We start from the raw sequence: 72089 nt of genomic DNA, 5'->3' as shown, positions 1-72089 counted from the left end.
CTCTGAGGTCCAGTCTGCCTGCTTGTTCCCATCTTCTTCACATTGCCATGTACTCCCTTCCTACCACCAGTTCTGCCAGCAAAATTATTTGTAGTGTTATGTTGTAAACAGTATCAGTGAAATGACAGCGAGGGAAATAAAGACAGCAGGACATGGCATTAGTCATTGGCTTGCATTAATTTATTTATTTCAAAATGAAGACATCATGCATTAAATCTTAAGGTGACTTCCTGATCATTATTTTATCCTAACAGTAGGGAACGCTAAATAATCTAGTGTATGACCAAACTGAGGCAAGTGTGTAAAGGGATATTGCATCTATGTTGTCACCAAGGAAACAAGAAGCAATGACAGTTTTCACCAGCTGAGCGCTCACCTCTACCCCTTTAGTTCACCTGGAGGTAGCAACCCGGCACTTCCATTAGGGATAGGTAAAGTAGATGGTATAAAAATAGCAGTAGAGACAAAACTATAAAAAAAAATAGGGAGACAAAAATAAGTAATCATTTATTCTTTCCCATCTACTCACATATTTGCAATAGGGTAGATGATGATGAAACAGGGATGATTGTGCCTTGCAAAAGTCAAATTCATTAGTTCCAAAAAAAACAGATCCACGAAGGCAGCGGGTTACTACCCAGTTAGATACGACCTGGGGTAGAGCTCGTGGGAATTGCTGAGAAAGAAGCTAAAAACACCTTTGGAGATTTGGGTTAAAAATCCTATCCGCTGTGTAAGAAAAGTAAACAAAGAGGAGTAACTTTTAAAATAGGTGACTAACATGAAGTTCCTAAGTCTATAATCAGCTTAAAGGTGTAAATTCAAATAAAACTCAGTTCACACTCTCTTTTCTTTAATTAGATTTACAAATAAATAGAGATAAATATGATTGTTTCTTTGTCTCTAAAATTTCCATTTGTTTCCTTTAATTGCTGTTTCAGTAGTTATGAAATAAAGATTTGCTTCTTACCCAAAAATCTCATCAGAATGAGCTTAAAATGTAACCCTCCTCCCTCCCTGGGAGGAAATTCTTCCTAGGTGTTTTCTGCATCTACAAGCTCTGGGACTTATCTGTGCTTATGAGGAAAGCAATTTTCTCCTTCTAACAAGATTTTACTCTGGAGTAAAATATATTTTATTTGGGATAGTTTTAGTTTATATAGCTACAATAAGCTTCCACCTAATTCTCTCATTTTATTTGTATTTTTAGTGGATCTAGAAGTACTTACCCTAGTCATTTAAAAATCAAGCAAATAAACACATTAACGCTTTTCACAAAGCTTTCTATTTAAAAAAAAAAAAATCGCGTCAGAGAAAGCAAGTATCCAACAACAACAACTTGGAGTAGATTTACAGTTCTTCTGCCATTGCTCTAGCCCTGGAGCCTGATGGGACGCTGGTGTCCTTGGAGGAATGGTAGAAGGAATTGCTAGGGGCCAATTGCTGATTTTATCATTCAAACACAAAATTTGTTACACCACTTTATCGGTCACAGGGAAAGCAATTATAGTGTGGTTCAATTTTCCACTCAATGGCTGTACTGGGGATCAAAGTCAGCTTTTTTTATGATGGAGAAAAAATGTTTTGCTATTTTGTTTGTTATTTAAAAATAATAATAATAAAAAGCTTGCACTTCCAGTACAATACTGTGTTTGCCTGTGTGCCTTTTTTTCTTTCTTGAGATAGAGCTGATTATTTGGGTTTTTTTCTTATTAAATAATTAGGGTACTTTCTCGGTGGTTTGTTTTGTTTCTTTTTTTCTTTCTCTCCTCATCATTGACTAAAGTCATTGCCATGTAGAAATGAAATTGTCACGCTTAAAAGCAGTACAGCCTTAGAACTCTAATCACAAACACAGGAGGTAAAACAGTCTATATGCCACATTTCTTAATGTGAATTGTTTTCTTTTTGTACTCTTTCAAAAAAGAAAGGTATTCAGTGTGCACTTGTGATTTTATGTCTATAGCCATCTAGAATATAATTGTCACTGTGATACAAAATACTTCAGTATCATTTTAAAACACAATCCATTTACGAAAGCAAACAAACATATTTGGTGATCATACAAAAAAAAAAATGGATTGGAGTCCACTGTAAAAGATAAATCATCCACAGACCTCTCTTTTAACATTAAAAAAAAAAAAATTCTTTGAAAAGAGAAAAAATATAAGGAATCAGAATGAACAACAATGGAGGGAGGAAAGTGTATTTCCTCAACTGTAAGTGTAGTAATCAAACTTACACAGAGCTTTTATCTGCAAAGCTCTTTACAAATGTTAACTAATATATCCTTCAGACACTCCTGCGCAGTAAGAATTTGAGCAGTAAGAGCAATATGTGCTACTACATCAAAGAAAGTTACACCAATTATTTAGACAAATATTTTAATCACTCATTCTCAGAAAGCAAAACAGAATTTTCTAAAGATTTTTTTCTTCTTCATTCGTTTTGGGTTTGTTTTTTTTTTTCCTTTTTGAACTGGTTTAACATAGTCTTGCTTCTTAGAGTGGCTACATAAAATAACATCTCAGACCAATTTGCAGTTTCAAGTTCCACAGCTCATTTTTTTTGTTGTTGCTATAAAATTATCTCTTTCTTTCTATCAAAATCAGTTCTCTCCTTGCTAGAAGTAGTCTCTGTTCAGGACAAAACTTTACACCTTCTTCTATCGAGTGTTCACTTTGAACGGGACACGCTGCAGTCAGTGAAACTTCCTATATTACTAAAGTTAAGCATGAGCTTAAATGCCTTATTATACTAAGCTTTTACACAAAGAGCAATACCCAAGGAAAAGAAAAATGATTAAAATTTGACCATTTTATTTTCTGAATGCAAAAAAAAAAGGATTAAAAAAAGTTTTTCTTTTTAGTTGTTTTTTCTTTTTATTGAAATCTTGTGATGCTTCCATTAGTGCTCTGGTTTATGGACGGTGATACATTTGGTGAAGATGTTCCAGGAGCCACGTTGCTGAGTACTATCTGTGAGATAATGCACACTACAACTTCTGCTGGCAGGATGTGATTCCTTCAGCAACCCAGAGGAAGGTCTCATATGTCACTACTCAGCCCCAAGGTTGGACAACAAAGATCCTGCAGTGTGTGTTGAGTACAGTAGGGATGCGGGGTGGTTTCTCTTCTTGTGAATCAAGGGAGCTTTGATGGCTTGTAAAGGCATTATTTACTCAGGATTCACCAAACTGGATTTTTCTATGTAAATGCTGAAAAAAGTTCACAAACAAGCATGTGCCAGGTTGTATCTGGGCTACTCTGCTACGGCTTTTGGATCTTCTGATCAGTCAGTGACAGTTCAGACAATAGATGCTCAACAAAACTGGAGAAAAATAATCTATAATAATACTCCCACCCCAAAAAATTCTTGGGAATTGTTGAAAACTTCAACTTGCTTTTTGGAATACTTTTTCATATTTTTTGTCAAACCATCATATATATTTATTCATCACATCCCTATAGTTTTAATCAACACTAATGATAGAACCACAGACATTTTTAAGGATTTTTCACAGTCATGCTAAAGAAAATGTGTTCCTTTAAAAAAAAATTATATTTTTCTGAAAGGTTTTGATTAGCTCTACCACTCTGATCCTATGGAGAGGATCCTCTTCAAAAATTCCCAATCTGCTCTGACACAAAAGCAACATGGAGCTTGACATGTAGTTACTACTCACAGTGTCTGTGCATAGACACACACATGCACATGCACGCTTAACAACAGGTTCTCACTTTTTCTGTCTTGTGTTGCATATAAGAAAGCAAAAGAAAATTTTGAAAAGGGGAGGGGAAGGAAAAAGAAAAGAAAAGAAAAGAAAAGAAAAGAAAAGAAAAGAAAAGAAAAGAAAAGAAAAGAAAAGAAAAGAAAAGAAAAGAAAAGAAAAGAAAAGAAAAGAAAAGAAAAGAAAAGAAAAGAAAAGAAAAGAAAAGAAAAGAAAAGAAAAGAAAAGAAAAGAAAAGAAAAGAAAAGAAAAGAAAAGAAAAGAAAAGAAAAGAAAAGAAAAGAAAAGAAAAGAAAAGTCTCGTCTCAGGGGGTTAAGTCTGACCTGCAAGCAATATGGCTCAGTTTGAAAAAGCTCCTGCTTCAAAATATTAGCTCTGAATTGATGCTCAACAACTGCAGCTCTTGTAACAGCAAAGAAAACCTCATTCCCAGGCACTGTTTGAGGAACACAATTTTGTTTAATATATTTGCCTGCTTAGAGTAAAATAAAAATAAAATATCATTACTTTGTCCTCCCCAGCTATAAAAGCAACCAGACAGCTCCACTCTGACAAATTCAAATTAGTGGAAGGTTTCTCCCACTTGGGAGGCTGCAGCCCTGGCCTGTAGTCAGAGATAAATTTTTCAGTAAACCTGCACCTATAATGATTAAGGGAAGCCTCCCAATTTACTCTGTCACAGCTGAGCTGATAACATAGCACAGTTGCCTTTTTGTTGATGCCCAGAGATGTCATGCAGGGGAGGAGGAGAAATAGGGTGGGAAAGGGAAGAGGTCAGTGAAATGAGGATCTTTCCAGCTGGGGAGAGTGAAAACAGGTTCACCCACCTAACTGCATGTAAAGGGACCGATGCTGGCCTGACAGAGGCTATTGACTCTGTTTGTCCATGTCTCATAAATAATAATTTTGGAAGATTCCCAAAAAACATGATGAAATTAAATGTACTGCAAAGGCTAGAAGCAAGAGGCAAACATATCCTTAACTCAACAATAACCTTCAAGTGCCAGGAATTCACCACTCTGTCTTTTCAATCCCCTGCCTTCCTCCTGCTGCTTTCTCATTTTTTGGCTAACATTTCTCCATTTGAGATTTTATTTTGAACAAAATTATAGTCTCACAAGCATCTGACTATTTCAGGGACGTTTTTATTTTTAAAAGATTAATTACTATGGAAACAACTTGCTATGGAACATGATGATGCAGGCTGACTTTCTAAGGAAAGGATCACTTTCTTTAACTCTAGATTGGAATTGTTGGGGAAAAAATGTACATGTAAATGTGCTAGTTTAAGCAGGAGCTCTGGGATGTAGGGCATTGCTGGGAGGTGAGACTTTCTCATCTGAAGTGTGAGGTTTTCTCAATTATCTTTTTTAGGGATCCAAGAGATTTGTGCAGCAAGCAAATGCATCTGGCATATAAAGAGACAAAAGATCATAGAACAACTGCGTTTCACAGAATCACAGAATGGCAGGGGTTGAAAAGGACCTTTGGAGATCATGTAGTCCAACCTCCCTGCCAGAATAGGTTCACCCAGAGCAGATTGGACAGGAACGCATCCAGGTGGGTTTTGAATATCTCCAGAGAAGGAGACTCACCACCCCTTTGGGCAGCCTGGTCCAGTGTTCTGTCACCCTCAAAGTAAAGAAGTTTTTCCTTATGTTGAGATGGAATTTCTTGTGTTCCCATTTGTGCCTATTGCTTCTTGTCCTGTTGCTGGGCATATGCGATCATGGAAGAGACAAGTGGACAAGGTCTCGTGGTGGAACTGCTGAGATTTTGGTTGAAGGTTGAATCCCTACTCCATAAAGGAGAGTGGATGCCATGCCCAGTGTTGTCACAGAGACAGTTTGGATGACCGTAACACTTTTCCATAACGTAACCTTTCTTTTTTTTTTTTTTTTTTTTTTTTTTAATTTGTGAATGACTGTCCCAGCCTCTGAGGATCAAATTGGTGAACTCCAGAGATAAAAGTGATGTTTTCCAGAGTGTGAGCTAAAAAAAGCAGCTTTCTGAGCCGGCAGGAATAACAAGCTCTCTGAAGCATCACAGAGAGTGTTCTATCTGAGATGGGTATTTCTTGTCTCATTGTCAGCTGCAGAAATCAGCTTGTAATGGCCATGATTTAAATTAGACTGTGTACTTGAATGAAGAAGGAGCTTGATTTTAACAGGTCATTGCAGAGAGGTAGTTCAGCAAAATGGTTCTCACCACCTCAGCAGAGAGGGATTCCTGAGTAGCTATTCATTTGGGGCTATCAGTGAGTTTGCATTCAACTCCGATTCTCTGGGAAGTAGGCAAATTTAACCAATGTGGATTTTTTTTCTCTGAATGTCATAAATGGAGAACAACTGTTGTTTTCAAATCTTTACACAACCAAGAGTGAGAATTGTCTTATGATGGGTGATTTCGTGGCCCATTGATTAGACAATAATTTGGAAAGTTTGAGTTCAAATATCTGTATCTGAAAGCAAATAAATGCCTTGACAATTCCTTCTTATGTTCTCCTCAAAAATACAATAGAACAATAAAATGCTCATTCTTGTACTTTATTGCTAGTAAGTCAGTCTTACTCTGTGTACTAGTAGGAACACTTTTGCATTCTCTTTTCAACAAAGGTCGAAAGTGAAGTTTTGGGGGGTTGTTTCTTGTTTTATACAAGCCTTATGATAGAAATACACAATATCGCATTTTGAAGAAAAGAAACACTAATGTTTGATGGCATTTCTTTGACAACTTGTCATGTCTCAATCTAAATTAAAACCACATCTGACACACCAAAAACCTTGTCTTGATCCGTCTTGTTTGGATAGTGCCAGTCCATGATATGACCTGAAATCCATTCCTTGAGGTCATTTAGACAGACTCATTGAAGCAATATTTACTGGCTTCATATATTGGCTGCTGGTCAATGAAAACACTGTCTAATGCGACACTAGAGACTCTATCCTTGCCTGAAAGTAGTAAATGGATTTGATTTCGGGAAGGGAGGGAAGGAAGCAGAAAGTATCTCAAAGGGAGAGTTCAGTAATATGGAGCTACCTCACATGAATAGTCCCTGTGGATCACCTCCTTTTCTCACATGGATGAGCACAGATGAGGATCGCTCAAAGTTAGAGAGCACCTGGCTTGGAAGAAATGAATCTTGGGTTTCTTTCCTGGGTTTTTTACTGTGTCACCGTGGGAAAAGACCTTACAACAGTTGTGCACAATTTTTTCCAGGTGGAAAAAGTGGGAGATTCCTACTTCAGTGGATGCACTCCAATAGCTCCACACAGCAAGACTGTGAACGCTTGCAAAATTGTTCAGATTACTTTCAGATAAAAACTACAGTATTGTACATAACTTCAGAGTGCTAGGGAAAACAGCAAATAGCAAAAGCAAATCCCTAGACCTTTATTTTCAATCCTCTGTCTTGTCCTGAGAACTGTGAAAATCTACTGTAAGTTAACTCAAACTAGTTTATAGCTCCTTGAACAACTATTGTGGTTTAAAGAAACAAGAATTATGTCTATACCAGTAAATTAAACATGCCTAGACTAATTCTCCATCACTGAGGCCAGCTGGCACAGAATGCTCCACATCCATACTCTTGAAGTCCCTTAACTTCTCGAGCAAGGAGGCTGCATCTGAAGTGCCTACTGGTGTGGGTCCTTTGCTTTTCCTAATTTTCAAATGCTTTGGGTGTGGGTTAGGGTCAAATAATCTCCCATTTGCACAGCTATAGATTATCAAGTTTAAGTGCTTGGGAATATTTCCTGGAGCTGTTTAGTTTACTAAGATAGATCACAAGCATCCCCTTCTCCAAGATTTTTGCCAAGAAGAATACAAGTAAGCAGTCATGAGAAAGAAAGGGAGACTGATCCTTCAAATAATGCCTGCATCTCTGTGATCCCAAATTGTCACCCTTTCCCCTGAGTTCATCCTGCCTTGGCTTTACCAAGCATGATCTCATCAAGGATGCTGAAGGGCCACTTTCATGTTTGACCCCGCTGGGATAAGAGTAAAGAATTCACAGATAATGTATCTTCATGCCATGAAGATACATCAGATTGTCTAATCCACTTTCAGTGCATTAACACCCTTGGAAGGCATTAACATTTCAATCTGTTTTCAGTTTATTGACAGGTGTCTTTAATTAAAGCTTCATCAGAAAGTTAACTACACTGAGTCTGAAGACACTGAATGTTGGAAACTCCATCCTTTGCCCTGGAAATGCGTTCCAGTTCCACATTGCCCTCACAGTTTAAAACGTGTGTCTAATGCTTCATTCGAATTTCTCTGCTTCCAGCTTTCAGCCACTGGATTTTTTTATGCCTTTACCTGCCTGATTAAATAGCCTGTTAGTTCAGGGTAGTTTCTCCTTGAAAAAGAAGTGCTACTGTGTCTTCATTTTCTTTTTGATAAGCCTGGGCTCTTCGAGTCTCTGATGATAAGATGTTTTCTCCCACCTACCAGGGAGCAATTTTCCAATATATTTTTCTACTATTAAGGACATGAGAACACATGTATTGTAGACTGGTTTTCCTCTTCCTTACTATTCCCCTGTGGTGGTAGGCAGTAACCAGTAAGCATATTAGTCTTTCCAGACCTGGAACTCCCTCAAAAATATCACTGACCTGGTATTGCCTCATGGTATTCCCTCATATTGGGTTTCCAGTCCACTGTAGTCTATACTAGCAAACTAAGCGGTGGCAGGGCATGGGCATGGGTCTTGAATTCTGTCATCCATGCTGTTAAATTGTTAAAGGGTTCCTTGCAATGCTTTTGGCTTCCAGCACAACTCCTTCGTAGTCTTCAGAAGCTAGCACAGCCTTTCACAATAAGCAGTTTGGATGCAACCAACCATTTAGTCATAGCCCAATGCTCCAATCTATTTACAGGCCTTGCAGAGGGATCTAGATAGATTGGAGCACTCGGCTATGAGTAATGGGATGAAATTTAACAAGTTGAAATGCCAGTTGCCTGGCAGCCAAGAGGGCAAACTGCATCCTGGGGTGCATCAGCACAGCACAAGCACCCAGTCAAAAGAGGGGATAGTCCCACTGTACTCAGTGTTGGTGTGATCTCACTTTGAGTACTTGTGCAGTTCTGGGACCCACAATCTAAGCAGGGTGTGAAGGTCCTTGAATGCATCCAGAGGAGGGTAACAAAGCTGGTGAAAGGGCTGGAAGGCATGTCCTATGAGGAGCAGCTAAGGACTTTGGGCTTGTCTAGTCTGGAGAAAAGAAGGCTGAGGGGTGACCTCATTACTCTCTGCAGCTTCCTGAGGAGGGGAAGTGGAGAGGGAGGTACTGATCTCTTCTCCTTGGGATGCAGCAATAAGAGGCATGGGAATGGTTCACAGCTGCACCACGGGAGGTTTAGACTGGACATTGGGAAGTACTTCTTTACCAAGAGGGTGGTAAAACACTGGAAAAGGCTTCCTGGAGAGGTGGTCGATGCCCCAAACTTGTCAGTGTTTAAAAAGCATTTGGACAATGTCCTTAACAACACTCTTCAAGTTTTGGTCAGCCCTGAATTGGTCAGACAGTTAGACTAGATGGTTGTTGTAGGTCCCTTCCAACTGAAATGGTCTGGTCTGGTCTGGTCTGGTCTGGTCTGGTCTGGTCTGGTCTATTCTATTCTATTCTATTCTATTCTATTCTATTCTATTCTGTTTTGGAGACTGAAAAAGTTTCACAGTATGGAGGTGGCTAGGCTATGCCAGGTGGCCTTCAGGTTGTAGAACAGGACCTGACACTTATACAATTACAGATATAGGCTAAAAGCTCAGCGTCCTTTTCAGAAATTCTGTCGATAGTTATTTCAGATAGAAGTTCAGCAGCTATGCATATTGCAGGCAAAAAATATGTTTATTTAAAACTAACCAAACCTACTAGAGAGACTTGATTAAAAACAGAGCTCTAGAGATCTAGGAACCCCTAAAATTACCAGGTTAATTACCAGGGACTTGTCGCAACTAACTTTTGTAGTTGAAAATCACTGTCTTAAAATTAATTGCAAGAACTGAACCAAGCTGCACATTACATGGCCTTTTTACGGGACACTTCAGACACCAGTTCCACCTGTTCATGGAGTGGAGTGGGGATTACCACGGCCAACTGCACTTTCACATGGAAGACAAGCTGCTTTGGGGGATTTGCACATGTGAGAGCCAAAGCAGGTTGTTGTGTGGGAAAGGGATTCAGTTCTCACACTTCCACCTTTTATGCTCCACACCTCTCCAGCACCTGTTTTCATAGCACTCTCAATGAAGGCAATTGAGTAGGGTAAATGTTGTCATGGTTAAGTCAAACTTTCTGATATCGTGCTTTTGCCAGAGATTATTTCAAGTGTTAATACACTTCATTGTGACTGAGTCCCCTAACTTCCTGCATTGCTTTCTGTTATGATTTGGATCACAACAGAATTAGCAAGACTTCTTTGCACTCCTTTCCTGCCATGCATTTTCTGCAGGCACAGAAACTCTTGGCACTGATTTGTCTTGTCAACTTCAATGGCTGAGCCTTTCCTCCCAGAAGCAATCCAGATTTCCATCTATGAATTTCTTCCATAAGGTCAGGACATGTTATTTTATACAACGGCTTTCCTGGAATCCCCCTGGAGTCCTAGCAGTCATGCTCCATAACCCCCTTGTCTGGGGGTAGCAAAAGCAGTTTGGCAGAATCGAAGGGGCTGCTTGAAACGTGATGTTTTCCAAAGGAGTTGGGCTGAGTTTCCAGGTGCAGCATCTCCTCCTTGGAACAGGGACAGGATATTTAGAAGGAATTCAGAATAGAACTTTGCACCCAGGGGATCATTTAAGAGAAAAACCTCTCTGTTAGCCATTCCCTGACTCGCAGCATATCCCAAGATGGCAGCCACCTCCTAAACATATGGAGTAAGTATGAGATGTGGTATTTCGTGTGCTGAGATAGATTGAATCCCCTTTCATACTTAAAGTAGTCATTAAGTCTAATTTTACTTTTGAAACCCCATTCAGTCTCATGGAAGCATGGTTTGAAGTTGTTTTTTCCATGGAAACATGGAAGCTGTTGGTTTGAAAAGGTGTTACATGCCCTGAGAGAGCAGGGTTAAATTTTTAAGAACCTTCATGTTCAGTGAATCAATAAAGACCATATCTTCTTTTTGGATACTCATTGCGCTGTATTAACCTGAACAATAAAGCAACTCAGGCTCAAATTACTATAAATGTTATTACATCTATAAATCTTTGGAACTTGAGACATACTTAAATTGTTTGTCTAGTAGCTTTGAATAAATGGACAACATTTTTTTTCATTTATTTACATGAAGAAGGAGAGTTAGAAGATTCAACATAACAGTAGCAGGCTGAGCAAAGACAGAGACTACTGTATATTGCTTGGCTTAGAAATAAATAACTATTTTTAATATTTCATGTAGTCAATTGGTATGCAAGTGTATATATGAAATACAAATGGATAAAACTGCTGCAAACTCTATACTTACTTGAAGAGAGTTTACTGAACCAAACTACTTCATTATCACCTTCACTTAGCCAATCACAAACCTAGACTTCTGTCTTGTGTGCAAAAGCCGCAAGTTCTGTAAACAATACGACTACAAACAGCACTAAAAGTAAGCATGGTTGATTAACTGCAGAGTGGCAAATTTAATTCGAGCAGTTTTGACAGGTTGTGTTGCCTGGGTTGAACTTGAAATAACGTCTTGACATATCAGTGGGTCTTGTGCTTTTCCAGGTTGAGTCTTTCCTTAAGGTGTTGAGTCATATAACTTGATGATGGAGTGTCAAACGTAATGTGTTAAACATAGAAAATAACAGATACCATGATGATCAGCACATGCTAAAATATGTTTGACTGTTTCTAATTAAAAAGAATAGATTTTCAGATATTTCGGTTCAATATATAGCAGCAGCTTTGAACTGTCCCCGCTGTGCAAAACAAAAGGTACATACTGTTTTAAATAGATGGGAAAAAAAACAGACTAAGGCATTTCCATTTAAATTAAACAATAGTTTATGGGTTTAGGATAAATAGTTTAATGTGTTTCTGTGAGGCTAAGAACACTCTTAAATGAATTTCAAGCCAAAATATCAACACCAAGAACATCTAGCAGAATAAAGCCCAGTAAAAGGCATCCAGTTGGAAGTATGTGATGTGAAGTGGCTTAGTGGTATTTGCATGCAAGGAGATGGCAGCCGTATAAGCGAGAGATAACAGAATAGTTGAGACGGAGAGTAAAATTTATCATAACATGTCTAGTGATGATTAAAAGCCTGTGCTTATTAGATGCATAAAATGTATTACTAAATCATTTTTGGAACATATAATTTTCCAATTATTTATGCATCACAGTAATTAATGATAGGAGGGACAGAGTCAGTGATTCACTGTGTAATACATATGGTAGTTACCTGGGGAGGAAAAAATTACAGTGCTACCAATTATTTGCTTTAATGTTTTTGTAATTATGCCCTACTCCCAAGTTGAAAATTTCTTTAATTCTTTTTTAAACCCTTCATTCCTAACAATGAAACTGCTTTCTTTTTAGCCCTTCAATTAAGTCTAATTTTTAAGCTGCCATCCAAGAAATATACAATTCCATAAATGCCTCGTTTGCTTTTATATTTTGCTGGCAACGGTCTGCAAGTATGAAATCTTGCCCTTCAAGCATCTTATTGACGAACTAATTTAGCCAGTCTGAAGGATGATCTTCTGTTTATTACACGTGGCTGGGATTTGCGTGATCTCAGTTTCTTTTCTACTTTGGCCTTAACTTCTTAACTGCAGGAAAATGAACCAAAGCCCCGGAGCTGTTTGTCACCGGGTAGGTCTTTATTCTTGTGGGTGGGAAAGGAGAAATAATTCTGCATTCAGCAGAGTCACTTTTTGCACTGCACGTTTCTCATGTTCCCTGTTTTGGGATGGTGAGAAAGAAGTGCCAAGCAGAAAAAGAATACCTGCAATGTACTGCCAGTTGAGTTGAACTCATTCTTATTAAATGGTACATGCCTACTGTGTAAATGTTTATATTTGAGCTAGCCACTTTGGACTCCTTTTGTAGACAATGGAAAGAAATTAACACCCTGGGGTCAATTTGTCTGATGTATCTGGGAGATTTTGTTTAAAATGCCATAAATTATGTCCTAAAAATGTCTCTTTCTCTCAGTGGACTACAAAGAACACTGTGAGCAACTAGCTTAGATAAACTTTCTAGCTATCTAAAACTAGACGAGTTAAATCCCTCCATCTACGTCTATACTGTCCTATAAAAATTGTGACACTGAAATGCAATTGCAGATGCTCTTAAATTTTTGAGTGGCATGGCATAGTTTTTTTTCCCATACAATAAAAACTATTTGTGAAACATCTCTCAGACACTGTTCATGAGCTAGCATGGTCTAGGGAATATTCCCAGTGAACAGTTTGGATGCATCCACCCATTTTTGGAAAAGAAAAAAAAAAATGATATAGATGCAAACTCTTTTCTGCCAGTTTGCGCCAAGAATGAAGAAAAGTCACAGTTCATTCCAAGATTTGGGTGGACACTTTGGACACTTTGAACTTAGCTAACACCTGACAATCATAAGTAATTTGTGTAGAAAGCACACAAGTCATGCAGCTTCACATACTTAATCCTGCTTTTACTGTTCTTCACCTGACAGTGAGCCCCCCACAAGGCTACATGCTGTTACACACAGCACATCTGCAGGGATGTTTCCTCTTTCTATTCCCACTCAAAACAGAAGTCACAGCAATTCTTCCGAAAGATCAGGCTGTGTTTCCCACATAACTGTCAGCATTTGGGGATTTTAGTGTCGTGATTTCCAGGGAGTACACTGAAATTTAGTGACCTGATATGAACTTTTCCCTTTCTAAGAACCCTATCTAACAACCTCTGTTTTGCTGTCAGCTACAACAGACAAAAGTCATCTCTTCTGTGTGGGCTGGGCATGGTGCTCCCAAACAATTCATGCAGTTCCCGCAGGACAAGAGAATGCATTTCCTTTGAGTCACAACCAAAAGCCTTTTCCAGAGCAGACTTAGTAGTGTTTAAAAGATTTATTTAATTCTTTTCCCTCGAATAAATGAGCTTGGAGGGTTAGACTTCCCTGTGAAGAAGATTTATAAAAAAAAAAAAAAATTGTAGTGCATTTTGGCAGATTATGTGGGTGGTATATAAATCAATAAAGCTTCCAGCTATACAAAGCCTTTGGGTGCATTGAGATGTTTGTTTGTTTTTATTTATTCCAAACAGAACTAAATCTGAATAGGATGTGTTTTTTTTTATTTCTGCCAAGAAATGAGGACATAACCCTCCCCCTACCCTTCCCTGTTCCCTGCTGTGTTACAACTGTACCCGTATCAAGCATTTATTTATTGCAAATATTCATAAGGAAAAACTGTTGATGCTAATGATGGAAAAAATATTCTTGAGATGCTTCCTCCATGTCTGCTCAGGCATATGTGTATGTGATATGTACTGGGGATCAGATACCTATGTACTTAGCCGAGTCTGCTGTTGGGATACGCACAGTCTGGTGGAGGCAATGGCAAAGCTGAAGCCTTTGGACCTCCATGGGTCCTGAGACCCATGGAGCCTTCTAGGTTGCTGGTTAATGCTGCTTTTGGATATTATGACCTGTTCCATGCTGTAAATTGTCTGTGGTAGGAATAAATTAAGTGTGTTTTTTTCTCCATTTTTTTATGGCAGCTTTTTAGTGTGCTTATTGTGGCCAGAGCTGGCTGTTTGTTCTGGCCTGCATGACATTGTCCCAGTGCTTCTGTGTTGAGGTTCTAAGTTCATGAAAGGTATCAAAAAGTGTCTTTGCTGGCCAAAATCTGTCATGGAGGAAAAATGCTGAGATACTAATTCTTAAAATTTTTCCCAGCTTTACTGAAATCTATATTTGAATACAAAACCTCCAAATTTTAGTAATGAGTGCTTAGCTCCCATCCAAGCTCCCACCTTTCATAAGAATGTCACAGATTAGGAGAAAGAAGATAAAATAGCCTCTGCTTTCCAAGACCTTTACAAGAGTCATTTCATTCTGAAAAGACACATCCATGGAAAGGAATGCAGATAGGATCTACACAGTAGGCCAAAATGATGAAAATCTCACGTAGAAATAAGTTCAAGACTCATGGCCATGTCAATGATGAATATTTACACCACAAAAGCCTTCTAAAAAAGCCTGGAAATGCCATGGCAGCAACACCAAGATACTTTAAATATCCCATTTTTCAGCCAGAAATTACCAATATTAGAAATTTGCAATATTTTGCTTCCTGTTAGCTCTGGGAATGCAAAATGGTTGGAGAGTGGATAATGGAACATTTAGATAGAGTCATCAGAAAGCAATGTGGATATTCACAGTCCCTGATGTTCAGCTTGGGCGGCAGCCATTACTAAATCAATGTTTCCCAAACTGAAAGAGTTGTTTATGGGACTCAAAACAGACCAAGTGGACCACAGTTACTTTCTGTGTTATGACGGAAATTAGACTAATCATCATAATGGTCCTCTTTCATTTAAAATATCTAAGACATGCCTATAATTTAAATATAATTGGAACTGGCTGATGGAAATTAATCAATTTTATATGTAGAAATCAATGACAGCAACAAATATTTGGAAATAAGACAATTCTTATGTTTAATGAAACAGCAAGGTCCTAGACGGTTGTATGTCAAAGAGAGAATCTTCTGAGTGAGTATGGAAGTCTACTATGCGACTCTCTGTATCTGCCTGGACTCTTATCAAGTCAAAGAAGAGAAACAGGTTGAGGGTGCAATTTATCTCTTAAAAAAGTCTAAATTAGATCACAACAGTTGTACCTAAGTTGTACTTGGATTTTTGAAGAATGCTACAGCAGCCTTACAGCTTTTGGCTGTATGGTTATGGCACATTGACAGAAGACTGAATGGCTTAGTGGAAAAGAAATATGGGGCACTGCAAGAAATGATGGAATTTTGTCGGCTGAATTTTTCCTAAATTATTAGCATTGAGGCTTTTTGAAGAAAGTGTACAAATGGAGATAACATTAGCAAGAGCAACGGGTAAGAGAATCAGCCTACAATTTAAGAGGTCAAATTTAGGAGGCTAGATGTATCTGTCCAGGTTTGAGTTCGGTGTTTAAGAGGGTTTAAGAGGGTGGATGCAGTTAGACTGTGCCAGCCAACCTAGAGTCCAGGGAATGGTAGTAGCATTGAGTACACCAGCAAAGACATAGCATTTGTGCTTTTTATGGTGTGTATTTTTAGTTCCCCTTAAAAGTGGGACAGTCTTCTTGTTTGCTTAGGAACCTCTTTTAGCTCAATTTTTTTATTTCTTTGTCTTTGAGGCACACAGATTTTTTTTTTTTGCAAATCTGCCTCTAAATGATTCATTTGACTAACATCAAGAAATGGCAAGGAACAGGACATGCAATTATGTCTGCTATTTAACTACTACTCGTTTTCTAACCAAGGCTATTGCAAAGCTGGTCCTATATTGTATTAGTCAATTGTATTAGTCAATTTTTGTGTCTTTTGTTTCCTTCTCTCCTTCTGTTGCTCTAGCAGCCCTCTCAATACCTTTTGCTTTTGTCAGCACAGAGCAGTACACTGTTATTAATGTCTCCTCTCATTCCCAGTCCTTTCTGCATCTCTTTCCTGTTGTTGCCTCCAGTGACATGCAGTGATGATAATGGGATGCAGTGCCACTGGCATGATACCTCAAAGCCCTGCAAGGACTAGTTCAGAGGTACAGAATTGCTTAAAAAGCCAGGAGCTTCTCTACCCAAGGCGGGGGGGGGAAAGCGATTGCTTTGCTGCATTAGGATCTGAATGCTCCTTGCCACTTCCTAGCAAAGCAGTTTAGAATCAAGCTCCACTGGATGATAATTGTTTTAACTACCATTGTGGTTCTGTCTTTTATCCAGGGGCATGGCTGGGGAGGATGGGTGAAGTTGTGCAACTGATGTCTGCCTAATTCACAGGGTATTCCTAATTGGCTGGGATAGATCTCCCTGCCCTCCCTTCTCTCCCTTCCCCCCACTGAGATGCAGTTTGATCCTTTACTTACAGCTTTTCCAAAGAAGTTTATGCATTCTTTACTCAGTCTGCATAAAAATAAAGGTGACCAACATGAGCGCCTTCTGAGGACAGTCAGAATTTCTTACCAGAAAGAAGGAATGTTAAAAAAAATCAATAAACCATAATGATGTACATTTTTTTTATAATACAGATCATTGCAATAAATGCAGCTCAACTGACAAAGTCTTTGCAGGGGAAAGTTAGTGATAGGGGTGACCATGTCAGCTTCATTCTGAAGAAACCTGTCATAGTCAGATTTCCTACCTTAGATATTTACAAAGACAGTTCAGGTAGCCTATAAATTTAGGCTCAGTTAAAGGAAAGTTGTGCTATCTCTGAAGAACAAACAAGAGCCGCTAAATAAGTTATATATGATTTTGTACTGGGGTGGTAAATACCTCAGTGCTCCCCGTGGCTGAGCTGGGAGCCATCTAGACCTGGTTGGTAGGCAGCATGAGGGACCACAGCATATCTAAATGGGAGCTTGATTGGCTGTTGAACTGGGAGCCTCAGCTATACGCAGTTGGGAAACTGTTCTGATGGCATCCCGGAGCCATGCATCTATACCTTTTCCCTTTTAGTCTCCATCTTAAGGTAAAATCAGATTTCCGTAGCACAGGGGATGGAAGGGTTGGACTCCTTCACTATTCCGGTGGCGATATTCTTTGCCTTTGGAAGCCATCAATAAACTGTTTCAACTCAATTATTAGGCATTAATGAGCACAATAAATTTCCACACATTAAGATTAATAATTATATCAACAAATGTACTCTACTGATGAGACCGAAAATTTTCACCCCATAGCCAATTTTCCTTTCTTTACAGTTTGTTTAGAATTATGCAGGATTCATACTTTTTCAGTGAGATATACTCAGACATGAGCTCTGAATTTTACCTGCTTGAAAATCCTAAAAGTATTTAAAAGCTGCAGTATTTCCACAATCACTTTGGCTCTGTACCAGTTTTGTACCAGTGAGAAGTCTTTTTGGACAGATAATCTATTCATCATGTCCTGCAGCGTTATTCCCTGCTTCTCTGAAGACTTCATCTAATCTACTGGTGCTGTTGTGAAATAATTATGTTGAACATTGTCTGCTGATGTTCACAGATTCATTCAGATTATGGCATTTGTTGCATTTCCTCTGTATTCTTCAAAATGTAAGTCATTGTCTTGAATTCTTCTCACTGAAAATATGTACAACTCTTTATGCTGCTCTTGCAAAATTGTGGCTTAGATCTGAAATAGGATGGGCAGCAGAGTTCACTTTTCCTGTAGACTTCATATTTTTCATCAAGTCAATGATACAAAGAGACAGGTTGCTGAGGAATTCAAGAGTTTCCTCATTAAATCATTATATGCAGAGAAATTTTATTTTGTCAAAATTAATTTTGTCAGGTAATGTATGCACCTGTTCTTACAGAAGCAGCAGAAGCAGTTTCTTGCATCAGGAAAAGAATTGCTGATCACCCACTTTGAAAGATCTTTTGGCTTGGTGCTTGGGGCACTCATCTGTGATGCGAAAAAGTGCAGTAAAAATCCCTAGTCTGCATGAAAGACAGCACTAACTCGAATCTTAATCTCTTCCACCATAGCTATCCAGGGCTCACACTGTTCATACACTTTATTAGTTAGCAAAAAATATGATTTTTTTTCTTGAGGTCTAATGCTAACTATTCCAATAGCCGGAGGGATTTTCTTTATTTTCTTCCAGGATGCTATCACAGTGTGATTTCTTCTCCAGTTTTTGGCAGGTAGGCAGGCAGCCAGAATAACCATGACTGATTCAAATGAAAAAATATATACATCCTCTTTTTGACTTTAAAGTCTTGCACATATTTTTTTTTTTTTGTGCTGCCTGATTCCAGATCTTATTTGCTATCTTCTAGTTTTTGGTAGAGTCTAGTAATCCCACTGCCGTTTCTCAGCTGACTTCTTCTCCCAAGAGCTTGGCTACATGAACAAGCTACTGGTCAGCAATTCAGGCTACAGATTTGAGACAGCTCGAGCTACTCTGTGCTTTCTGTCCTATCTTTCTAAGGCAGTTCAGCCCTCTGTGAACATCACTGAGCTTACCTTGCTTGGGAATTTACTCTTCTGTTAAAGCACAGAATGATTTAAGGACACCAAAACCTGCACCAACCAAAGAAGATACTTTACAACTAAAAATTAATAATGAAGAAACTTTTGGAAAATGACTTGAATGTAAAACCTAAAAGCTAGTCATGAGTAACGGGTCAAGACAATGTGACAATGAGGTCAGCATGATCTAAGGCTGCCAACACAATGTCCTTACATATTTAAGCAGAGGAGCAATTCTTCAATAATAAGCTCTGCTGCAACTTAGTGGGACTACCTCATCCATCTGGATACTTCTTTATGACTGAAAAAAAAAAGGACAAATGCATTTGGAGAAGAGTGGGGACTTGTGAGGGATCAGTTTAAAAAAAGGGATTAAAAGCACTGCATACAGCCCTGAGGGGAAGAAATCGTCTACAGACGTTGGAAGATTGCAAGCATTAAAGACTGAAAACTGAAAACAAACATGTGAGGTGCGAGGAGAGGGTTTAGTTAGATCCCCTTTTCCCATGTGAAATTGTGGCTGAATTTCTAGATAAACTTGTCTAGAGGGTTAGCTATTTGCTTATAATAGTATTGTGAACAACAGTGTGTGGGAATTTGAAAAATGCAAGCACGGTGCCTAGAAAAATAAGTGTGAATTGACTGTAGGAAGTAACTCTATACAGGCTTGGAGGTAGTTTAGCATAATCAGCTTTTTCCATCCATAACTCAGAGGATATTGTGCATTATTAAAAGCAGATACTTCTGGCCACTTGACTATTAGTCTCTTACAGCTATAAGAATATGAATGGTAGGTGTTAAAATCAGCCACAGGAGGGCTCTTGCATTATTTCCCTGCAAGCCTTTAAACATATTGAGGATAATAAAGGAAGAAGCCTATTCAAGCAAGTATAGACAGAGGCTAAAAAGATCAAGTCAATCTGTGCTCTAGTTCCTGTCAGTATGTACAGGAAAGGAACGCTCTGAATCATGAATAGTTCACTGTGCACTTTATTTCATCTGCTTGTAGAAGCAAGAGTGATTGCCCCTTCTGTGATTTTAGCTCGATGCCGTGTTTCTCCAATAATAGGGCATGGTTCAGTGTATACATTAGAGGTCTAGATATGAGGACTGAGATAAAGACGGAATTTCCATGGCAGTGCTAAGCATCTACTCCAGGTTTTCTAGACATCTAAATTTGGTGCTATACTAGTCATTACTAAAGTACTTTTTCTCATTTTTGTTTCTACTGTCTTCTCTGTGACTTGGGTCCCAGCAGTCAGTGCTACAGCAATTTAGCTGAGCTCCCAAAGTGGCATGCTGAATTCCCACATGGAATGCATGCACACGGTCTAGGACTCTTTGGATGCTCATGTGTGTGTCTGATCAGAAGTGATCACAAGACAGAAGCTCAATATTGTTAGATCAGTTGTGAAACAGGGCCTGCTCCAAAGGAACAAACATCCACGTTGGAGTTGACTCAATCCATATCTTGCTTTCATCTTTCCCTCAGGAAAAAAAACTCTTATCCTATGCTAGATTTACAGGTGCTAAACAAGGACATCCCCACCAGTCAGTTGATCTACAGGCTTTCTTTTTTGCCTCAGGGATACCCAGCCAATCTTTCCACTTACCAAGTGTACAGACATCATGCAACTTTATCTTCTTTTCCCTAAGGACATCCCTATCACAATTTGTTGCTCTTCCAGAAAGACTCTATTTCTTGCAGGGCCCTCAAAATCATTCCTATCCAAGGAAAGGGATCAAAACAACTCCTTGGTACTCAAGGAGGGTTTCTGAAACTTACTGCTTGTTCTCCAATTTGTTCATGTTTTCCAGATGAAGCGTTTGGGGATAGAATGTGTGTACAGACAATTAGCTGCTTCTCGCCTTGATCTAGAGGAAAGATTTGACACCCTTCCTGTTTTTTTATGCGATTCATAACACATCTGTACTGGACCCAGCTTAAGAAAAAAATTAAAATTTTGCAAAAATTGATTTATTTTTCCCTGTGGCATTGCACACATATACACACAACAACAAAAAAAGAAAAAAAAAAGAAAAAAAAGAAAAAAGAAGAAAGCAGAACAAGAACAGTATGCAGTTCAAGGTCTTCATAGTACTGTTCGAAAATTATTTCGAAATACTGCTCTGAATGAAACAATATTGAGACTTTACCTCTGATTTATTCTTCCTCAACTGAAGCATCAAGTTTTTTTCCACTCAGTGGAAAGAGGCAGCTCAACTCACTTGAGAGTTGTTACTCTGGAAGTCACCATTGTAAAATGTCCTTTCCTCTCTACTGATATGTAAGGAAGTTTAAATGACTAAATTTATAAATGGACACTTCAATAGATTCAGAAATCCATATCTTTTACCTGGGTCCCTCAATCTGTGCCCTGAGTGACCAAACCACCAAGCTATTGGCTATTTTGATACAGTTTGAGACACAGAAGGGCAATTTTTTATTTACACCTGAGAATGTTCTTTTCTTTTTGCCAGAAGTTGCGTCCTTCTCTATCTGTCTTGGCTAATATCTTCTTTTGCAAAACTCACTTTTGACAACATTTTTCCGAGGAAAAAGCATTTCATCTGATAATGCATGACCAGCTCTTTGGGGCACAAACAGTTCATGTTTTCTGACTGAGTCCTTCCTGAACAACTAAATGCCATTTTTTCTGGAGTAGCCACATTTTTAGAAGCGCTCACCCCTTTGGGTGTTGAGCTTCAAAGGGGAAATCCATCCACAGGAGCCAATGTGAGGGATGTGAGTAGTGTGAGGTGCTGTGTTTGTATATCTGCACCTGGCTGTTTTGAAAACCATCTCCACCACTGCTGCCTCTGGCATTTATCCCCTTTCCTGGCCCACGATGTTTTTTTACAACCCCCTGAGGCCCAGCATATCTGGCCATCAGGACAGCAAGCCACCAAGCAGAGATGAACAGCAACCATGTGCAGAGAATTCCTTCAGAGCCCCCGTTCTCCCCCCCCGCCCCCAATATCTCCCCTCCTGAATGTTTGCTCTTTCATACTTCATTGGAGAATTGTGTTATCTCCATGAGATGTGGTCGGGCTTAACGCAGGAATGCCTGCGACGGCACGCTGCCCTCCTCCCAGAGACACTGCAATGGGACAAGCTGCCTCATTAGTAAGAATGGGGGCTCTTGTTGACTGCAAGAAATAGAAATAAATAAAATAAATAAATAAATAGAAGAAGGAGAGATGGGGAAAGGAGAGTGGGGGAGAGAGGGAAAAAAGAGAGAGCAACTTTTTTTTTCCCCCTTCTTCTCCTCTGAAGGAAGCAGCAGTGTCTCCTTGCAGAACGACAACCCTCAGGATACAGCAGTTGTCTTCAAATCTGTGACCATAAAAAATCATTATCTCTGTGAAATACAGCAATTTGGGAGATAATCAAACAGTGACCAGGGGGCAGAGCTGCCAATCTGAAGGATTATGCTCTGTGCACGCTTGATTCTGTCTGACCTTCCTCCGAGCCAGCTGTCAGCTTGGCGAAAACGCACACGGATCGACTCAGGGCACATTCATTAGACTGTCTTCGGTGAAGAAGTCATTTGCATAAAACCCCAGCTTTCTTAATTAGTACTTCATTTTTCCCTTGACTTATTTTGTGGCTAAGTTCACTCGCCTTCTTTTTTTTTTTTACTTGCCGAAAAATAAAATGGGGGAGGAGATTTCTTTTTTTTTTTTTTTTTTTAATGTGGGGGCAGGAGGGAATATGACTTGCAAATTAACTCAGTGATAATTAGCCTATTAACATTTTCAGAGATGTAGGAGGTTTCCAAATGTTAAAAAAAAAAAAAAAAAAAAAAGAATCAGAAGGGGGAAAAAGTGTGTGGGGGAATACTGTAGTTGAATTTTATTATCTAAACTTCTGGATTGACGATATTGAAATGTTGGGAAAGAAAGACGGTACAGTCCATGTGTCAAAAAATATCTCTCCTTTTTTTGCAATGATACATACTCTACTCATTCTCAAAGACTACTTAGGAAAATGCTACTTTATCATTCCTATGGACATGCAATGGAATTTTTAGTGTTAGAAAAATAAAAATATATTTTTCTTCTACCGCAGTTAACACTGAATAAACTGTTTGGATCAGGAAGAAGTTAACACATACTTCAGTTTTACCAGGACTTTTCTAGTATGTACCAATAATGATTTTCACATCCCCTAAAAGCTTCAAAACCAAAGTTGTGTCAAAATAAACTGCAAATTGTTGTATGAGCATAAAAGTATTCACTTAAGATGCACTGCACTTTACAGATTTAAAATTGTTATGTGATTGCTAGGAACAAAAAAGCCACAGGAATGATTGCATTGTGTTACAAAAAGAGAGATGCCAAATTAGTGCAGACATTACGGAATTTGTTCTTTAGTTCAAAGTAGATGCTAATGATGCTTGTTCTCTGTTTGATATTCTACTCTAGCCTGATGTAAGAAGGTATTTCAGAGTACTCCTAATTTTAAGCACAAACTAGTCCACCTTACATCTCAGTACCACTATCAGAGCATAATTATTTGCACAAGAGGAGGGAAATCCTGAAGTCCAAGCGACATCCTTGTCACGGATGAATCAGCAGCTAACAGAGAAAAAAGGCATGCACATCCTGCAATGCTGTCTTTGTGGCAACATGCTGTTTAAAATGGCACAAAAAGAACTAAAACTTGCTGCCAAGTTTTGTAAACTCCTCGCCATTGTGTCAGAGAGCAAAAATATAACTGAGTACATCTTTGTTCTTGGATATATATTGCAGCTCTTCCTCTGGTTTTATAGATCTTCTCCAGTAGAGGTCTTAAATAGAGTTTCAAGACGGGAAAGGTAGCTGCAGTCAGGATATGGAACATCTCTAAATTTGAAGAATCAGGACCAACCTTTAGAAAGCAGAGTATTTCAGGTAATTGTTCATTAGAGAAATGAATAGTGTTAGGACCTGTTCTCTGATCCTGAGGGCAATGGGCTCAGACTGGTTGTGTGCATACTACTAAATTGCCTCAGCCCCCAAAACAGCATGAATCCACCCAAATTGCCTAAAAGGAATTTTCTTTGGCCCACACTAAGACCCCATATATGCAATGAAATCATTTGGGAGAACACTAGTTGGTCTGTAACAAAACTACGCTGAAGGATATGTAACCACGCTCTGGATACATAACAGTATGAATGGCCACATTTTAGTGCCTGTGCTTATTTCCAGCAGTGTTTCATTTACTCGTGCAGATGTACCTTCAGCTATTTCCATTTGGGAATTAAAACTAGTTTCGAGGTCCATTTCATATTTTGTTCACTGGGGTGTTGCAAGAAATGTACTTAAGCAATTTCCTTGAAAAGCTGTATATGTATGTGATTAATACTAATATTAAAAAGCCAAATTAATGAAATATTCTGAAGACTATGTAGATAGACTTTTTATAGACAGAATGAATGCAACAGCATGTCAAGCTCTTGCTTGTAGAATTGTAGAATGGTTAGAGTAGGAAGGGACCTTAAAGATCATCTAGTTCCAACCCTCCTGCCATGGGCAGCAACATCTACCACCAGACCAGGTTGCTCAAAGCCCCATCCAGCCTGGCCTTGAACACCTCCAGGCATGGGGCATCAACAGCTTCTCTGGGCAACCTGTTCCAGTGCCTCACCACCCTCACAGTAAAGCACTTCTTCCTAATATCGAATCTAAATCTCCCCTCTTTCAGTTTAAAACCGTTACTCCTCATCCTATATCTACGCTCACATATTGATATGGATTAATTAATAACAGTGAACTGCTGCTGAGTTTCAGCTGCTGTGGCCCTGCTTCAAAGGACTTCCACATTTCTGAACGCACATTTTCTTTTCCTTGTGGTGTATAGTAACAGTATTTCAAATGTGCCAAGAGCAGCTGTAGTTATGGAAGAATAATGCAAACAGCACAGAAGTCAATAGAAAGACTGTAAAGTCTTCTTCAGCCATTTTTACACTAAGTTTCTTTCAATTATATTTGGAAGTTTATGGGGACCTGTCAGAAAAAGTGTAATCTTGAAAGATTTTTACTGTTTATGTGTAGAATAAGGATTCCCAACTGACTACCAGGAGCTGTTCAGTAATGCTGAATTAAAATTGGAAAAAATATCTAAAAAATATCTACACAGTTTCATTCTTATACAAAAAAAAAAAAATCTTCTGAGGAAGAGCTGGATTTTGGAGCTGACCAATATGCAGTCCCTCTGTGAATTATGCTATATTTATCCTCAATAGGTTTTGGGTATATCCAATACACTGTCAGCCTCCCAGCATTTAAAATCTACTGTATGTAGCTTTTGATGAACTCCTGTAACCTTCTGTTACTCTGGGAAAATTTACTAGATTGTAAAAGCTGAAAATTGATTTCATTATTAGACCATAATATTCAGCAGTAATTCCCTATTTAGTTACTAGGAATAGTCTAAAGTCTAGTTATAACCTTTTTGTGCTACTTCTATGCCCTCTTGGTGCCACCACACTCAGTTAATGTGTTCATTCAGCTCTCAGCCCTCATACCCCAGTTCCAAGACTCCTGGCACAGACCTATAGGAGCTTCACTCATTTAGTTATTTGGAGCTTGCTCCTTGTTCTATTTCCCTCTGAATTACAGTTGCAATTCAGAAAGGTCACTTTCTCAGATGTAAATAAAATATTGTTCCTATGACACATTCATATAGGTCCAAGAGCAGTCATCAATCACTGCTAGTTGACTCAATACAGTAACAGCTACTTTAGGTCCTTATCAAAGAATTCATTTTGCATTTTCACTCTAGGCAAAAGTCATCTTACCTAACTTTTCCAGTACTGAAATTGGGCATTTAGTCTGAGCTAGTTGACTATGTTCCTGCTATACTTGGAAGGAGATAAATATGTCAAGAAAGAAATCAATTCCATCTAAAAGAGACACTAATTTTATGATGAGATGAAATATTCGCCCTGAGATCTAGTCTGTCCTTGCTGACCATTGAGGTATGTCTTGACAGCTAACTTAGTCAAGGAACATTATTTCTAGAAAAGTACAGTTCAACAAGATGAGTCAAGGGATTAATTGCTTGATTACGCGGTACAGATAACAGCCTTGAAAGCTTCCTCGTCATAGTAATTTCAGTTTAGTATAATAATAATAATAATAATAATAATAATAATAATAATAATAATAATAATAATAATAATAATAATTTAAAAGTTATAATGTCATGGATAGGTTTCTAAACTCATTTTCTGTCTTCCTTGTTTTCTCTCAGAGCACCGGGAATTTCATAAAAGTGATTCTTTTTGCATAACACTTATTTTCTGTAGGCACTTACCTGAAATAGCCCCTTTTATCCATTTTGATTCAGATGTACCTTAGCTAACAAGTCAGGTGTGCCATCTGAGCTGCTGGTGGAGGTTCCTTCATTAAGGAATGGGGAGAGACATGAGTCCCTGCAGAGTGATTAATCCCACCTACTAGAGGTGATTAAGACATCAGAGTTGAAATGGTTCTCTGGATGTGTCTGTCTGACTGCAGGAGACTAGAAGTCTAACTAACTAAGGCTAGGCTCCTAATTTTTTAATGGCTAAACTGGAATAGAGGTTGTTGATTACCCCTGTGTATCATGTATAGTGGATTTCCATGAAATAAAGCAATATTGCAGCCTTCAGTGATTTTACAATGAGTGCTAGTAGGTGATGGTTTCTCAAATCCGTGACTTCTAGGTGTCCAGAATATACCGGATACTTTCTGATGTTCTACTGCTTCCACTCTTGCTTCTGTGTACGACACTTAATTACCTTCTCTTGTATTATCCTCGGATTGTAAGGTTTTGGGGACAAAAGGCATCTGAATTCTGGGTGAAGACTCAATGAATTACCATTCAGAAATCTCCACAGCTGATTCCAGTGAGAAAATATATTACAATGCTACATGGAGGTCCTTGTGAAGAACAGTAAAGCTGCATCAGAATGCTGCTGTTTCGGCTAGCAAACCTTGGGTCCATTTATAACATAGTATTGGTCAGGTCTAGATAGGGTTGCTACTTTTGACATAAAAAAAAAGATGCCGAGAGCTCCTGGCAGTGAAGGTACACACCCACCTTGCACCCCCACCTTGAATAGCCATCTGTCTTCAGTCCTCCTCTTTGGCTCCCTTCAGATTTGTGGGTACACCCTTACCACAGTTATGTATGGACATAATGTTCTGACTAAATGCCAAAACAGGACTTGCTTCTTGAGCAAAGGACTTTATAGAAATAATAACAAAAATGTGTAAATAAAGGAAATACGCTCCTGTGTCTTCACCAGACTTAAGGAACGCTTTGCTCAATCAAGGCACATCCTTGTTAAGGTTTGTCATTGCTACCTATTTAGTTCCCTGAATCGTTGCATTTTTTCTTTTCTTTATCATCTGTTCTTCTGTCTCTCTTTTTAACTACTAAAAGTTAACCTAAATTTCCCTGCTGCAGCTTAAATCCATTACATCTTGCTCTGTCCTATTTTTCAATGTGAATTATCTACTCAGGCTAAAACAAACCCACCAATTTCATTGTCAGTGAAAATTCTGAGTCTGGCCAACAATTGCAATCCCTGAAGTAAAATAACAGGGTTTTATTTACTAAGGTCTTTAGTCTATTCATTGGTTTTTATTGGCATTGAAATAACATTCGGGCAAGATTATATTGCATATCTTTTTTTTTTTTTTTTTTTTTTTTAATATGGCTGTTTAAAAGCTCACAATTAAAAAGCCTCTGTTAATACTCTGATATTGCCACCAGGATCGAAAAGGGATTAGTGCCAGCATTCTGGGCCACTAAAGCATGCGCATACTGCTGAATGCACACTCACTGGAATGCTCATTTCCAGGAAAAAAAGGGCCATGGAAATAGGATTCCTTCCAAGATTCTCCAAGGATCAGCCAAAGGACCAGATCTTTGTGCTGCCTTGGCACAGGGAATCTCTCAGCTGGTGTAAAACTAGTGTACCTGGCTCTTAAGTAAGTCAGCTTTTCCCTTAATATAGCTTGAAAATCAGCTGCACTAATGCTCATCTGGGACATGATTCCTGGAACCACAGGCAGCCTCGTAAAATACAGTGTTTTCTACACTGCTCTGAGTTACTCTTTGCAAGGGCCAATAAACTCAGGGCTTGATGCTTGCAGAGATATGCTGTATTAGGATATAACATCTTACTGTGATAGGGAATAAATATGTACAATTTTTTTTTTTTAAAAAAGGAGGTAAATAAAATAAATATTACCATGAATATCCTTAATAGTGGATCAAATCTTCCTGCAGAGGAGGGAACAACCGGCCCAAAAATCAGTGGGCATAAAAAACTGCAAGAAAACAGCTGTGGCGTGCAAAAAGAAGACATGATTCCTTTAGAGTAACTGGCTTGATGCCATCAGCTCAGATACGTAATACAGCTTGAATTATAAGGGATGAACATGTAACACCAAGTTGAGTCAAATTCATCATCCATCATCAAGAAGGAAATATGGAATTGGAATCAAGGCTTGAAGGCTGAGGAGCTCTGGGGGCAGTTCTTGCAGTTACCACAGGAATCCCATGTTGTTTTGGCAGTACCTGATTTCAGTGTGCCTCAACATCAGTTTTAGACAACATTATCCCTTTGTTCAGACACCTCATAAACTTTTCAAAGATTGTGTCTTACCTTGTGTTTGCACCATCTCTGCCTTGAGTAGTTCCTGAGCTCACCCTGGAATCTTGGGAGTATGAATACCTCTGGAAATAAAAATTATAGTAGATGGAGGGACTCTGCTTACAGCATTTACATACTCATTGCTAATGACAGAAGTTCAATAGCAACACAGGTTAGCAGTAGTGTGAGTTGACATCCGTCCAATGGAGTCCGGTATCTAATCCATGGAAAAAGATAATATTCATCTTCTGATGCTTTCTAAGGGAATTACACCACAGACATAAGCATCATTTTGTTGCCTAAATGGGGATGCCATGCCAGCAAGCAAAGGTATCCAAAAAAGTCCCCAGAAGACCTATGGGGGCCTCATGCCTCTCCAGAGTAGCAGCTGGAGATGGATATCTCAAGCAGGATTTCTCAAGGTATCCAAAATATCACTAGATGCCTCCGTTAAGGTGGCTGAATGCTTCTCACATTTTCGGCTCAAGAAGTTTTTCATCGGTTTGCTCCTAGCATCGTCGCTTGGTCCAATGCTGAAAGAAGAAAAAGCAGGTTTGGCAGCATGACTATATTTTTTCCTACATCCTCATTTTACCTATTGCTGAGGGTTTTTAGCAAAAGAAACTAAAATGAAAATGTTTATTCTGAATAATTTAAAACCTATGATTTGACTGATCTTTATTATGACAAGTCTTGTTTAAGTTTCTGTTAGCTTTACATGGAAAAAAGTTAAAATCACACACCTTAGCATTATCAAAATAAAGTCAAAATTTTTGACATTTTGATTAACCTTTTTTTTTTAAATACAACCTTATTCTGGAAAGAAACTATCATTTTCACCATTCAGTGATTTTTTTTCAAAATTGTAAAATGAAAAGAGAGCTAAAGCATACAACTATCTTTCCCCAGTTACGCTGGTCCTCCTGCTGCTGCTTTTACAGAAGGCATAATTAGAGGGATGGAAAGGATTTGAACATAGCAGGAGACTTCACAGAGATTTCTTGGTGTTCATGGTGACCTGGACAATGATGACTGTAAACACTTATAGTTTCCCTACTGAAACACCTGGAAAAAGAGCCTAACACTGAGTGCAGAAGGAGATGCAGCTCTCTAAAAGAGCAGCTGGCAGCAGAATTCACTGGATTGTTTGATGGAGAATGTCATCTTCAGTGGCAACACTGAAACTGCTTTTCCATGGCTTCCAAAAGACACCAAATACAATTTTAAAGGAACAGACATGCTTTAATTTCAGTTCCAAGATAAAACTAAAAGCAATCAATGCAAGTTTTTGTCACCTCAATGTAAATGAGAGTCAACAGATTTTTTCCAGATTTTCACTGATATAAATCAAACCAGGATTTTAGTCATCTTACTTGAACAGAATTAAAAGGCAACTTCGAATTACTTCAGTTGCCTAGACATATTCAACACTGGGTGTCATCTCATCCACGGGACTCAGTAACAAAAGGTTTATATCAACTTCAAAACTTCACTGTAGCAAGTGTTGTTCTTACCATAAAAAAGGCCAGATCCTGTCCTATTTGCTGTCTGAATAAATGAAACAGATAAAAATCAGAGATAAGGAAATGATATTATCCTCTTTTTTAAAGATCACAGAATGAGTCACACAGCAATTAAGTGTTGCAGCAAGGTCACATTGTGATTTGCAATCCATAGCACATCTAGGTTTTGAACCCATGTTTCAAGCTTCACAACCAAAGCAATATCTTTTTTTTTTTTTTTATGAAGCAAAACATTTGTGTTGGGGTTTTTTTGTAGTTAGCATATGACATGGTAAATGAAATTTTAAAAATTATATAGCTTAACAATTCTCTGTTTATTTAATTTATCCTGTATTTTCATTTACAGTGATGCTTTTTTTTTTTCTTTCTTTCTTTTTTTTCTTTTTTTTGGGGGGAGGGCGGCTTTTTGCTTAGGTATCAAATTGCAATCTTACATAAGACCAAATAAAATAAAATAAAATAAAATTGCTACCTAAATACCATTACCTGAAATTTTGAAACATTAAGACTTCAAAAGGGTTAATTAATTACATTAGCTGTGTCATTATCCTGGCAACATTCTGCCGGAGGGTGTATAGATCTATTCAGCTGCTGAGTTTGAAAGAGCTGTGTCCTTCTCTCACAGAAGAAAATTCATCAGACATTAAAAACATAGTCATTAGCAGAACATATTGTTTTCTCTCCACCAGATTGAAGAACATCAGATGGAATAATCACAACAAATATTAAATAAATACTTTAAAATATATATGGAACCCAGAATTCATCACAAGTCACAATAGATTTTTTCCATGATAAATGGAAAGTGCTTAATATTTATTGAATGTGGAGAACCAGACTCTCCAGTCTCACATCTTTGTAGTCAAAAATGGGTGTAAAATGACCCTGTATTGTAGTGGTAAAATGATGCTATCACTTTTAATAGGTGTAAATAACTGTGTAAGATACATCTAGTATAAATATAGAAAAATTGGAAAAATAAAGAAAGGACAACAAAGATGCTTAAAGGTATGAAATGGGTTCCATGTAAAGGGAGGTACACTAAAATAAAACACTGCAGCCTGGAAAGACTAATTGTTTTGGGACGTGACATAAGTCTACAAAATCATGACAGTTGTGGAGGAGATGAAGAAAGAACAATTATTCACTATTTCTTGTAATACAAAATCTAGAAGGTGTCAAATAAAGTTATCTAAAGGCGGGCTCAAAATGATTAAAGGAAAGTACTTTTTCACACAGCACATAATTAAACTATGAAACCCATTGCCACAGGATGTTGTGAATGTCATAAGTTTTCACGGGTTCAAAAAGCAATTAGATGCAAACATGGAAGGAAAACCCTTCATAGACTACGATAGACAAAGAAATAACCCCAGGTCAGGAAATTGCATAGCCACAGATTGCAGGAAGCTGGAAAGCTTAAATGTGTGAACATCAATGTATATTTTCCTTTTTATGCCCCTTCCCAACAGGCAGTCATTATTGGCTATTGCTGGAGACCAAAAAACTGTCTATATAGTCTGTGGTCTTACTGGATACATCTTCTTTTACAAGCCAGTCGAGAATTAGTCTAAAAATTTTAGCCCTAGAGTAAGAGGAAATATTTTTTTAAATTATAAACATATCCTATGTTTTCATGTGGTGCTGTAGATTTAGTACAAACCCCTGCAGGTTCCTCCTTTTCTGGGGCACATGATGAGGAACACATCAGATGCCTGTGATCATTTGGGAAGATCTTTCCTGCCAGAAGAACCTCCAACTGCAGCCACCAGAAGTGGTCTTGTTGGAAACTCTTTCCTCTCCACCATTGAGAAAAGCCGAAAATGAGGGTTGCATATCAATGGTGTTACACACCCATCACTATGTGCTTCTACTAAATGCTTCCTAAACTAAAAAAAATAGATTTTCATTTATGAGATATCAGAGATCTAGAAAAAACAAACTTTTTTTTTGTGTGTTTTTTTTTTTTGTTTGGGTGTTTTGTTGGGTTTTTTTGGTTTTTTTTAAATCCTGTTTTGATTTGAGCTGTACAAAAAGTGCTTGCAGAAATAAGCAGTTATATCCTGACGTTGTTACTGGTTAGGGAAAAGCTTACATGGAGTAGCACTCATAGCCCATGAGGGTACTTCTGATTTCACAGTCTGATGTTGCTACTTTTCCCTGAACACACACAGGTGCCCAGAGTCAAACAATAATTCTAATAATTTAAAACATTTTCTAACTACACAGGCACAAGGGCAAAGGATTGACTTTCAGGGGTATCTTTCATTCTGGCATAGAGGTACAAACACTGTAGGAACAATAGAAACAGTAGGCAAATAAAAATTTTCAAAGTGTATAAGTCAATCAAAACTAAGTAATATTCATGACATCTACACTGTCCTGGTGCCTGGGCCATTCCCCGACAAAGTTCACAGCCCTGGAAACAACTGAAGAAAACCAGACTGCCTCAAAAAGTGATCACAATTTCTATAAGAGAACGAAAATGGATGTATTTTCCCAAATATTATGCAGACAGCCAACTTTAAAAGTTGACCTAACAGTTCCCTTGCAATTGGCAGAAATTACATCAGAGAAGGTGACCATATGCACACGTTGTTTCTTTTCTTTTTTTGTTGTTGCTATTTAAAGGTCTAAATAACAATTTCTAATGTGCCAGTGATGTAAACTGTGCAAGTATAAATAAGAAAACTAAAAAAAAATAAGAAAATAATTTTATTAATTATAGGAACAAAATTTTGTGGATTAAAAAAAATGAAACCCAGCAACAACAGCAACAATAACAAAAATTATTAAAAAAGGAAAATCAATAATTGGTCTCATAAACAGTTAACTTTGGAGTGGTAGTTGCCAAAAAAGGAATTTGGCATCGGCTCGTGTAGGGAATGGTGTATTGCAAATAAGCAGAAAAGCTTATGAAGCAGATCTATAAACGGGCAGTGTTAAATACACTAAGAATATATACATCTCCGTTCTCTTACGGCCAGCCTCCACATGTTTCCAGGCACAAAATTTGAAAAATCCATGCTTACTGATAATGCATTTTTACACAGAGAGCTAAGAGGCAAATGGAATGCTGGCAATAGGCTCAGACCTGAGACAGGAGACCAAAAATGTTACATCTACCCAGATAGCTTGGACAAAGCATCCAGCTTCCCTACAGACTCTGTTAACTCCGTGCAATGCCTGTACTCCTCAGGATCTGTCAATGAACACCACTGGGTAAGAGTTCGTTTTTCTCCTGTAGTAGGCTTTTCAATTCCAAAAAAATCTGTGGGTGTCTTGTTAGGAAATGGGGAGGCTAAGGACGCTTATTTGCATTAGCATTGACAATGGATCGCAATATTTCTGGAATCTTATTAGATTCTAGAAGAGAAATAGAAAGTGTCCGTACTTTCAATTTTTGCTGTCTCCTGGTTCATCCTAAAAAACTCTTCTTGTTGGAAAGTTGTTTTCTAATTTATCATGGAATGTCAAAATCATGACATGAGCTGAAATCTCTGAATCCACCTTAAAATATCAGTGGGGGAATTTGCTAGTTCAGCCCATCACTTCATACTTGAATTATGCAGCCTGAGTTGATTTACAAAGGTCTTTTGGTCACCAACAAACACTCAAGACTCAGTTCAGGTGCCTCACGGAGACACCAAGTGTAATTTGAGATGCCAAAGGTATCCTGAACATCTGCAGGGCCCAGCTAGATCTAACTCGGGCAGTCTGGGAGATCTTCCCACCTCTGGAGCAGCGGTTGGGAGTTGCTGCATATCAAATGGCATTGTAAAGTGAACTGAGTGCTTTGAGAGATTTACAGACAGATGCCTAATTCTCCTTGATAGTCAGAAAGGCATCAGGAGCCCAGCTGGCCTGACTTATTTATTTATTTATTATTCCTTTTGTGGGTTTAATACAGTTGCCAACACATAGGTGTTTGGTGCATTTGAGTCACACAAGGGTGTCTGGTTTTGCTGTCACCCAGGAATTGCATAGATCACTGTATGCCGTGGGTTGTATCTGCCAGCCCCTTGTAGCTGTCGTGGTTCCCAATGCTTTAGATGTTTTTGCTGAGACAACTAAGCTGATCTTTACACCAGTCTGCTTGCTTAGACACCCCACTGCTGCTGCAGGTCTGACCTACTGAGTCAATCAGTATTTAAGACTGAGGTAATTTGAAAAGAACTGGGTTTTGTTCCGTTACCCTTCCATTGAAATTCCTCTGTGTTGCTTCTACCAGCTGCTCTAAGCCTGTGCCAACCCTTTTGGAGGTGGGTACCTAAAGACAGGCACACGGGTCACTTAAAGTTTAGAGGTGATCCCATTGCCAAGGGATCTGGTTCCATATCTGGCTGTCCCCAAACCCCCAGCCCTGAAGTGGAACTTATGCAGCATACAGGTGTTCCCTCCAACAAAGGAGCAATAAATCAGCATTCTCCAAAGCCTCAGTGAATGTTTTATCTACTAAAATATAACATGTGAAATAACACTACCTCCATCTTTTTTAAAGTTTCTAGGTGGCTACCAAACTTCTACCTTCCTAAATTAAAAGTACAGTATGTTCCATCCCACAATAGGGATCAATCTGTCCAGTCAGTATTACGGATACCATTACAAGTATACTCAATAAGTCTCCTATTCGGAGCTTGCTACCAAAATCCAAAGGGCAGGATTAGCTTCATAGATTGAAAATCACCTCTATGCAAAGAGCTAATACATAACATTAGACGTATAAGTATTTTCTTCTAGATATTTTCAAAGACATTCAACTAGTTGTATAGCTTTTGCACCAGATCTCCACACGGGATGAATTGTACTTTTGGTTCATGGGCTTGATGGCTGAAAGGTATGACAACAGAAATTTATAAATTATTTACTGTAGTAAATAATGTGGGAATTTAACTGCTACACATGGAAAATAAATAATGTGCTCCACGTCATAGTACTTTGAGGAGAAAGGGGAGATACTCATGCCCGTGGATCTCTTTTTTTTTTTTCCCCTCTCACTGCTTTTCTACTGATAATATATTGGGGAAAATGAAATATTAAGTAGAAATATTATAGAATGGCTTTCTGTTTCACCAAGAGATGACAGATGAAGTGGAGAGGATACCTGTTGAGTTTAAAGAGCAGATTCATCAGCCTCCTGTTTGACTCACAGCCATCATCTTCCCACAAATTAATATTTACCACTTTTACATGCCTTTGTCTTGGGAGGGATGAGAGGGAAGATGAGGTAAGGCAGGGGAAAAAAAAAAACTAAAAGAGGTTTTGTGAAGAATTGCAGGGAACATACTACATCATAAGCTAATTACAGCTCAGCCTGTCCGAGTGTCACTCTGCAATGGTGAATTATAGGCGTGAGGCTACAGCGCTTCACTTTCTTACTCATAACTAAATCAGAATCCTTTTAAGTTTTAATTAATCTGCTTAGCTTTAGTTGTGAGGGGAAGGAAGCCAGATTAACCCTTCAATTGACAAGTACTTTCACAGTCTCCTCTTGGGGTATTTTTTTCTTAAGCACCTGAGGGAGACAGCATTATCAGTCTGATGTGGGGGCCTATTAGGCTGTGATTTTTTTTTCCTAATTTGCCAGTGTCTGGCTAGTCCTTTCTATTTCATTATCAAAAACCAATTAATTTTCTGTAAAAGCATCAAATTAATTACAAAATACTATGGAAATATAAAGAATGGAGGAATTTCCCCCTTCTCTCCTCCTACCCTTGCCTCATTATGGGAAACGTGTTGGGCCCCTTGGCAGCAAAGCCCTATTAAAGAACTACAGACTGTCTAGCTCCTCATTTAAAATTCTGTTGGTGGTGTCAGGAGGCCCATGTGATCGGGGTAAGTCCATTTCCACCCACAGAGATCATTTTCCAATTCCCTAGCACAGAAAAATACAGTCATAAATACATTAGAAGTAAGGCTGGAAGAGACCTCGGGAGGAAACCCAGTTCATGCCCTCTATCTGTTCACCAAAGCTTCCAGGCATGGACAAACTACATCCTCTCCAGGTGATCCATTCTTTTTTGCAATGATCCATTTCATAATTATTTCTCCTATACTCATTGAATAAGAGGAGCAGTTTTCTTTTTCTTCTTTATATCTGACTTCTAGGTATTTGAAGACTATTATTATGTCTTCATCAGTCTTTTCTTCAGTCTATTTTGTCCCTCTGCTTTCTATCTTTTCTTTATTAGTAGCATTCACTGTGGCTCTTCTACTCTGGGTGGTTAAAGTGACAATGGTAAGAATGGAACTCATCTACAGCTTGACTACCTGTAAATATCAACCTATGATTTAGATGCTTAAACATTGGTGTTCAGTGCTATTTGAGATGTCCTATGATGTTCTACCTGTGCTCTAGCTGTCCCTAGGTCCTTTGTCATGTCTGTTATGTCAGCGCAAATACCACATCTAAAATGGCAGTAGATGTCTATGTTTAGACTAGAGAGTTGAGCCCCAGGTGTATTTCTGTAGGCGTCTACAAGACAACACTCAGTAGAAATCTAATCAGTGCAATTCATTGAGTCTAGAAACAGAGATTCAGTTGACCAAATGTTTGCTTAAGGGTAAACTGCACCACTTTCTGGTCTGCTTTGACTTAGATATGCATGAGATCTCCGCTGACTATAATGGAAGCTCAGATAGGTGGGATTTATGTAGATGCCTACAGGTAGACACAGAGCTCTACAGATCTGTGTCTAGGGTTGACTCCCAACCCACTTCATGTGACTCCTACTTATGTAGTAGCGTTGCAAACACTGGGATGTGGGGGAAAGAAGACCATGTTTAAGAGATTTTCACAAAATGGAGATTTCAGAAATTGTAATTCCGAAAATTTCATAATCCTCTGTATTTAAAATTTCTACAGTAAATACTTGGCAAAGATTCAAATTAAATGCCTGTGGGTTTTCATTGAGGATATTTATGAATGGTGGGTGCATATGGTTCTCTCCAAAGGATTTGTTAAATATGAGTGCAGTGTTTCCATTATACCCTCTCAATTCTGTATCTGCTGCAGAGGTGAATTCAGGTAATGCCGGAGTAGATACAACCACATTTTCTAATTTGGATCCATCCCATATAACTTCAGTTGTCTGCTAGGCAAACATACCCTTCTGGCTTTAGATGCAGATGTGCTTTGCTGGGATAATAATCGTTCAGAAATGGTCCAAAGCCTGTATGCATGTTTGTATGAGTTTAGGTGGACAGTGTATTTGAGATGCATGGGAGGAGTGATATAAGTGTTTGAGCAAAAAATAAGATTTGTGTTATTCCTATAATTGTGATCTTCATGACTTGTAAAAAAGGTTCACTGTATTTTAGTTGAACCTACAGTTATATTGACCAAATTATGTTGGCCTTCTTCCTAAACCCCCTCGGTTTTGTGTCTCTTACGTAATAAATGTACTAAGTTGAATGAAGAATGCTCATTGCCAAAAAAACAGTGCTCTGACCCCAGAATCCACTATCTTAAGGCATCTCAACTTTCCAGTAGTGTAGCAGGCCTATCTCTTTTTATTTTTGCTCTGAATTCTCCTTGTAGACCACAATTTAAGCAACAGGAGTATGTGGAGCCCTAAAGCAAAAACAGCTCCATTTGGCAGCTGATACATTCTCCTTAAGGCTATCTGAGCACAAGTAGCTCAAACACTCAGAGGACTGCAGGAAAAACTGAATGTTGCCTCTGTAAAGACTAAGGTTTTTCAGGCAACACAGGAAGGTTGAAGAGGGGATGAAAAGCCCTGGAGATCCGAGTTTTATGATCCTGCTTCTACCCGAATGATGGTGACCACTAAAAAGGTCACTTCTGTGAGCAGCAGTTCTTTTATCCAGTGTGTCTCCCACCCAGGCAGCAACAATAACAGCCAATCAAGATTTGCAGGCAAGGCAAGGCAAGAGTCTTGGCCATTTTCTGGCCATGGACAGACTGCTGTTATTCCCATTAATGAGGAAATAATTAAGGAATAATGGAATGACATCGTCACTGGTCCTAGTCTGGTCCACATCCCGCTCAACTGACCCCTGCCCCTACAGATTCTCATGTTATAGCAGGGCTCAGGAAATCCTCACTGGTATCCAAGGTAACTGATAAATGTGGGGAAAACTATATTCATTTTGATTCAACAAGAAATAATAACTTTGGAAGAAGGAAAGCAAACATAAGGAGGTGAGAGTTGCAACATGCTTATTGCATAGTTAGTTTGAGAGAGGAATTTACCGCTGTGCAGAAGACTTTTGCATCAATTGTCTTTCTCTTCTGGTGAACTGCGGAGTTTCATTTAAGTTACACCCTTTTGTGTGGAGGCCCTGTGTAAACAAGAGTGCATCTAACTGACAAGCTTGTTTGATGGCAAAAGATTCATCTCACCTTAATTCATAGACAATAATGTAGATAATAATGTGTGAATTAGCTATATTTTCTCATTTCTAGTCAGTAGGCAGAAATAGGTACATCTAGATATCAGATCCTTTGAAATATTTTAGATGTTTACCAGAAGAAAAGGGAATTAAATCTTTGAAGCACCTTTTCATTATGACTGATCCTAAAAGGAGCCCAGGGTGACTAACTTACATGTGTATGTCAGTCTAGCAGACAGTCAAAGTTATATGAGATGGATCCGTGTTTAAAAATACAATTGTTTCTACTCCAGCACTGCCTGAATTCACTTCTGCAGTGGGTACAGAAATGAGAGGGTAATAATCTATTTTTATTCCCATTTAAAAAATGTTTCAGAAGCTATCAGTTAGTGAGAAATAAGTAACTGGATTTATAAATATTGATAAAAACAAGTTCCTCTCACTTATGACCTAGGGAACTCTTGAAAATAAGACCCAGTCTTCAGTTTCTGTGGCTCCACTCGTTCCATTGAGCTGGGCAGATTTATACTAGCTAAAGATTAGGATCAAAATATAAGCCTAACATCTTTAAATGCTTTAATTATTTATCCAAGGCTGTTTTGACTTGCCCTCTGCAGTTGGCTGTGAGTCAGAGGAAGCTTTAAGTAGTATATTAGCAATTATTAGCCAGTTTAAGCTTTCACTGCATATTAGGAATCAAATCAGACTTTTTCATTCTTTTAATTATTTTTTTTAGAGAATGGAACAAAATGTCTAATTTATCTCTGTAAAATAAAAGGCTAAAACAGTGCTTTGGGTAAAAATGTTCCATTTACATGCCTGCTAGAAGTTGAGGAGGAAAAAAAAAAAAGAAAAAGAAGAAGCATGGAGAAGCATTTTCCAACTTCAAAGGACTGCATAAACATTGGCTGATGGTTGCTTCACCATCGGTTGCTCACATTTGATGAAGGAAAGTCATAGTCTCTAGGGGGCAGAAAGTCAAAAGTGGCTTTATCAGGACATCAGCTGAACTTTTACCTTCCTTTTTCCTGTCTCCTGTGCTTCTGGGAAAACTGCTGTACTGTAATGGTCTTCTCAGACTATGGTCTGCAAAGATTAATGTACTTAAAAAATGCCAAACATTTAAATCTCAACATGCAAAAAAATGCATTCTGCTACAGATGTGGAAGAACTAATTTCAATGTCACCCTCCTTTGACCCAAGTGTAAAAGGTTGGTGGTATCTGGTTGGTGGATTCAAAAGCAGCCAAAGTCAATGTCAGCTCATTCCTTTGTGTGCTGTTCGCTACAGAAATCTTGTCCACACTAGCTAGTGGATTGGCTAAGGAGGCTTGAGTGGCCTTTTGACCTTTTGCTAAATGCTCGACTCTGAAATCATAGAATCATAGAAGGACAGAATGATTTGGGTTGGAAGGGACCTTAAAGATCATCTAGTTCCAACCCTCCTGCCATGGGCAGGGACACCTCCAACCAGACCAGGTTGCTCAAAGCCCCATCCAGCGCTGTTCTTGAACACTTCCAGGGATGGGGCATCCACAGATTCACTGGGCAACCTGTTCCAGTGTCTCAATGCCCTCACAGTCAAGAATTTCTTCCTGATATCTAGTCTAAATTTTCTCTCTTTCAGTTTAAAACCATTACCCCTCATTCTATCACTCCACTCCCTCGTAAAGAGTCCCTTCCCATCTCTCCTATAGGTGCCCTTTAGATACTGGAAGGCTGCTATATGGTCTCCCCAGAGCCTTCTCTTCTCCAGGCCGAACAGACACAACTCTCTCAGCCTGTCCTCATAGCAGAGGTGCTCCAGCCCTCTGAGCATCTTCGTGGCCTCCTCTGGACCCATTCCAACAGGTCCATGTCTTTCCTGTGCTGAGGACTCTAAAGCTGGACACAGTGCTCCAAGTGGGGTCTCATGAGCATGGAGTAGAGGGGTAGAATCATCTCCTGCAACCTGCTGGCCACACTTCTTTTGATGCAGTCCAGGATGCAGTTGGCTTTCTGGCTGCGAGCACTCATTGCCAGCTCATGTTGAGCTTCTCATCCAACAGCACTCCGAAGTCCTCCTCAGGGCTGCTCTCCATCCATTCTGCGCTCAACCTGTATTTGTGCTTGGGATTGCCAATGTAATGGAAGAGATCAGCATCTTTGGACGCAAAGGTTCAGACACAAAAGGGACCTCAGGTGAACATATTTTGTGGAATGTAATTAACACAAAATAAATGCAAATGACTTTGAGCTATTCTGAATGTCACTTTTTTACTTTGTCTACAATGAGTTAGGGTAGAGGTTTGTGTCAAGCTTAGAAAGAAAAAAAAAAGTGCTCTACCAATATAGATGGAAAATTTGGAAAATTACCAAGACAGCATTTTGGGGGTTAAGAAGAAGGTTGAGACAGATGGTGAATCATTTCCTTTTAGCTACTAAATTACTGTCATTTTGACTTCAGATACTGTCCTGGAGTCACCACAATGAACTACAAATATCTCAAGTAGCTAAGGTAGGAACTCAGTCACACTTATCTCCACTGAGAAGCCGCTCTGTACTCTCTTCACCTTCAAAACAGGGTGGTTGAATACTAACACCTTATCAACAGTTGTCGCTAGTGCACGCTATCCCATTGAACCTTACCCGTGTGTTATCTGGCAAAGCATTAGTCTAGTTAGCTATTTTAGAGTCTGGACTAGTAGATCCAGAGTGTGGACACTCTTAATTCTACCAAACTCCACACCTTGGGCTCACTTAGTTTACTAATATATCCCTAACCACAGGAAAACAGCCAACTCAGAGCATCTAAGCTGATCTGCTTTCAGTTGCCTGCTAAAATGTTTTTATTCAGGAAATGTTCACACAGGGATTCTGAAGAGATTGACTTGGATCCCTGAGATTAACTTCTTTAGATACCAGTACACAGATAGCTGAGGTCATGAGGGTCTTAGATCAACTTGATCTGTGTTTTCCATAGGCATATTTGAAAGACAAAAGATTTTTTTTTTCAATTAGGCCAAAAGATGCACAGCCAAGAAAAGCAGAGTATTCAGTATTTCAGAAAGTAAATACAAAGAATGATGTATCAGTGTTTTGAGCTATACAAATACCACTGATAAGATACAACAGGGCGACTAACAAGAGAAGCTAAAAGCAGGAATACTTTCATCTTGATGGGACCTATGAGGGTATAATAACGCTGCAGAAACCAGTGCTGGTAGCTTGAGGTTCCCAGCTGCTAAATCCAAATGGGGTTCAGAAAAGGCTAGGAAACAGCACAGAAGTGTATACTTTGATGAGATCCCCAGTGTTTTTGTAGCTGAGATCCTTGTGGGAAAAATGGCATATATAGTGCCAGCTCCTCTCATTTTCCTTCTGTTTACATCTCCATGCCCCTCATTCCTCTGCTGCCGTTGCTGATGTTTGCTAGGGATAGATGACCTGCTGTAGCATATAAAACATTGGAAGGGAAATAATAAATCTGCATGAACATGGTTGGTGGTCTTCAAAGCCTGTACCAATGCTCCCCTGAGCTCCAAGTTTGAGGAGCATGGTGCAGTCACCCAAGCCAGGATCACAAAGGATGAGACGTGTCATCTTCCAAGGTTCTACACTGTGCCTTTTCTGTAACACGTTCACACCACACCAGTGAGGTATGTCCTACGGGTTGGGAACCACTGAAACAAAAGAGCCAGGGTTTTTCAGCTTTATATCCTTTTCAGTTGTACTCTTTAGTCAATGTATTTTAACCTCAGTGCAAATCTTTCAGAATAGCCCCCAAATATGGAGTTGGACTAGGTGATCATTGTAGGCCCCTTCCAACTCAACTCAACTGAACTCAACTCAACTCAACTCAACTCAACTCCTATTCTATTCTATTCTATTCTAGTCTAGTCTAGTCTAGTCTAGTCTAGTCTAGTCTAGTCTATTCTAATATAGAAAATGAGCAAAGCTTTTGATGATTGGCTTTTTATTTTAATACATGATTATGGCCGATAACACAGTCTGTTTCACAGTTTCTTTTGTCTTCAATTTATCAAGGGCATATTGGTACCCTTACATGGAAAATATTTCATGGTGTCCTTAAAAGGAAATCAATAGAACAATTCAATCAACACAAACATCAAAATGTACACCTTTGTTCCTGACTCAGTCATGAAAGATGAAATTAAACTTCCATTGAGAGGAACAGGGAAGCAGCCTTTCTTGGCACCAGTAATTACAGTCTGGGATGGCCCCAAAAGATCCTTTCTTTATTTTGAACCAGTCTGACAAACAGTGCAAGTAACAGAACTGGAAAAGACAGAGCGTTTGGCAAAAGCCTGAAAAATAGCAAACCATTGAAACTGTGGGTTGCTATAAAACATGCAAGGAAGAAATACTCCCCCAAGCAGGACATGTCAGTTGCATGGGCATGGCTTAGAAAAACAGTTACTGAAAGACTATGACTTATGAACCTCTGAGATGGAGGCAGAATAAGTGCCATAGGGCTGTAGTGCAGATGAGAAATGAATTAAGCACAAATAAGGAGGAGAAAACTGGAAGAGTCAAGGAAAGTTGCTGAGGTGCAAGACAATATGCCCTAGGAAGACATGGAAAGTTGGGATGAAAATAAATTCTCCCTACAGGCATAGACCTTGTCTATTATGTTTTACAGTATTTCAGGAATTAGGTTAGAGGACGATGATTTAGTAGCTTGAAAAAATCTTTCTTTTCAATAAGAAAAGGCTACACCTATACCTAGATCTATATTTATACCTAGCATTGCTAGCAAACTGATTTTTATACCACCATGTACCTGTGCAGGTGTATATATGGAAGTAAATTATTGCATTGTGCTTTTGTGTTGTCCTGTAAATCTTCTTCAAAGATTTATGACAGAAGAGAAGCTTATTAGGACATGAAGAAGAGTCTACTGATGTTAGTCTTAAATTATGGTTTGGGACACAGTTATTATAGTCATGGACTTTCTTCTTAAGTCATTCTTACTGCAGCTTGTGAATTTGTTTTATATATATATTAAAGAGACAATTCTATTATCATCAAAAATTCAGACATTTTTTAAAACTGTCAATTTCACTGACACTTTTTTCCTAATGTCTCAGAATGGAGTATTTCCATCTCCTTATTTGAGACTGCTTTCTAGAAAGAAAACAATGTCGTGGAGAAGAATTTTAAGTTTATGAAAGACAAAATAAAGGAATTTTTCTGTGATAGCTTTTTTTGATGCCCTCATAACATTATTTTTTTACTTAACAGAAAATCCATTTTGGAAGAACCAAAAAGAACTAACTCTGTAAAGCAGAATATCCTGTTCTTGCCCAGGGCTGCTTATGACGTCAGTATCCTAATAAATCATGACAAAAACAATGTGTCATATTCATAGACCTGATAGGGTCTAAATTTATGAAAATAAGTAAAATAGAAGAGTACAAATGATAGTTGTCATCAGTTTGCATATGTGGGTACCCAGGAGGAATATAGAGACACTGTCAGAGCATGCAGGGATCAGGGTTAGGATCCCACGTGGAAGCTGATTCTGACAAAGGACATGAAGGTCAGCAAGAAGCGCTTCTATAAGTGCATCACCAGCAAAAGGAAGACAAGGAAAAATGTGGGCCTGCTCCTGAATGGGGAAGGGGACTTGGTGACAGAAGACACAGAAAAAGCAGGGGAAGTGCATGCCACCTTTGTGTTGGTCTTTACTGGTAAGATTTGCCTTCAGCAGTCACGCACATGGCTCAGAGACCAAAAGGCAAATCTGGAGCAAGGAAGACTCATCATCAGGGGATGAGGACTAGGTTAGGGAATATTTAAACAAACTGTACATACTAAAGCCCATGAGACCTGGCAAGATGTAGCATGAGTACTGAAGAAGCTGGCTGATGTCACTGTGATGTCACTCTCAACTATCCTTGAAAGGTCATAGCCATTGAGAGAGATTCCTGAGGACTGGAAAAGAGCAAATGTCACACTTACTTACCTTCCAGATAGGACCAGAATGAGGATCCAGGAAGGTACAGGTTGGTCAGTCTGTCCTGGATCCCTGCAAAGGTCATGGAGCAAATCATCCTGGAAACTCCTTACGAACATATGAAGGACAAGAAAGTGATTAGGTATAGTGAACATGGATTTATGAAGGGCAAAGCATCCCTCTTCAACCTGGTAGCCTTCTGCAATGAGGTGGCTAGCTCAGCAGAGAAGGGGGGAGCAGTGGATATTGTTTATCCTAACTATGAAGAATCTTTTGATGCCATAAACACCATAGACAAGTAGATCAAGTATAGGTTAGATAAGCGGGCAGTGAGATAGATTATCTGCCAGCCTCAAAGAGTTGTGACTGGGGGCAATAAGTCCAGATAGAGACCAGTCACTAACAGTGTACCCCAGGAGTCACTGCTGGAGCCAATATTGTTTAATATCTTTAATGACCAAGATGATGAGACAGAGTGCAAGTTGGCAAAAGATACAAAATTGGAAGTACAGATTGATATGCAAGACATTTGTGATGCCATTCAGAGGGATTTTGACAAGCTGGAAAAATGGAACAACAGGAATCTCATGGAGCTCAGCAAAGGGAAATGTAAAATCCTGCACTTGGAAAGGAATAACTCCATAAACCAGTACAGACTGGGCAATGAATGGACTGGAAAACAGTTTGGCAAGAGAGGACATGGTGGTCCCGGTTGACAACAAGTTGAACATGACCCAGCAACGTGCCCTTGCAGCAAAGGTGGCCAATGGTATCCCAGGCTGCCTTAGGCAAAATACTGCCAGCAGGCCAAGGGAGTTGATCCTTCCCCCTCTACTCAGCAATGGTGAGAAAAATCTGGAGTACTGTGTCCAGTGCTGGGCACCCCAGTGCAAGAGAGGTGGACAGATTGGATAGAGTCCTAGTCATCCAGCAAGATGAATAAGGGCTTGGAGCTTGGGTAATTGAACCCTGGAAAAGATTAGCCAGAGAGGTTGTGGAGTCTCCATGCTTAGAGATGTTCAAAATGCAACTGGACACAGTCCTGGGCAATGTGCTCTAGCTGACCCAGCGTTCAGCAAGATGTTGGAATAGATCTCCTGAAACTCTGTGATTCTGTCAGACTACACAGCGACTTTTTAATTTCACTTAAAATATACACTTTTAACAGAAGTCTAAATAGAAACCTAAATAGAAATTGGTTGGTTTTCCATGTATTATGAGTCATAGAGAAACTGTTAAAATCATCTATAGGAACCATCCCCAATTGACAAAACAGATTAACAATCAATCCCCCAGAAACAGAAAACAACAAAATGGGTGTCATGAGGATGACTGAAAAATGCCTGATGCTGCATGTATTGATACTGGTTCCAACAAAAATGTAGCTGCCACTTTCTTAACAACTGCTGTGAAACTCATTTCCACTGTCCTCTCAGAGCCATCTCAGTGCACTAAAATATTTTTAGATTCTTCCATTTCTGTTTCACTGTCAGTTTCTATTGCTATGCTCCACTTTATTAGTTTGTATCTAAGTCCATGATAAGACAGCACGGAATTTTATTGTCATAAGTTTGGACTGATCATAACAAGCATGTGTAAGCTTTGCAAAGCTCTCCCCTTTTTATCATTCTATATGACTATGTTTTGTGTAAGTTGTAAAGGGGAAAAGTAAACTGGAACAGTCACAATACTTTTCACTGGGGAAGCAGGCACCTAAAAGTAAGAAATACTTCTATGAATTACTTTGTGAAATTATTGGATATTCTTTATACCTTGTCCAAGTTCTACCATACTTTTTTTGGTATTGACTGTGCTCTTACCTCGTAAGTAACTCCATTTGAATCCATGAAAGAGGCTTTTTATGGAGTAGAAGTCTATTTGCTTGTGGATATTCGTAGTCTACTTAGTCACCAAAATGAAATGCTCTTTTGTGGAGATACCTATGACTTTCTACTGATAGGCCAAAAATGTCCAGACATGCAATCTGACCATAGAGAATGCCACCTGCTTTAACCAATGGACATTGTGAACATTCCTTGGGCAAATTAATCTGATAGTATCTGGCCCTAAGGTGTCATAGAAAACCATAAGGTTTGGGTTTTTTTTAATATTAATTTCCTCATATCATATAGAAAGAATGTGAGAGAAGAGAAAAGGTGTGATTTGGAGATCATTACATCATCCCCTTTCATTGGCTAGAAAGACACGTAGTCCATAAACGAAGAGCATTGCTTTGGAAAAACTTGAAATGGAGATTGTCCTGGACCAACTGAGGAAATTTTGAAACTTGTTAGAATGTGTAGATGGATTCAGATGATCTCTTCAAAAATATTTCATAACTAATGATTGTGGAACAAAGAGCGTTTTTGATGTCTAATAACTATCACAAGTGAAGACTCAAGGTATGATCATTAACCTAAGACCTTCACCAGTAAACAAACACAATATTGATTTCAATAGATGAGAAATAGGTTAGGAAAGGAGGAGGAATAAAGGGGAAGAAAGGAAGAGATTATATATGCTTTCCTTAAATAAAGATTGAAAATTTCCATAGAAATAGCCTTGTGGATTCAAAAAGGAAAGATTTGTCTTTTCATTTGAAGAAAAAGACTATTTAAATTACCTCCAGACAATGAATACATGATACGTTTTTAGTACAGCCTACTTTGGTAAACTTGACCCTAAGAGTCTAGCTTAGATAGGCTTTAAATAATAATTTGAAGTGAGCACAGGTTACGTGCTATAATTCAGAAAAAACATTAGATCCAGTACTTATACCAGGATCTGAAATTTCCAGGAAGGATATGTAAAATACCAGTGAAAATAAATTTTCCAAGGGCAAGTTATCCTGAAGATTTTCCCCACAAAGAAATGAATTTTAACAGGTAGTTTATTCTCTTAAATGTAGCAGTGCAATCTGCAACGGTATGGGACTTAGAGACAGGAGACTTGTGTCTTTATTCCTAGTTCCAAAACAACTCATTGTGTGTTCTTGAATAATGCTGCTACTTCTGTTTTGTTTGGTTCGTGGCCTTGTCATCCAAATTCTTTTACAAAGCCCTAAGACATCATGGCAGGGGGGTTGGACTAGATGATGATGTCCAGAGGTCCCTTCCAACCCTACGACTCTATGATACTATGACTGGGTGAAAACCATTCTAAATATATACAGCACTATTCTTCTTCCATTATTATTGTACCAATAATCTTTGCTGCCATTTGTATTACATTTTCTACTCATAGCACCTGAAGTACTAAGACTAAAGGGAATTTCATTGCAATACCACATATTTTTTTGTTGCCAGAGCTTTGACACCATTCCCACAGGGGGAAGTTTTTGACATAACCAGGACCACCAATAGGACACTTGCTTGTTGTAAAAGAACTAAATCACTCCCTATGGTGCCTAAGCAAATGTTTAAAACCTTAAATTTATCATCTATTTTTGAAAATCTCTGTTGAAACTTTCACAAAAACTGCAACGTATTTCTTATTTATGGATCATTAAGTTATTGCAAGCTGTTTGTGGGTCATTTGTTTACAGAGTATTGAGACACAAGGTGCTGCTCACTAGAACTGGTAAATATTACAAAGTATCTATGAACATACATTTTGAATACAAATCAGAAATTTCCATTACATATGCAATCTCCTTTTTTCATTTCCCATTATATACTCAGCAATATTGTTGAAGAAACAGAGTTTTATAAAAGCTCATACAAATGCTCATTTCCTCAGTCTACGATCCAACATAAGGAAATACTGATAAGGTTATCTGCTTCTTTTATTGGACTTATTAATTTTGCTGAATATATTCAAAGACATGGTGTATCCTTCAGAGTAGACAATGCAGAACCCAACGTTAGAGAAGGGAAGAAAACATGCTTATTGTGCAGTGCTGTGATAGGTCAGCTTTTGAACTTCAGAACTGCTGGTGTTCACAATTTCTGAGTAGCAATTATTCAGTATCTCCAAAAAATAGCTTAATGTACACTGAAACAGTTCAAGTATTGTGGTTTCTTGCAGAAGTTCCATAAAGCATTTCAACTCCATAAATGAAAAAGAATTATTTTTTTTTTTAGCATAAGGTCATTAGGACGATAAAAACTAAGCCATACCATTTTACTGCTAGAGAAGTTATAACCTGATTCAGGCTGGGTTTTTCCTACTTGTTCCAAATTTTAATAGAAGAGTTTGTTCTGTAGTGATGTATATTTCTTTATCCTATAAAGTCATAAATATATGAAATTTTGCAAGTATATATATGTAATTTATATGTACATACATACATAGAATATTATGAAATTGTTTTTCTGCATTTAAAAGAGATTTTGTTGGAAAGGTTTTGGGAAGAAACAGATCCTCTCCAGGGCTTTCTGTGCAGAAATAAATGCACAGAAGCAACCTATGGGTCAGGGTGTTAGACTTAGTGAGCAAGAACAGCTGAAATATTCAGCACACACCGTTGTCCTATTGTGTCCAAGACATCTGCCCAAGACCTGTAGAATTCATTTGCATCCGGTCATTGGATATGACTAGGAGACCCAGCTCTTATGTATTGAGGTCTCTGACTGAGCTGCTGGGACATCCATCACATTCATTATTGAGAGGACCATTCAAAAAAATTCACCAAATCTTCACATTCCCATGAAAGAAAACTGCAGTGGGGAAAAAAGAAATACTTGCTGAGAGAAGCACAAATGTACGACAGCTCCATGAAAACCTCAGAATTTGACTCACTAATGCACCAGAGCATTGATCAGCTCTTTTTCTATGGAAACTTCTTGTGCCCAAACATATACATTTTAGGCCTAATGTTCAGTCGAAGGGAATTCCCTCTGCTTTTTTTGCAGCAACAAGGTGAATTGGGAAACAAGGATGCATAAAGTCTTTTAATTCCTACGAATTTCCATAGCATCTATTTTTTTTGTTTGTTTCTTTTTGTGTAAATATATATACACATGTACCAAACTAATATGTATACGTATATATTAGATATCAGGTTTTACATACATATAAATTTTTGTGAGCATATCCATGTTGGTTGTCCCAGACCAGACCCTTGTAGGTAGATATCATTGTAGACAGGTCTCCTTGGAAATACTAAGGGCCAAAAGGGCATGAAGTTTAAATAATTCTCTTGCCCTTCCAGGTGGTTCATCACTCCAGGTCAAGTTCAAGATTTATTGATTATGTAGCTTAAGGGAAGGTCACAGAGCTGCAGCCTACCTTCCCTTTGGTATTCCACTAAAGTAGATATTTTGTGGCTTGTTGGGATCTCATACCAGTTATCAGACAAGACTAAGGCTACTGAATAAAACAACAGACCAAGCCTCATTTAAAATCAAAATGAGATTTTCACTGTATGTTTGCCATTTTTATAAAGTGCTTTAAAGTAACATTTTGGCCTTCTGCTATTTGTACAGTGGGTTTTTTTGCAGGTGTCATAGCATTCTAATATGGCCTTTGTATGCCAACTTGGGTCTCTTTGTTTGGATGGACAGCTTTGGTTACCTGTGCTTACGCTGATGATCCCATTTAACAGAACTTTTCTGCTATCCTTTCTGCTCAGAACTTTAAGCATCATACTCAAAATACTCTTAAGATTTTCCGATTTTGTGTTTTGCTTCTGTGATAGGGATCATCCGGTGTAACTGAGACTTCCAAGGAGCTGTAGGTTTTTTTGAAACTAGAAGGATGGAAAATGTGAAAAAAAAAAGAAAAAGACCTGCAGGATGCCTCTTCCGATGAACGCTTGAGGAGGGATAGCTGGAAATTATCATCTATTTAAAAAAAGATACAACATTCTTTTGCATGCAAATTACCAGAGATCCAACTCACATAGTTCATATCCCAATAGGAGGAAATACAGCAGAGCTGACAGATGTCATCAGTTGACTTAAATGACTGCATAAAAATTCACAACGTAAGTCTTTTATCTACAAACCCTGCATGTTTAAAAAAAAAAAAAATGTGCCAGTGGTTATAGGCTGCCACTTTGACTGCAAAGCCTTTGTCACCTGCAATTCCATGGATAAACAGTTCTAAATTATGTGCCTTGTTAGACTTACTCAACGATATCAATAATTGTAATATAAAATGTTAAAGACATAGATTTTTTGAAAATAAAAATAGAAAAGAACTGCGAAATTACTCTTGTGCATGCATGTTTCTTTATGATCCAATGTGCAACATTTTTATGGGCTGTATGTCTGAAAGGAGGTATATATAATGATGTTTAATGTGTAGTTGAGAGCAAAATTATTACAGTTTTATATATATGGTGAAGCCATATAACAAAAGAGCAGTAGCTAGTGTTTGCCCTTATATGAGATGCAGTCATATAATAGAGAGCCTTAAAGCTAGGGTTTACTGTACTTTGGGAATTAATCACATAAACTATAAATTGGGTTCAACAGGCTGGCTGGGTAAATAGGCGCAGCTAATGAGGACACTATGAGATCTTATAAGAGCGCTGACTGCCCCAGGACAAAAGTGCCGAGCTGCACCTGATGGAAAACTAGAAGACATCAAAGCATAAAGGATTAGTGCTCTCACAGTGTTGAGAAATGGCCAGGGGGAGATTCACCAACTTATTACCCACATCCAAGCTAATCCTGTTATCTGCAAAATATGACTGTGTTCAGGAACTGCCACCACCTAAACTTGCAGGAGACTAATTCTGTGTTTACATGGACAAAAGTGTGGGGAATTTTCATCTGGGCAATGAATATAAGCAATGAGAATTTTTAAGGGTTTCCTTTATACAAAATGCATGAAGAAGGGAAAATACAAAATTAGTTCTTTAATGGCTAATCTGTTTCCTATATGGGTATCCTATAGGAGAGAATTCCTTCTCTGAGAATACAGGGCAAAAGTCACATACAATTTGTTCTCTCTTGTTTTGTTGGAATGTAGTTACACTTTCCTAAAAGAAAATCAAAATACTTTGAAAGTAACTTTGAAGATGAGAGGTACTGATAGTCCCCGAATATCCCTGCCTGGAAAATCTTTTGTGCAGCAAATGTCTGCCTGATTTTTTTTCAGTGCAATAAAAGAAGGTGAAAAATATCCCAAGGTCCTTGCCAGCACACCACAAAATATAATTTATTATCCAGCCTAAGGTATGTGAGTAGGTTCAAATTTTTTGGAAAAGGTTTATAATTACCAATGCTAGAAATCTAGGGGTTTTTATACCAAAGATCCAACTGCTATAGCTAGCACCTATGGCAAATAGTGGACCTTATTTTTCATTTTGAATAAAACAGAAAATGACCCAAACAGTACCTCTAGGAGCAGATAATTTCAGGGAAAAGCAGATAATTTAGGGAAAAGGTCTCCAACTTATATTTAATATAAACATGCAATATGTTCCTTGCAGTAGCTCATCAGCGCCAAGGATGGTTGCCTTCAGGGCAGAGTTTAGGCATGATTACCCAGGCAAGCCCATGGCTAAGTATTTATATGGCATTAAGGATCACCCCCGGCACACAGATCTTGCAGGCAAGGATTTATCTAGCTATCTAAGGGAAATGATTAATTTTGTAGGTTTTAATTTTTAGGGATACAAGAATGCCAAAGTGCTTGGTGATGGAAAAGAATCATTGTAAGGATGGCATTGTCTGCAGGCTTCCCTTGGCTTTTTTACTGTTGTTGACAGCACCATACCTAAGTTGGAAGAATATTGCATTTAATATCCTCCTATTAGCAATGAAAAATAAGCACCCTGGTGAGTGGAAACTGGTGATTACCTGATGTTAGTGAATCACAAGTAAGGACTAGGGAAAGATTGGTCTGGTGACTCCAGGATACCTGTGGAAACAAATTAATAACCTTAACTTGCTTATCAGCCCCTTCCCACTTGTGTATTTTCTAACCCTGAACTCCTCTTTTCCTTTTCTCTTAGCATCATCTAGTCCTGCAGTAACGAGACTGTCTCACCAATGAATGCTGGGACTATTCACTGACTTTCAGTCCGGGTATTAATGGAGCCTCCTCTGTCTATATACACACAGGATCATAGAATGGTTTGTGTTGGAAGGGTCCTTCAAAGGTTATATAGTCCAACCCTCCTGCAATAAGCAGGGACGTCTTCAACTAGATCAGGTTGCTCAGAGCCCCATCCAACCTGACCTTGAATGTTTACAGGGATAGGGCATCTACCACCTCCCTGGGCAACCTGGGCCACTGTATCACCACCCACAGCATAAAAAATTTCTTCCTTTAGATGTCAGAGAACTGAACAGGGAATGGATCAAGAGACCAAGGAACTTTCATTGGATAATTCTGTAGTTTCTGATATAAACTGAAAATTCACTGGCCTCTTGATTTTACTGAGGTCTTTCTTTTGGAGAGGGAAGAATATTTAACATTTCTTTAAAGATACATAAATGTACTTCTAGAACATTTTGGTTTGTTGGTTTGTTGGTTTGTTGTTTGGGTTTTTTTGGGTTTTTTTGTTTGGTTGGTTTTGGTTTGTTTTTTTTTTTTTTTAAATAGAGATCTTTCTTCCTTGAGTATTGATTAAGATTTTTTAAAAAATTATTTATTTAATTTTATTTTTCTTTAAAATATGGAAAAAAAACCCACTGCAATTGAAAAGGTGTCAGTTGTTGGGTTCAAAGTCAAATAATTTAATTTTATCAGTGTAAAATACCTTATTCAATTAAAAATAGATCCATATGACTTTTCAATTTACTAAAGAATGTTTTGCAGTTTGTTGAACTTCCTAAGAAATTTGAAGATCCATTGCAGCTACTTCCCTAGCCAGGTGTTTCAGACATCAGAGTGCTACCAATGAAGTGAAGAACAGCTTCAGCTAAGACACAGATGTCTAGAAAAACAAGCTAGAAAATAGTAGAATAAAGAGGGACAGATTAACAGCCATTAAAAAATGATCTAGTTACATGGAGAACTGATAATCGTATAAAGTTTTGCATGATTGTCTGATTATGGGCTAAAAAATATCTATTAGCCCTTCATTTTATTTAAACCAAAATGAAGACATGGAAGCAGACAAAATACTGTGCATTCAAAATATGAAGAAAACCAAAACCTGATCCCTGCCCAGAACGTGTAGGTACTGACATGGTAGTCATAACAACTGTTTCCCTTCTGGTTTTAGACCTTTACTAATCAAATGGAAAGAGAGAATGAGAATTACTAATATCCACTAATGATTTTGCTTTTGCTATTGATTTGACATTCTCAAACACACAAAAGCCTCAGAAAAGATACAGCTGAAGAAAAACACTAAGTTTGAAGCTATGATTTATACAAACACTGTATTTAACTTGAGATTGGGGAATGTTAATGAAAGAGAAAGGTTTTCTTAAACATTTTGACACTTCAAATACTTGGTATGTTTGGCTCAAAGCTCAAGTTGTACCTGTTATTTTCTTCTGACCTCTTGCCAGTTTTTTTTTCCCTCCACCCCATGCTCCTCCCAGAAAATTCATGGTCAATAATCCTGAAATACTTTACTATTTGTTTTTTTCAGAAGTATAGATCACCTCGTGGTAAATTCAGCTTTGATAAGAATTCAAAAATTTACATCTCAAGACTTATTTACTTCTGAAAATCTTGACTCACAACACATGGATCCCAAAATTGACCAAGTTTCATCCAAAATGCTTGAATGAAGGCTGATGGCAACAAGTCCCTGATGATCCCAGAGTGCATATATACAATTTTCCTTGGCCCTGGGCAGACAGCAGCTTTATGTGGTCATTCTTGCATTATTCAACTAGTACGTACATTTATGCATTTATATATAAAAGTTTCCTAGCTGGAGAAAAGGTAAAACTATATAGGTCAATAACTCCTCCCTTTCCATCTCCTCCCCTCTCCTCACATCAGAAAACACTGAAATCACTTAGTGATTTCTTTAGATTGAAAGGAAATTTTTTTTCTCTGTAGTCCAAGCTGACTAAAAAAAGTGGCAATAGTGGAGTCCTTAACTTGCCACTAAGTTCTTTTGGAATGGGAGGAAAACTAAGTCTAAAAAGTATCTTGTTTCCGTTAACTAAATATTTTGCTTTTATTTCCCAGAGCTATGGAAAATGTCAATATAACAAATTCCGAACTACTGAAGTATTTTTCTCTTTGTAGCTGCAGAACTATGGTGCCTGTACTTTCTCTGTATTGATGTTTTATGCTTTTGAGAACCAAGCTTGCCCAGAGAAGCAGCAACTAGTTTATCTTCAGTGTAGACAATTAAGGGACATGTGATGAGGCATTTACCTCACCTAACCTCATATGTCTAAAAGTTAGTTCTCAAAATTATATTCAGTGAGTACTTACCCCAAATAACTGTATATTTTTACAGTCTAAGTAGCTATATTTGGGCTAGTCAATCTATGTCATCTATTGGAACCATTGGTGTGCAACTCATCATCTTAAATAGATCTCTAAAAGAGTGAACTGCCTAAAGGTATCTGGAGTTAGATTAGGTGAATTCCATCTTTTCTGACCAGTTCTTCTCTTTCTTTTCCAAGCCATAAATGTCCACACTCCATCTATTGTTTCTTTATTTCATAATAATCGTTTCATACCCAAAATAGAAATGTTTTCAGGAGCTGGCTGGTGTGAACCTTTGAGTTTTTATGTTTTGTCTGATGTTCCAGGAGGCTGAAATGGAGATAAAAGTAAACACTTGGTTCTGATTTCTCCCTCATTGTCTGGGAGATTCAAAGGTTTCATTTTACAGTGAAAACACTTTTTAAATTACTTATTTATTGTACAGATGTCCATGATTAGAAGAAACATTTACTTATATTGCTGCTGTTGCTGTTATTACTGGCATACATGTTTCTTGGGTCCACTGAGAAGAAGTGATACTCTGGTAGGTGATGTGTATACATGTGACAAGGGTCACTATAATCTGGAACAGCAGGCTATAGAAATAACTAAGTAAAGTGAGTGTTGTCATCTCATTCTGTTGACAGGTGACCTTGTATGGGGAGGGAATGAGAACTCAAAGTCATGCAAAGAAGTTTGTGGCATACTCAGTTACTTCTTCAGAGTCAAAATTTCTTCACTGACATACAAGCCCTTTGTTGCTTTTCCATGTTTCCCTCCCAGGTACCTCCACAGTGCAACCAGGAGATGCAGCTTTGTATAGACCTGAGCTGACATGAATCTAATTCTCAAGAAACAGTCATGTAATGTAGCCTTCTGAAGGTCATGGCATTGTCTTTAGCACTGCTGAAGCCGGATGATTAAAAGCTTAAGACCTAGAGACTGAACATAAATTTAACTTCTACTACATTATGGATAAAATGCAAAATACCATCTTAATCTTTCTTGCTATATGCTTTAGTGCCAAAAAATACTACCAAATATTTTGGATTGCCTCCATGCTAGAACACCTGATGCTCTGTTTGCTCACATAGCTATAGGATAATTGATACAAAAGTGAAGAGATAAAGGCTGGACATTTTGAGTTCACTTGTAACAACATGAAGTTAAACAGTGACAAAGTTATAAAACTAAGTTGCATTTTGCAAGGTACATTCAAAATTTTAGGAAAAACTGAGAAGCGGGAAAGGCCTGAGGTGAGCCGTGTCTTTTGAGTCGTCAATGTACTCTGGGCCTGCTTATGGCCATGTTTGGCTGGAAAGCACTAATTAGATTCAATATACTTGGCTAGAAGGCAGAAAGCTTAAAACATTAACTTTTTAAACATGTGCATACATTTAGAATCTAACGTATTCTGCTTTTTGGAGATATATTCTGAGTAAATATCTTGTCAGCATGATGTTATCCTTTAATTCCTTGAATGGAAAAATGCTGTTTCAGAGTCATATATTGCTCTTGTATACATTCCCACTACTTTTATACAGTTTTCAGAGAAAAGCATGGATCCAAAATGGTACTAATCTCATCTGTTACAAAATATATAGAAATGCTACATATTTACTGCCATTATTGCCATTGAGGCTTTGAGCATCCTGGTCTAGTGGGAGGTATCTCTGCCCATGGCAGGGGGGTAGGAACTAGATGGTTTTAAGGTCCCTTCCAAGCTGAACCATTCTATGATTCTGTGATTATTAAAATACTGGAGTGATTTTTATTTTTTTTTACTTCATTTGTTTGTTTATAGAATCGTAGAATCTTCGTGGCTGGAAAGACCTTTGATATCACCGAGTCCAACCATACACACACAAAAAACAAAGAAAAAACCAAACCAAACAAACAAAAAACCAAACCAAAACAAAAAAACACCCCAACCTCTACAATCTCTGTCACTAGAGCATGCCCTGAAGTGCCAAATCTACACATTTCTTAAATACCTCTAGAGATGGTGACTCAACCACCTCCCTGGGCAGGCTGTTCCAGTGCCTGACCACTCTTTCAGTAAAGGAATTCTTCTTCTTTATGATCACTGAGGAAAGGGATCAATAAGTAATTTTTCTTTTTTCCTCAGTAGGGATCGTTCAAAGCTTCCAAATAGTGTGGACAAGTGATACCTTCTGTCTTTTAAACAGTAAGGATATCTACCTTAAGGAAGCATGAAGCACTCCAGGGTCCTGTCTCCACGACCACATTGTTTTACTAATCCTTGAATGTCTAATGTAAAAAGCATGTGCTTTTTGTGGAGTTTTGTTAGAATCATGGCCCCTTCTCAGCTGAATACCCTAACGACCAGCCTGAGTTAGCCTTGCTCTAACCTTTTTACTATATACCTCAATGAATTTTGTACTCTCTCCTCCACAGTGCCTAAGAGAAGGTACTGCATAGCCTGGCAACTAAAGTTCTCGCAACATAAAAGACAGGAGCTTAATCCACCTTAGGATACTTAGCACCTTGAATTCATATCTCCCAATTCACCATTACAGAAATAGGAAATAAGAATCCTTGCATCCTTTGAAGAAGACTAGGGGAGTTGCATCCCAAAACACCTGACATTTCATACTGATTCCTTATACTCTTGGCAGAAGAAGGTCAGGCTAGATTGCCTTGTAAATGTGCCTTGTCAATAAGAGGAGGGAAGCATCACCATTAGGCAGACCAGTTCCATCTTTTCAGAAGTAGGACAGAGAATTTAAGAGGTTATTTAAAATGTATTGAACCATCATAGGCTAAATGTCTAAAAAGTCATGTCAAAATTTGGACCTAAACCAGGTGACAGGATTCCACCTTCTGACATTTAGAGGCTTAAATTTCAGCAAAGCAACAACCAGAGGATTTGTACTGACGTCCACTCCAGCCCTTAGTTAATCTATTCCCCATCTTCTGTTTTTAAAATGTGAGTACTGATGGAGGGGTTCTGAGGTTGTTTATATTGAGGATAATGAAGCATCCATATGTTGGTGTGATGGTTATCATCGAAAGACCCAGGAAAGGAGCAGCCTCAGCAAACTGCTGAACAAACTTACTCCTGAAAGGACTGTGAGATCAAGCCCTTAAGCCAAGACATCACAGAAGTCTTGGCAAACAAATCAGATATATTGCGTCTCACAAATGATCCTGTGCTGCAATGGACAGAGCTTCTCCTCCTTGCAGCACTGAAAAGCTTCTGTTGATTGGAACAGGGACATCTTAGGGTTCTTTAAATTCCACTGGAGACAGAAAGGTAGCAAGAGAGTGACTTTTGCTCTGTTCCAGCTCTGGGATGTGTTTCCTTTACTATCCCTTCTACATTAAGTTTCACAAAGCAATATGCATGGAGCTATGTGAATCTAGGGACCAAGAGATAATTCAGACTCACCAAAAAAAGGGATTTAAACAAAAAGAGAATATAGGCTCAGGAATGTTCCTGAGGAAAAGTTGCTCTCTTACTCTTAAAAGGATATGTAACCCTGAACTGTCATAGTTTGCATAGTGCTGTGTACATGCTTTTAATGAGTATTGAAGCCAGAAGGCTTTCCTATTATATTTGCGTAGTTGGCATTACCTTTCCGTGGTTCTAGGTGAAGTGGTAGTACAATACCCACAATTCCTTCAGCTCCACTACCCGCTGCAGCTTCAGCTATAGTAGCTGACAATGTAATACTCATTCAGCAGCTGATTATAATTAAAAATATCAGAATAATTAAAGTCCTCAGCTTGACAAGCAGAGCCATAACTTTGCCTTCAGACATTCCTCTCTAATTAGTTAATTAATCCTAATGCAAATTATAAGCAATAATTAGTCAGCCAAGCTTGACATAAAAGTCTGCTGACTTACAGCTAAAAGGCTTTTCTGGTTGTTGGTTTGTAGCTTCTTAAGGTGTCTTTTGTCCACTCATAGTTTCTGTGTCTCCAGTCCTGTTAACTTGCTCCTGATATATGGATATGTAAATTAGTTTGCAGAGTGAGAAAAAACAGCTATAAAAATTTGCACTACCATAGGCATTATTTTATTTGCTTAATAAACTGGATAGTCATGATGTGTATAGAATATAAATAAAACATCACATATGCATTCTAATACAATATAAATGTATGTTTTTATACAAATACCTACATTTAAGAATGTTCACATTCCTAGTTTTAGCAGAATATATCTGCCTGTAGATGGTCTGAGCTGTTCTGGACAATGACATACTGTAAAACCCAGTGTGATTCTAAGATTAAGCTAGATTCCAATCTGCCATATCATAAATGAAATCAAATTCTTTTGTACCAGGACAACTGGTATCTGATTCACGTTTTTCCATAGGTTTTTAACAGATCAGGACTCTGTTAAAGTGAGATAATATGAATTATCATCAGATAAATCAAAAGTGTGAATATTGCATTTCACATGGCAATGCAGCTAATACTGGTGTGTTGCATTCCACAAAGCCACAATGCTGACATATCACACAAGTACTCACAATTGACTTGGAACACTCACGGATGCTTATATTTTTGTTCTTTTAAAGCATTTTGTCTGAAAGTGTTCCTATTTACATATAAAAAAAGGAAACTTACAGTGCTTTAAAAAAGTGGAAGGCAAAAATGAAAAAACGATTCAGAATGCACAGATACTTTGTGTTGAGAATCCTTTTTCTAACAGAATAATACTAAGCACATTTTTTCTGCTGTAGTGTGCTTGCTTTCATTCTAGCTTCTCATGTAGTTAAAGGTAAGTGGGATCACAGGACCATAAGACACTTACCTACCTATTGATATACACATGCTTTTCTGGTGACAGTTTAATCATATCAAATATTATGGCTATGAAGAATGAAACCCAGAAGAATGTGTTTAACCTGCACTTTTCTGAGCCAGTGCAGGTACATTCCCTGTGCTAGTAAGAGAGTATTCAGGATGGGAATAAAAAAAGCTGGAGTCAGAATAAAATCAGATATATCTGAATTCCTTCAAATTTGGAACGTTTTGATAAACATAGAGTTTTTAACATCTTTAATTTAGCTCCAGAAAAACCATAGTCAAGACCCATTCTTGTTTGTTAATCCTCTTGCTATTCATCTCACCTGACTTTAACTGTCTGAGCTATGGTGATTAAGACCCAAATAGACGTCCTCTAGAGTTAGGGAGGGAAAGAGATTCATGTTGTAGTCTGGCCAGAATCACCCCTGGGGATACCAATCTTTTTCCACTGTCTACGGAGGAAAGATGAGGTGATGATAGCCCTGAATTAAGTCTCTCAGTTAAGTTCCTAAAGTTGGGTGAGAAAATCTGAGCCTTGTTAAACAGCTTGGGTGATCCAAAATGTAGGATGACGTTATGTATTTATTGTGTTACTCTACTCTCTGTCTATTCACTTGGTGAAAGGAATAAAATAAAACAGGGGTTATTATTCAGTAAATCACACAATGGATTTCAAAAAAGCTCTTTTCAGGCAATTTCATCTTCACATTTGCAGGGTGCACAGAAAAACCTAAATCTTTCAGGAATGAGCAGGTAAATTTTCATTTATCATAGAGGATCATGTTTGGGTGGCAAATAATGGGGAAACATTGCAAATCTCAGGGGAGTAAAGCTTCTGTAAGTACATGAAAGAAGGAGAAAGCATTTGTGTGGGGAAAAATACCTCACAGACATCATGATAGATCCCAGGAGTTAGTGGCTGCTCTGGATTTGTACCAGCTTTTTGGGATCAGTTAGAATTTGAGGCTTGCACCTGTTTCAATGCATCCTCTCTTTTGCTAAGATCATCTCAGTGTAGGAGAAGAAACAGATCTTAAAATAGTGATTACAGACCTGTGACTTTCTGATTCTAGAAACTCTTGCTCCCACCTGTGTATTTCTTTTGTTAACTGGCTATTGCTTCTAAGGCCATGCTTAATCCTACCAAAATTTACATCTCTTTGTCAGTTAGTGAGGGGGTGTTGGGCTCTTGTCCCAAGTAATTAGTGATAGGACAAGAGGAAATGGCCTCAAGTTGCACAAGGGGAGGTTTAGATTGGATATTAGGAAAAAATTTCTCACTGAAAGGGTTATCAAGGATTGGAACAGGCTGCCCAGGGAAGTGGTTGAATCACCATCCCTGGAGGTATTTAAAAGACGTGTAGGTGTGGTGCTGAGGGACATGGTTTAGTGCTGGACTTGGCAGTGCAAGGTTAACAGTTGGACTTGATGATCTTAAGGGTCTCTTCCAATCAAAACAATTCTATGATTCTATGAGAAGGAACAAGAGAGTGATTTCTTGAGGCCATCAAGGAATGTAGATTGAAGCATCAAGAATACAGATGAGAACGCTTCTTTCTACCTTTCCATTGGCAATATAAGGATACTAGAGTGTGAAGCTTCTAATTCCTAGTAGTCAAGTGCCTAGAAGTAGAGGAGAAGAATCATGCACTGACAGTTACCTCTCCAGTCCCATCCCTGTTCTTCATTCACTCCTTTCAGCAGGTGTCAGGAAATTTTAGGGATTAATGACAAGAATTTCTGACCCTCAAGGAAACTGAAGGGCAATAATCCACATTCAACTACTGCGTTTATGTGCTCTGAAACTTAGCAAGGATTCTCTCTGCCCCACCACTCTTGACTTGGTTTTCATTATGCAGCATTTTATGTGTGAATTATTTTTCCACTAATGAGAAGTGCAGTGATTTAGGGTGCTAATGGAAAGTAGTAGGAAATTAATGAGAGATGGGAAACAAGGGTAGACTTTTTTTATTTTTTTTCAGTATGGTTGTGTATGAATGGGAGTTACTCTGTTGTATCAAGGGGAGAATAGATTAAGCATTTTGGAATGCACAACCCAAGAGGGATAGTTAATCCTGTTTTTGACAATCACAAATGTAATACCTACAAATGAGGGGAAGCATTATGCATGATTTTCCTCATTTTACATACAGCACAATATGTTATTTTCCAGCTCTTAATTCATGTCTTCATTAAGTCAAACTGCTCTAAGTCTAACTGGAGCATGCTGTAGATTTGGGAAAGAATTAAGATCTCAACTATGATACGTGTAGTTTTCTTTTCTTTTTAAAATGTTTTAGGACATGAGCTTTTTAGTAGCAGAGAAAAAATTAAAATAAAGAAATGTGGCACTCAGACTTAGTTTGCTTGGCTACTCTTGACTTGATCTGTGGTGGCTGTGCAGGCCACCAGCTGTAGCTGTCAATGTCGTTCCCAGCCAGTGTATCTGCTTTTTTCCAGGAAATTAAACATTGAAGAATACCCTTATGCTTCTAATACATATATCAAGGCTGAAATCCTAATACTGTGTCGTTTATCATCTCTCATTTTCCTATCTTTCATGTCTGTGCTGACATTCCATATAACCCAGATTTGTCTCCTAAGAATCATAGAATCATAGAATGTGTTAGCTTGGAACGGACCTTTAAAGGCCACTAGTCCAACACCCCTGCAGTAAGCAGGGACACCTTGAACGAGATCAGGTTGCTCAGAGCCTCATCAAGCCTGGCCTTGAATGTCTCCAGGAATGGGGCCTCCGCCACCTCTCTGGGCAACCTGGCCAGTGTCTCACCACCCTCAGTGTAAAGAACTTCTTCCTAATGTCTAATCTAAACCTACCCTGCTTTAGTTTAAAACCATCGCCGCTCATCCTATCGCTACATACCCTTGCAAACAGCCCCTCCCCAGCTTTCCTGTAGGCCCCCTTCAGGTACTGGAAGGCCACTATAAGGTCTCCCTGGAGCCTTCTCTTCTCTGGGCTGGACAACCGCAACTCTCTCTGCCTGACTTCATAGGAGAGGTGCTCCAGCCCTTTGATGATCTTTGTGGTCCTGCTCTGGACCCGCTCCTACAGGTCCGTGTCTTTCTTGCACTGAGGGCTCCAGAGATGGACACAGTACTCCAGGTGGGGTCTTACTAGAACAGAGTAGAATGGGAGAATCACCTCTCTTGATCTTCTGGCCATGGTTCTTTTGATGCAGCCCGGGATATGATTGGCCTTCTGGGCTGCAAGCGTACATTGTTGGCTCATGTCCAGTTTTTCATCCACAAAGAAGGCTGGACCCTACCCATGGCCATGGTCAGCAACTCTCTTGTATGATACCCCTCAGCATAACTTTAGCACTTCTTGGAACTTTTGATTTGCAGAGTCTGATGAAACACCTCCATGTAATTTATGCTAGTTACTCCTTCAGAGTTGCTCTAAATCTTTGTGGGAGATCAGTTTGCATCTTGGCCAAACCCAGCATGTTGTAACCTTGCCTGGTAGTGCTGACTCCACATCAGGGAAGATGCCCGTAGGCTCCAAAGATGGAAAAACATAGAATTTCTTAATTTCTTCACTTGAGAGTGTCATGATTTTAACTGTTTACCTTTTATTTAACAAGCAAATTAAAATTGTCAAAGTAAACATGTTCCTATATTAAAAACAACTGCAGTTGTTTCAGGTTAATTATTGTGAAGATTAGTACAAGATAAAGCAAGGTAGTTATTAAACATTAGCTGGAGAGATGTTTAACAGTGGGGTTCTCCAATAAAAAAAGAAATACTGCTTTCTTTTTTTTAAATTTCTAAATACTAAATGCATTCTTATAAGCCACTGACTAAACAGTTACACAATCGAGTTATTGATACTGAACATTGGAATACTCTGAAGACCAAATTTTATTCCTTCTCAAGAGTAAATACAGGACAATTTTTTTCAATATATAGCAGTAATAACCACTAAAATTTGACCTGATTTGAATTAAGTATTCTTACTGCAATTCATTATGCTTATTTTTAGTTTTCTCTTAATTAGCATCTGGTCTAAGTCAGTTGTCAAGATTGCCTCTGCAGAGAGTTATTAGGATGAGCTACTCTTTAAAGATACCTGTGTTACTCTGTTGAGTAACAAGGAAACTGAATCCCATACTGATTTCCAATATTTCTATAGTGACTGTGCTGCACCAGGCAAGAAAACAACCAAAATCAAGGAACTGCTTTCAAAGGCTATAGCAAAACAACATAAGAATATGTGCTCTAGATAAAACTGCTTAAAGGTGTATAGAAAGAAAAATCCTTGTCAAAAGGTTGGAATCAATGGGCTGCCTTTATGGTAACTTAATAATAAGGTCTTTGAACTGAGAAACAAATGTTCCCTTACATTTAGAATCCTCTTGTTTATTACCATTGTACAGAAGTCAATCATTGTATAGAAAAACTCGTAATTCCAGCAGGAATCAGAACAGAATTCTGGATGTTGTCAGGAAAGTGGCAAAGCAAGTAAACAATTTCGTGTTCAGCATTTAAACTAAAATTATGGTCAGCTGTGACTTCTGTGGCAGTTATCTTCAAGACATCCGATTTGGACTTGAGAAGACTGGCTTAACCAAAAGCTGACTTCCAAATTTTTTGAGATTCTGATTTAGCAATTACAGTGAGAGATGAAACTAATGATTCATGCTTGCATTAAGGTTCTAAATATCCTGCTTCTTGTGCTGAAACAACATTCCATTCTCAAATAAAGAAACACCGCTAAAATCAAGTGTAGATTTAGATTGAACATAAGGAAGAAATTTTGTACAATAAGGGTGGTGAGGAACAAGTTGCCCAGGGAAGTTGTGGATGCCTCATCATTGGAAATGTTCAAAGCCAGGTTAGATGGGGCTTTTAGTAACCTGATCTAGTGAAAGATATCCCTGCACATGGCAGGGGAAATTGAACTAGATGATCTTCAGAAATCCCTTTCAACCCAAACCGTTCTATGATTCATATTGCAAAATTCCAAGTTCTTACAAACTAAGTTCCAGTTTTCTTAAAGCTTAAATTATTATCATGACTTTGAAAGTCTTTAAAGCCTAAAGTTTCACACTTTCTACAACTTGGATAGAATTCAAGATTCCTTGCTGTTCAATGGAAATCTCTGTGGTGTGAATCCAGACAACAGGAAAAGCTGGGCCGTCACTCTTTTTTGATCTCAGCTAATGCCATCAGCTCTTTGAGGACAGTGGTCAGATGTCTGTTTGATAAAAAGCCTTTCTACAAAACAAGAAGTAGAGACCTAGTGTGTTTGAATGGAAGATAAATTCCTGATAGACAGTGATGTGCAAACTGTATGGTGTCTACCGAAGAACAGCTAGGTTTTATGAGAAGTTCACCTTTCTGGAATGTACACCAGCCCACAGTTTTCACCCTTCATGCCAAAGAAAATGGTTGAGCAGTAGTTAGGTATTGGGCTAAGTAGCTGTCTCAAGACCTAGCCTGGAGATCTGCATTCCTATAAGAACGAACCTGAAAGTATTGCAAAAGAGCACTGTTTCATAACCTCAGTGACAGTTGAGGTAATGGGGAGATGTTGCATGGGTTTTGTTGTTTGTTTTTTTTCCTGTGGAGTACAGAAGCCTAATGTCCAAATACCTCACCCGTATAAAAGATCCGATTGTCAGAATCCACCTGTACAGAAAAGAAAATGGAATACCTTGAGATTTTGTAATCAGGGTATAAAATACTCTTGGCAAGATCAGTTTTTGTCTAACTTCAGAAAAAAACATTAATATTGGAGCTGGCTGTCCAACCTTACTTTGTGATGAATAAGGAAAAATTGGAAATATTTAGAAGAAATTCATATCAGTCCAATGAATTCTGCTTCGAAGGTGCCTGCTCCTCCATCCCAATGAATTCTGCCCTGAAAGTGCCTACATCTCCCCACCCACTAAAACAGAAACTGAGGTCACTAGGTCAAATATGAACTTTTGGATTGTTAACCTGGTTAACTTGGGTTGCAGTGAGTTCATGATGCTTCAGCTCTGTCGTTCCTTCCTCCTCATGCTGTTCCCCCACTCCAGTGTTGGGTCCCTCCTATGGGATACAGTCCTTGACAAACTTGTCTAATGAGGATCCTTCCTATGGGCTGCAGTTCTTCAAGAACTACTCCACTGTGGGTCCTTTTCCATGGGATACAGTCCTTCAGAAACAGACTGATCCAGCTTGGTTTCCCCCTGGGCCACAGTTCCTGCCAGAAAACCTGCTCCTGAGTGGACTCCTCTCCATGGGCTGCAGCTTCCTTCAGGTCACATCCACCTGCTGCAACATGGTGTCTTCCATGGGCTGCAGTGTGAATATCTGCTCCACCGTCATCCTCCACGGGCTGCAGAGGGACAATCTGCTTCACCATGGCCTTTTCCACAGGCTTCAGGGGAATCTCTGCTCTGTCACCTGAAGCACCTCCTCCACCTCCTTCTTTGCTGACCTTGGTGTCTGCAGGGTTGTTTCATATTTTTCTCACTCCTCTCACAGCTGCTGCACAACATTTTTTTACCCTGTCTTAAATATTTTATCACAGAGGCGCCACCAGCTTTGGATGGCGGAGCTGGCTGAAACTGTCTCTATCTGACACAAAGGTAGATCCCAGTGTCTTCTCACAGAGGTCACCCCTGCAGCCCTCCACCACTCACACCCCATTGCCAAAACCTTGCCATGTAAACCCAATACACACACTAAAATTAACAAAGTCATCAAGCCTCCCTCTATAAATCATCCATGATCCATTCACCGTGTCCCAAAATAAGCACCCAGCAGAGGTAAACCATTTTCTGAAGGATCCAGTCTTTCTCCATTACCTGTCAAAAGAACCTAGATGACCAATTTAGACCCACCTTGATGTTTATAAATTTGGTGAGATGAATCCCCCTCCAGAGGTCAAAACCCAAGGACCCTGTGCTGACACGGTATTGATACTGTGCCGGTCAACTTCTTCTGAAAAGGCGCAGTTATCAGTTCTTTTTATTACTGTTGTTGGAGTACCCAATCCAATAGGTTCTATCTTGTGACTAAGATTTTCATAGCTGTGTAAGGAACCTCGGAACCAATGCAATTTGAGTATCTGCTTTCTGTTATAGGTCTGAAGAAAATGGTTTCTATTTTTAAACTGAAATTGGAGCCTACTAGTAACCAGATTCCTACACTGCATAATATACTTAATCAGGTACACCTGTTTCTCCTACTAGAAATCTTGCACCCATTCAGATAGGTGGTTGGATCTCAGAAGGAAACAGGTTTTAAATTTTGTTTGGATGTGATTTAAAAATAAATAAACAAAAAGGGAAACAATTTTATGATGGGGAGACTGACTCCTAAGAAGAAAAATGTTTTATTTTAGTAACCCTGAAGGGCTATAGTTAAACTTAGAATAAACTTTTATTTGATTACAAGTTTTTAAAAATAGAAATTCAGACTACCTCATCTCAAAAAAAAGTTGAAACGGAGTATTTTGAGTTTACCAGGACATTCCATTCTTTTCTTGTGTGTTTTGGGCAGACTAGAATGAGTCGAAATCAAAATGTTTCCGGCACACATTCTATGCTCAACAACTCAGCATTTTCAGAAGGAAAATAATGTTTGCACTGGAAATTTTCCAGACATCTTTCTCTTGATTTTTTTAAAATGATTCTCTCATTCCTTAGGCTTCTGGACAGAAACTTGCAGCATGGGGTCACGATCCAAACTGCTCATGAACCACCCTCCAATTCCAAACAATGTAACTTCAGAGAATTTCCTAATCTAGCGTTACGCCTGTGCTCTTGCGGTGTATACCTGTGGCTTTTTTTCAATGAGCTTGCTTGCTCCCACTAAGTCGGAAAAGCCCCAGAGCAGTTCGGGAACCTACGAGCATTGCAATGTACCTACTTTTTCAGCCCTGTTTGCTGACATAAGTCCACTGCACAGGTGTGAGCGTAAGTCTAAGGAGAGTAGGATGCCGTGAGATTCCCTGATGTGTCATAATTAAACACCTGTGCTAAATATCTCTTTGCCGAGCCACTGTGAAAATCTGTGGAGTGCTCAACAGTCCTGAACGTTTTCCATCTCTCACTTGGGCAGGTGGTCTCAAGTTTGAACTCTGCTATTCAAATAGCACCAGAGACAGAGATGTGATTTCAAGACCTCTTCAAGGCCTTTATTTTGTTTTACTGCTGCTGTTATTTTTAATGTTAAATGGTAATCCTGAATTTCCTTATTTAGCATTCCTGCAGCGTCTTTATATTCTGCGTATATACAGTCATGCGTACAGTTGGCGAAACTATACAGATGGCTATATGGATTAAGCACCTAGAAAAGTTATATACCATAAAATGAGTTTGTGTTCGCAAAGGGAAAGGACTTAAATAAATGTATCTGTGGGAAAAGAGGCTAATCATAGAATTTCCTGTAGTCTTAGCGCCTGTCTCTAGAGTCTTTTCGTAAACATGGAGTTGTTCAAGACCTCATAACTCTCTACTAGGAACAAAGGCTATGTCTATACCAACAAACAAATCAAAGCCAGAGCATGTTCTCAACGTCCATCCCCCAGTTATCCAGAATATGTAGTTGTTCGTGTGCTTCCTGTGTGGTTTTGGCTTGCATTGGCTAGCGCTCTCCTAGATTATGCCTGGGCATGGCCCAGGGGTTTTGCGCATGCTATGGACTGCTCCCAACAGGCAGTTTGGACACTGCCATCCTGTCTGTAGGGAAAGAGAATTTAGGCATGTGTCTGCAAGCCAGACCGTTCCCTTACCTGCAGGATGGGACTGACCTCTAACTGATCCATGGCTTGTTTTATTTAATCATATGCACATAACCTAAAGTTCATAAACAAACCTCCTGGTAAAGTAGCACTAATGAGCTTGAAGCTGACTCATTCTGCTAAGGTACACCACATACAGCTAGGTGACCATAAACTGATTCATGATGGCTTCAAGCAAAAGACAGCAGTGAGTCCTGTGGCACAGCAAGGGAGCGTGACCATCACCTCTGCCACAGCATGAGACACATGTCAAGAGAGGTTCCCCTGGCCTAACTGCTATGGTGGGAGACAAAAAGAAAGCCAGGGGATCACCACTTCATTCTTCATGAAAGGTCCATCTCTACAGCTGCAGACCCAACCTTCTGCCCAGTTAACCTCTTAATTCTTGGAGATTTAAGGACCATAATAATGGACAACATAACTGATAATTTTTGTGTCACTAGCTTTTAAAAATCCTTCAGCTGACCACTTGATGAGCCAAGTATCCTATATTTAAAGAAATCAGAACCAAGACCAGGATGGATGAGGCTTGGAGCAATCTGATCTAGTGGGAGGTGTCCCTACTTAGTAGGAGGGGAGTTGTAACTAGATGATCTTTAAGGTTCCTTCTAACCTGAACAATTCTATGATTCTATGATTCTATGTTTTGTTTCATCCTAAATGTTTGTTCCAGAGTGTTCTTCAGACCTCTTCTAAAAAGACCAACCAAGGGAAATTTTTGCTTAAAAGAAGAGTGGAATTGAAGTATATGTGAGGTATCTTATTAGCTTTGAGTTTATTCTCAATTCAGTCACAGGAAATATCCATTTTCCTGAAGAAGCAGCAGTTGTCATATTTTGCTGCTGTAGTGTGTGTAATATCAATCTCATGTTTATTTATGCATGTAAAGATTTTATTATTTACATTTAAATATTTATAACATTTCTGCATAAGCAGTCAAAAAAGTTCATCTCTGCCCTTTAGGAACTAAGCAATTTCATTTTACTAGGTAGACTTTTTTCTATATAAATAATTGACACATTGATTTCTCCCTCTGTCTTTATGCTGTTTATATTATTTCTTAAATGCAAGAGGGTTATAGAACTAACAGACTGACTGGTCTGTTTTTATTGCCTATCAAATCCAAACAGACTAATATATCACATGAAGGATCTGGAAAAGGGAATGGTGATAAAACACTAAAAAATAGGAATGAATTCATTAGAATTCAGATATGGAAGCATATGCTAATTACATAGCTACATTGAAAAAGTGTTTGTTTCTTCCTGGAAATAACTTTATGTAAATTTTTTTTTCCTGACACTAGCAGTACTGTCTAGCTGTATGGCAACAGATATAATCGCTGCTCTTCTTTCTTTCAGTAACACTCTTTTAATATGATTTTGTAAAAATCAAGGCATTTTAACAGGACTCCATGAAGCCATGACAGTTGTATGGGAGACTGTACTTGGAACCCGTTTTCCACCGTCAAGTAACTGAGACCAGTTGTGTATGCTTCTGAAGGTGAGAAGAGCATCTTTTTCATTCTCTCCTTCCTCCTTCACTAACTACTTTGGACAAGCTAACACTGGCTTTAAAATTTTGTCTTCATGAGCGTTGCTGAAAAAAAAAAAAAACCTCACTTCTGTCATAGCAATAAGAGAACCAAAATCAGTATCCTCTGACATTTTAAAAAATAGAAATAGAAGGGAAAAGCAGATCCACAATTTGTGGAAGAATAATCAAGTAAAATTCCTCCCTCATTTAATACTACCTTAACACAATGATTCACTGACCAGTGGAGTTAACCTTTTTTTTTTTTTTTTTTTAACTTTCACTCAAGTCAATGCAATCCCAGTTAAGGAGAAAGTAAATTGGTCTTTTAGAGTTCAATTCTGCCACCAAACAGAGCCTACCTAATGGCATCACAGGTATGTTAGGCATTTTTACCAGTTGCACCCTTGTGCAAGACTGCGGTCAAAGAAATAGAAAATCTCTTGTCTCCATCAATTGTGTTTGCAACCCAAGCAGTCAAGAGAGTTGAAAAGAAAACAGGATAGCCAAGTGGCTTACCCAAGGTGTCAGGTGAATCACAAAGCCAAGTACAATGTCCAGGCTCTGTGCTCTAAACCTATTAGCTGTTTGTAAGTCCATCCTGTTCCACTAAGCCACTGTTAAACAAAAGGAAAACACAGTACTCTTTCTTTTAGTCGTCATTCATAGTTTATCTTCCTTTGTCTGCTTCTCAGACTTTTTCCTATTGTGTATTTTTCCCACGTGGAAGCAAATTATGAGAGTGTCTGTTCTTGCTTCCGAGCTAGGAACAGAGTCCTTAAAATCACACCCAACACACCACATAATCTACTTCATAAATTTCCTTTACAGGTGTTCGGGAACCAGTGCCTAGGGGTAGGTTTCCATTGTTTCTCCTGGTTCTATTAAAATCATTTCACACAATTTCAGTTTGCTGTTTTAATTTTTAAGCTTTCATTCTGTTTCCTTACAGGTTTAGGGATGAATATTCCCCTTTGCTTAATTTCAAAACCAGAAGATTATATGGAATTTCAAACACTGCTCCAACATGAATGTTGCCAGCTTTGCAACCTGCTTAAGTAACCCAAGGGGGAACGGAACAGAGGAAAAGAAAGAGAAAAGGCATAGCTAATAGTTTAAATTGTACCTTAGAAAGAGCTATACTGAAATAGCTTTATTGAGGTTGAAAGTCAGGCATGACAGCTGGATCACTTCTGACAAAAAGTGGATGTTTCCATTGTTTTTTTTCTAATCACTGCTGTCCCTGATACACAAAAATAAAGTTTTAGTTTTGAAATTTCTAACATTTTTTTTAAATTGAGAGTAAACTATAGCCATTATTATTGGGATTAATGTCACCTACTTTAAGCATCTAGAAGTTAGATACTTATGTCTAAAATAATCAGACCAGGTTCCTTTTCCATACAGTGGAGAGTATGAGGCAATTTCAGAGAGCAGTTCATCTACTCCCAGGGTCTAAAAGATGGGGAAAGAACCTGAGTTTGGAGGCACATATTTTTCTCCATTGACTATCAAAGGAAGTTACTTCATCACCGAGTTCTGGACTCAGATGATTAGCTTACAGATCTCAGATGGCAGGTGAGATAAATCTTGGTTTCTGTGACTTGCATGTATTAAAAGTATGCCACAAAATGAGGGAACAGCTTCTCCTGAATGTGGCAGAAGCTAGATTTTTTAAAGATTATAGATAGCTCCAGGTTTTTCCATTTTTAGGTTTTAGAGTAGAAGATTTACAAGGCTTCAGACATTGCATTTTCAGGCTGTTCCCTTTCCTTCAAACCCTAGTATCAGATTCAAATATATGACCTAACTAGACCATAAACTCCTACAAAAATCTCTTAAAGCTCTAGATGCATAGCTGATGATTTCCATCATCACCAATAAGTCTCTCTATGCTAGAATAAATTTCACCTCAAAAATAAATATTTTGGTGGAGGGTGGTGGATTCCATTGATTCAAACCTTCAACAGAAAAAAAATTGTGCAAATTTGCAAGGCTTGGAAATATCAAAAGAAGCTGTGGACAGATTATTTAAGGAATTTAAGTGGTTTAACCCCATTGAAAGCGCTAAAGGTTAGGTGCTATCTTAAAAAACCAAAACTATACCGTAGATCCTCACTTTCAATTTACTGTATGTAACTGATGTCAACATTCATAGCGCTGTTAGCCCCAAGGTAATGTCCTTACTAGTAGGTTCACTTGCAAGAACTGTGAGAGTGATGTTGTAAGTGGCTTGCATGAATACTGTGGGACCGGCATCTAAAAAGAACAGAGAAACATTCATTAGTTAAGAAATAGCTTGGCTGCTTTTTCGTCTTTTTCATCTCTTACCACTGCTCTGCTACTGCTTTTGGTCTATATAATCAGCTA

This window comes from Larus michahellis, chromosome 3, assembly GCF_964199755.1.
Source record: "Larus michahellis chromosome 3, bLarMic1.1, whole genome shotgun sequence".
NCBI lineage: Eukaryota > Metazoa > Chordata > Aves > Charadriiformes > Laridae > Larus > Larus michahellis.
This window is presented reverse-complemented; position numbering follows the sequence as displayed.